This window comes from Ctenopharyngodon idella, chromosome 20 (assembly GCF_019924925.1).
Source record: "Ctenopharyngodon idella isolate HZGC_01 chromosome 20, HZGC01, whole genome shotgun sequence".
Classification (NCBI taxonomy): domain Eukaryota; kingdom Metazoa; phylum Chordata; class Actinopteri; order Cypriniformes; family Xenocyprididae; genus Ctenopharyngodon; species Ctenopharyngodon idella.
Window position 1 is genome coordinate 28,353,176 of NC_067239.1, and position 60,948 is coordinate 28,414,123.

Here is a 60,948-nt window from a genome sequence, read left to right on the forward strand (position 1 = left end):
GTATGATTCATTGAATATGAATCATATCCAGGTTGCTTTTTGAGGCAAAAATGTTCCTCTGAAAATGAATTCTGTTATTATGTTGTCCCTCTCATGTTGTTCTCAATATGTATGACTTTATTTCTTATTTGGAACAAAAATTTGAACATGAATTTTCATGTCTATTGTCTTTTCTATATAACATTTTATTCACTAATAATTTTTCTCTAGTTAGCCAGTAGCAGTAGAACACAGGTGAGTTGACCTCTGAATCGTGAACAAATCATTTTATCGCTTTTGAAGTTCACCCAACAATGAAAATGCTGTCAAAATATGTGTTCTTTGATGTTCCACAGAAGAAAGAAATGCAAACAGTTTTCAAACAACATGGGGGTTGTTAATTTAAACTAAAACTTTTAAAAATTATGTTTGTTAATTGAAATATAGCTGAAATTAAATAAAATAATAATATTATAAATACAATATAATATTATAAATACAATAATAGTATATGAATACTGACACTGACAACAACATGATGTGAGTCAATAATAGTGAATTTGGTTATTTTTATGCCGGGTTCAGACTACACAATATTTTTGGCTGTTATGATAGTCACTGTGTCAGATTATGCGATTTTGACTCCTAAATTCTTGACTACACATTGCTTCCTGACCAATCAACGCTTGCCATCTTTAATAACGTGTGTGATGTCATTAAGGAGGCGGAACTAGTGACTGACTTCCAAGCGTAAACAAACAATGGTTACTGAAGCGCCGTGTTTTGTATTGGCTGTCTTGTTGTCATAAAACCCCCCAAAAAGAAAGAATTCCACCTAGCAGCACTAATACCATTGTCTCTCTTTTGTTTCACCATGATTGAAAGCTGTGTGCAGAAGAGTTTCTGTGCTCCTATTGGTTAATGTTACAGATGTGACAGAACCCGTCTTGGAGGACCGGAAAAAAAAAAATAAACATGCTAGTCTTTCTGTCGGGATGACGTGAAACGTCACAGATGCAGTGTCGGTTGTTGTCCACTATGACACACTATATGAGATAAAATGATTGATTTCTTGTGTCCCGGCTCCCACTGTCATTTACAAATCACCACAACACCCTACGTCAAAATCGGCTGACATTGTATAGTCTGGCATTAGGTGAACTATTCTTTTAAGACTACAAATTTAAGAAAGATTTCGAAAAGTTTACAAAAGGCTTCAACCCAAAGAAACTGTACTAACACTTACTAAAACATAAAATAACACAAGTTAAAAAAAGCTAATTCAAAATATTATAAATACTATAATAGTATATTGATACTGACACTGACAACATGAGGGTGAATTAAAGGATTAGTTCACTTTAAAATGAAAATTACCCCAAGCTTTACTCACCCTCAAGCCATCCTAGGTGTATATGACTTTCTTCTTTCTGATAAACACAATCTGAGTTATATTAATAAATATCCTGACGCATCCAAGCTTTATAATGGCAGTGAGTGAGGATCAGAGAGTATGAAGCTCAAGAAAGTGCATCCATCCACTATAAACGCGACATCAGTTACGATTTTTTCATAAGTTGAATACGGAAGGCGGTCTGGTGGAAGTATTAAGTAGGAAGTATTAACCCCCCGGAGCTGTGTGGAGTACGTTTATAATGGATGGATGCACTTTCTTGAGCTTCATACTGTCAACCCGTTTACTGCCAATATAAAGCTTGGATGCCTCAGGATATTTATTAAAGGGGACCTATTATGCCCATTTTTAAAAGATGTAATTTAAGTCTCAGGTGTCCCCAGAATGTGTCTGTGAAGTTTCAGCTTAAAATACCTCACAGATAATTTATAAATCCATGTTGTAAACACCCATTTCTGACTACAGTCAAGAACAGGCTGTTTTCGTGCATGTGCCTTTAAATGCAAATGAGCTGCTGTGCCCCGCCCCCTCTCTACGATCACAGTTCCTGCCTCAATCGGATTCTCTGCCAAATATTAACAAGACATCTGCTTGGTTTTGATTATCATCTATATCGCGATCACTCTCACGGATAGTTCTCACGGCATAGTTCTTCTTTCATCATTAAAGTTTATTTTTCCACACGTTTTAAAGCTATATCAGTTTAAACTTATAATGGATCGTTTTCTGAGCACACTTCTCTGAAGCGCACAAACACAGACAGCTGGCTGTCAGACGTCAAGCCTCGTGAGTAACTTCTTTCACATTTTTTGTTTTCTTTAAACTGTCAAATACACACAAGGTTTTGTCAAAAACACACACAGTTCACATAAACACAGTCAGTTATGTCTGTGAACGTAAATAGCAGGAAACGTTACAGAAATCGTATGTGTATATTAGATCTGTGGCGCATTCCCTTCAAAAATAGAACTAATCCACTGCATTCAGCGGCTCAGATGTAAGTAAATAAAGACTGTTATGTTCACTCTTACATCCAACAACAAAACATCTCAATTACTTACCAGACATTGTTGTCGCTACAGCTGCTCGAGCGCGGAGAAAATGGCGGACAGCGTACAGCTCGCTGAGAGCGGAAACTATGGTAATGCAGGACTGTCAGTCAGCGGTCGTGGGCGGGGCCTGTGGCTAATGTGACGTAACATTAGCACCATGGCTGAAAACAGGTAGTTGGGAGACACTGCTTATGATTTATGGGGATTTAAAAAAAAGGAGTGGGTGAATTTTTAATACTGTAGAGTGGTTGTGTACACACACTTCCAACACACATTTATGTCCAAACACCATGCAAAAGTGAATTTTGCATAATAGGTCTCCTTTAATATAACTCCGATTGTGTTCATCAGAAAGAAGGAAGTCATGTACACCTAGGATGGCTTGAGGGTGAGTAAAGCTTGGGGTAGTTTTCATTTTAAAGTAAACTAATCCTTTAATAATGGCAAATTTGATTATTTTAGGTGAACTATCCCTTTAAGACTAGATTTTTTAGATTTTAGAAAGATGTCGAAAAGTTTATGAAGGCTTCACTGCAACCCAGAGAAACTGTCTGGCTAACTTCTGTCCAATCCTCTGGCTCCGTAGATCCAGGGGAAATTTTCAAACTTGAGCCTTTTGGCTCCGGCTGCAGAAAGAATTCTGAAGGACTGGGAGAAAAAAACATATAGCTTCATTTCAATTGACCAGGGTGACTCAGATTCCAGACACGCAGGATGAATAACAACACAAAAAAAAAGTCCAACAAACAAAAACATGAAAGAACTGAGCTCCAGGCATCAGGGAGGACCAACAGCACCGCCAAAATACATTTGTCATATTTAATTATACATATGGTTATTAATGAATGAAGGCAGCCAAATGACACACGGTTATTTTGTAGCAGTATGAACGCCCCAAAGAGTGAAAATATGTGCAGAAAGGATATAAATAAATGACAGGCAGAGAAGCTTTAATACATTATGTAGAATCTTGCTGAAAGCTTGAGGAACGGCATAAAAATGTAGGCTGGGAGGAAGGTCTCATTGTAGAGCTGTGATCTTTGAAGACCCTGAACAAGTCCAGGAGGCAATATAAGCTCAAAACTCAATAACAGATTTTGAGAAAGAGGCCAAAGATTTACTGTATCAAGCACACAAGTTCTGTGTTAACTGATGAATTTAATTCAAAGCATTTTGCACTGGTTTTAGATACTGCTAACACAGATGCTATAGCAACACGATTCAACCCTCATGAGAATATACAAAGCATGTCTGTACGCATAATTCACGTGAAATAAACAATTAAAAAGAGAGGGAGAGAGGGATGTCTTGCATTACTTTAGTGATAATGACTGCCTGGACTTCCATGGTGCCATGACTGGACTTCAAGAGCAATGTTACAATCAACATAAAACACATTCATATCATATTTTACTACCATAATGTGATTTACCAGTAAAATTTATGAAAGCGATGAGTGGGACTTGATTTTATCCACTGGGAAATTATTGAACCATCAAAAGTTCATTAATGCATCATAAATAGTGCTGAGCATGTGTGAGTATGCTAGGGTTGAGAATACTTTATTAATTCCAGTTAAATAATTGGTATGGTAGGATGTAGGATGCAGAAATACCATTTGAGTTTAAATGTTCCTTTGGCAATCAGAGAAATTCATTTAACTGTCATGGATGGATGGATGGATGGATGGATGGATGGAACAATAGAATGATACAATGATAGAACGATAAGATAGAACTAGATAGAATGATAGATCAATAGATAGATGGATGGATGGATGGATGGATAGATACAACAATAGAATGATACAATGATAGAACAATAGAACGATGGATGGATGGATGCATGTATGGATGGATGGATGGATGGATGGATGGATGGATACAACAACAGAATGATACAATGATAGAAAGATGGATGGATGGATGGATACAACAATAGAATGATACAATGATAGAAAGATGGATGGATGATGGATGGATGGATGCAACAATAGAATGATACAATGATAGAAAGATGGATGGATGGATGGATAGATGAATGGATGGATGGATACAACAACAGAATGATACAATGACAGAACGATAGAACTACAGATAGAACGATAGAACGATGGATGGACGGATGGATGGATGGATGGAACAATAGAACGATGGCTGTATTGGATGGATGGATAGATGGATGATACAACGATAAAACGATAGAACGATTGATAGATATAACAATAGAACGATGAATGGATGGATGGATGGATACGATTGATAGAACGATAGATAGATAGATAGATAGATAGATAGATAGATAGATAGATAGATGGATGGATGGATGGATACAACGATAGAACGATAAAACGATAGAGCGATAGAATGATCGATAGATAGAACAATAGGTAGAACAATAGATAGATAGATAGATAGATAGATAGATTGATTGATTGATTGATTGCATGTACAGCTTCCAGTGGGATGTGGCCAATTCAGTCCAACTCATTCAAACAGAGTCAGTTCTTCACATCAGAATTTACCCCCAATCCTTGATCATTCACTGTAATATTAAAGTACAAGGCTGGCTTCATCAAACTCTCTGTAAAACGATGCCATCCTATGTGTGAATCAGTCGAGCTGTGACCTGTTACTATCTGCTAGACAGACGGCACGGGAAAAACACACACACAAATCTCTTTGACTCTTGCTTTTGAAGCCTGGCAGTCGAGACATTTACTCAGCCAACGCAGGTGGCAGACAGACCATCTGAATCGCAGCTATCTGACATTGATCTTGCAAGGGCAGCAGGTTCAAAGAAAACCAGCCTAACAAATATAAACCACTTTACAATTGTGTAGAGGTATGTTCCTTTTTTGTGATTCTGTAACAAATCTATTTGTTTATTTGTTTCTTGTTTTTCACAGAGAGAAGCTTTACACCAAAGTTATCAAATTAAATTTTTAGCAGTAAATTGTCAATTAAAAAAAAACATATTTCAAAACAACTTTTGCGTTCCCTCAAAAAACTTTCAAAGTTTCTTGGGGTAATGCAAACATTTTGTGAGCAACGCAAAGTTTCTTGCGGGAGCGCAAAACTTTTGCGAGAGAATGCAAAAGCATAGTCTAATAATTTTTTTACCATATTTTTTTCTTCACCATGTCCCTTTAGAAGCTCTGTACATTGGCAATTTTTTTTTTTTTTTTTTTTTTTGCGAACTTTGAAAAGATTTGTTTCATGTTTGGATGGAAACCCAACTACTAACACAGGGAAGAAAACAACTTTTTCCTGCCTTTGTGCATTTAAAATATCACAATTTCTATTGTCATACACTATAGAACTATAAAACAAATGTGAAATAAAAATATTTGATGAGAAATGTCTTTGAGACTTGTAAGAAGCAAAAGTCTCTGTAACACTGTATTTTGTTCAGGGAAGAAGGAGGCGGGAACCGGCGAACATTCAAACGAAAGTAAAAGCGGCGGCAGTCCCTCATGGACGACTGTCGCCCACATAAACAAAACATAACAAAAAAATAGTACAGGTCCGGTCCTCTCTCATCCTTTTATGTCGTCGCTCCTCCTTTTATGCTTCCGGAGCTCCGCTCTCTCACGGCTCTTGCCCTGCCCTGTGGGGGTACCCACGAGACTGCCCTCTACTCTCCCCCGGGGCCAGTCTCCCAGACACACAGCCGCTCGGTCCTCAGCCAGCCGAGAGGCTCTTCTTCGTGGTACTGGATGCTTGGTGGACGACTCGACGGCAGCCACCCCACCTTGACCCAGGAGCACGGCAGCGAGCTCTCCGTCCCACCTGTTCTATCATCGTTCCAGCACCACAAGCTCAGGCAGCCACTCGCGGTCTTCACTCTTCTGCGCTGCCGACCTCCTCAGCACCACGATCCCCCTCAGCAGCGAGGGTTCTCCGACAGCATGTCCCTCCTTCTTCCCGGCACCAATGTAACACGGTATGTTGTTCAGGGAAGAAGGAGGCGGGAACCAGCAAACATTCAACATAATTTTAATTCTAAAATAAACAAACAACAACATGAAAGTAAAAGTGCCGGCAGTTCCTCAGGGACGACTGCCGCCCAGATAAACAAAACATAACGAAAAACTGGTCCTCTCTCATCCTTCACTGTCGTCGCTGAGCTGAATAAAGACTTTATTCAACATTATTTTCAACTTTCCAATGTTTTTTTTTTCTTCTCCATTTAGTCACCTGATGGAGTTTGGTTCCACTGTTGCTTTTGGCTTGCTTAGTTGGGGACACTTAATATTCAGCAAAATTATTGATCTGACTGCACTGACACTATTGGATGAGAACTGAACTGAGCTGGATGATTATGTCACTGTTTTTAGAGCTGCTTAACAGCTGAATTGAACCCATTAACTAATTAATGAACTTTACACAGTTATTGAACTGAACTGAATCAACACTGAACTGACTTCAGCTGAACAATGACACTTTCTTTAGCTGCTTTACATCAGAATTGAATTCTGTTTGCATTATTATTCATTATTTTCTGTTTACTGTCAAGCTGCTTTGAAACAATCTGTATCGTATAAAGTGCTATTAAATAAAGGTGAAATAAGGACATTTTTTGCATGGTTTTCCACAAAAACAACAACCTCATTTCTGTCAAGCGCGCGGAAACTATTATAAAGATCTCATTTGTGATTTTTCATTCTTACTGCTAGGTTTACACACGCAGCATGTTGCAAAAAGCCTTATGATAATGTCATCGCAACAAGCATCATTATGGCGGAAACCTAATTAATTTTCCTCGCTTGCTATATGGCGACTGCTAGAAAATCCCTGGCTGCTGAGATCACTAGTGCATCAGTCCTGATGGATCGAGACGGGGCCAAGCTTTAGCGCTTAACCACCATCACCGACGACTCCAACAGGAGATTTTCACTTGGATGAATGATGGCGTTTGAGCTATCGCAGCTGACGTTAATAAGAACCGTTTTATCCAGCAAACCAAGAGCCCAGCAGTACAATCAAAACAGGCCTGTGGCATGTGCTCCTGCCAGTTAACGAACTGTTGAGGCTAAATTACAGTAATGCTACCATAATTATGATTAGAGGAGCATGTCTCCAGCATAACTAGCTCCAATTTTCATGCCTTGAAGAAATGCGTATCAAAATGGTGTGGTTTAGAGTGGAAAAAGCAAGCTTATGTGAGTAAAAGGAGCAGCCTGGAGCGTGTGTTTAATTAACCTCGCAACTAATACATACCAAATCATTTAAAACACAAATGCTTAAACTTTATTAATTCTGTTAGACAGCTATATATAGGGTATACCTATTTTTAAGGCCCTGAAGTATCAATTAACACAACAGGCCTGCGTTATCATTTCATGCAAGGTGGGAGTCGTGTGATCTTGTGAGAAAGTTCTCTGTGGTTTTAGCTTTCAAGAAGACCAATTAGTTAGATGGTAAGATACTCACCCCGAATACCTGTGAGAGACAAAAGACATTTCGCTGCTTAGAAACAGTTGATTAAGCAAGATAAGACTTTGCATAGTAATGAATGACATTTCACTGCGGCAAAATGTAAAGTCAGCACCTTTAGAAGTACTTTGTCATTAAAATGGCATTCAGTGCAGTTTGGAGTGAGATTGCGAAAATGAGATGTATTCTTCCTCAGATAATAATTTAACTATGGATACAAGATGATTGAACATTTCATGACATGAGACAAACTAAGTCTTACAAGTTTACTTGCCATTGGTTTCTAAAATAACATTGCCACTTTGAAATGGATGATCATGAGAATATTCTTAACACAAATGTACCATTTCATTTTCTCTTTATCTAATTTATGACTTTACATTATCACTTACCAGCATAACTCAGTACTCCATGCAAATTAAAATATATAATAAAATGTGTATTTTTAAAAGAAATATTACTATGTCAAAAAGAATAAAGGTTACTTATAAAAAATACTCCACTTGTAGTTATAGTCATCTTGAAGGTCCTCTTTCCATGTTTCTATGTTTTAACATGAGATTAAAATATATATATATATATATATATATATATATATATATACATATATACACTTTTATTCAGCAAGGATGCATTAAATCGCTAAAAAGTGACTGTAAATACTTTCACATTCTTAAAAAAAAATCTATTTGAAATAAATGCTGTTCTTTTGAATTTTCTATTCATCAAAAAATCCTGAAAAAATATGTATCAGAGTTTCTACAAAAATACTAAACAGCACAACTGTTTTCAACATTGATAATAATAATAAATGTTTCTTGAGCAGCAAATCAGCATATTAGATGATTTCTGAAGGATCATGTGACACTGAAGAGTAATGATGCTGAAAATTCAGCTTTGTCATGGCAAGAACAAAATTGCATTCCAAAATATATTAAAATAGAAAACAGTTATTTTAAATTGAATTAATTTTTTTACAATTGTAAGGTTTTTTTCTGTATTTTTGATCAAATAAATGTAGCCTTGGTGAGCAGAAGAGACTTTTCTCAAAAGCAAACCCTAAACTTTTGAATAGTGTCTGTGTGTGTGTGTGTGTGTATATATATATATATATATATATATATATACACACAAACATTATTTCACAATATAACCATCTGACAATTAAATAAAAAACGTAATTACCCTTATTTTAAGTGGCTGTAGCATTTAGTACATGTGCGATATGCAAAATATGGTTTTGTTATCAACACTGTACAATTTTCTGTTTGACTATGGTTTCAATTCAATAGATAATAAATACATCTGTTAATAAATAGCCTACCTCTGAAAATAATTACTTTGATACATAAACTTACTTTTGCATTCCTGTAGCATTTGTTTCATGCAGCACTCAAAAATCAGTGATTAATAACAGCATCAGATCAGAGGTTTGATAGCAAAGATACCAAACATTTCCCAAAGGTGGTTTAAATTGTCCTAAATAACATCTGTTGGGAATCTGATGTGAAAGGGGTTCAGTTTGTTTCCTTCTGTTCTCAGAAGGCCTTTGATGTGCCTACCAATGCGATTGTCATCCCATAGGAATTTTCCCTTTCCTGTGCCAGCAGTGGAAACAACATACCATCTCCTCCGTCGAACTAAACTCGCATGTAAACGGCACATTCCGCAGACGTCACACCTGTTTATGTTCTGCCAAGGAAATGCACTGCTGTCAAAATACAACAGCGCCATGACACCATCAAGATGGGGTCAAAGATATAGGGAACGATGAGACCAGATGGGAAACGCCAATAAAGCAAAAGAAGATGTTTTTTCTTCATATTGCAGCCACAGTGTGTTCTACTATTGTGCATGGAAAGATATTGAACCGCCATAGTGGAAATCACATTAGACTTCTGAGGGCATTCACTGTTATTACTTTGATATGGTTGTTGTCGCCGCAAGTGAATAAAGCAAATGGATTCCAATAACATTCGACTCATTGTGCCATTCCGTGCAGGCAGGGGCCGAACTGAATCGAGCTTTACGGGGGCGGATAAAGGAGCGTTCAGAAGAGAAGTTCACCAGTATGAGCTTGGCGGCCAGCAATCACGCCATATGCCAAGTTTCTGTGGCCAGGATAAACAAGAAAACACAACAACAGCAAAACAAACACAAAAAGCAATAAAGCACAATGAAACACTGATGCAGTAAACATCCAAATTTGTTATTTTGCCGTGCAAAAGGAACATTTGCATTGATTTTGTTTGGGAGCAACTATAGTGCTGACACGCACAAGAACTTTGTTGGCCGCAGAGGCTTTGATTGCCTCCGTGGAGAATTGCCATCCTTAACTATCTGGTCTCTCGCATTCCATTGAAATAGTACTGTCAACATAATTATCATGCCTCTGTAATAAATAACAAAAACAATGGCGATGGCAGCGTAATAACTGAGACAGCATAGCTGCCGTGCCACCACTGGCCTTCTGAAATATAGTGACTAATCGCTGGAGAATCTATTAGGAAATCAGACTGGGTTTCTAACTTTAAAAATGTGCAAAACAGTTTATTTGAGATGAAAGTGAAAAGTCAAAAGTGTTCTGCATATAAAATAGAATAGAATAGAATAGAATAGATATATATATGGAAAAATTATAGATTATAGATTAGAATAATTAGGAATGCTTAGCCCTTCATGGAATAATTATAGATTGGAATAATTAGGATTTTATACTAATCAAGGCTGCATTTATTTCATCAAAAATACAGCAAAAACAGTACACTATTGTGAAATATTATTAAAATTTTAAATAACTGTTTCTATTTGGATATATTTTAAATTTGTTATTTATTCCTGTGGTGACAAAGCTGAATTTTCAGCATCATTAGAAATCCTTCATCCTTCAGAAATCATTCTAATATACTGATTTGTAGCTCAAGAAACATTTCATATTATTATCAATGCTAAAAACAATGCTATTTCTAATTAATATTGTTGTGGAAACCATGATAGACTACCATTTAAAAGTTTGGGGTAAGTAATGGTGCTTTTCCAATGCATGGTAAGGTTCGGTATGGCTCAGTACGGCTCACTTTTTGGTGCTTTTAGGTACGGCTCACTTAAATAGTTCCACCTCGGTGGAGGTTCCAAGCGAGCTTTACCAATACTAAATGTGAGGTGTAAACACTGCACTGATTGGTCAGAGAGAATCGTCACTACCAGCGTCATTGGATTTGAAACACGAGATACCAAAACCTGCTAGATTTAAATAGTCAGTAACAACCACCACAGTATCATTTGTTCGCGAAACGACTTGCTTTAAACGACCATCACACACAACTTGAAAAAAGAAATGGCTGTATTGTGGTCAGTAGACGAGGTGCAGACTCGATGGCTGCGTCCGAAAACTGGAAAATGCTGCCTTCGGAGGACACATTTCAAGGTAGGAAGGCATCAAGGCATGTCCAAATCCAGTATTAGGTTCACTTCCTGTTTCCTGAGATACCTTCATCTGATCGATTTTTGAAGGCAGCATAAATGTGTCTGCCTTTGATATCCAACATGTGCTTTCCATTCTGTGACAGTTGAGCTAGAAAAATAAAGATGGTGTCCGAAAGTTGCGTTTGTTGGTCAGTTTGTGTGTAAATGTACGTTTTTGACCAACATTTTCCACTTTTGATGTCATTTCTAGCGAGAAATTACTACTGTAGTAATTAAATATTTGTTTGGTTCTCACCAAAGCTTGCACTATTTTGCTATTTATGATTCAATTCAATTCAATTCACATTTATGTGTATAGCGCTTTTCACAATATTTATAACTGTTACACTGCCTCAGAAGTCTGTCTGAAATCAGTTTCGTGAGATGCCATATGCACAAATGCTGCCTTACAAGTCACTGCCTGATAGGGCAGCGAGGCAACAAGTCAGCTGCCTAGGTTTTCGGATGCAGCCATTGGTAGCCGAGGAGCGGATCCACGGGGCGGCGTAACTATATGATGACGTATTTCCACCCTTGAGTGGAGCTCCACTCGCCCCATAGTCTGCAACCAGCCCCTATTGCTTCGAAGCGGTACTAAACTGCCAACCCGATCTCACTGCAATTCTACGTATTTTACGAGTTGCCAAATTTGTATGAATTCGTGCGAATAACCTACCCCTAACCCCGCCCCTAAACCTACCCATCACTGGGGTTAAGACAAATAGTAGGTCGTACGAATTTGAACGAATTAGCCACCTCATATAATACGAATTGGTCGTGAGATAGCATTGAAACTGCAGTGGAAAATCAAACCGAAAGTAAAGCGAGCCGAGCCGAGTAGTACCACGCAGTGGAAAGGCACCATAAGATTTTTTTTGGACTGATTACCATAAATTGATAATAAAATTGATAAATTGATGATAACTGAGCACCAAATCAGTCTGACACTGAAGACTGGAGTAATTTGTCATCGCAAGAATAAATTACTTTAAAATATATTAAAAAGAAAACAGTTCTTTTAAATTGTAATAATATTTCATAATGTTACTGTATTTTTGATCAAATAAATGCAGCCTTGGTGAGCATAAGGTATGTAAAATTCAAAACTTTGATATATGTTATAAAATATATTCCATACATTGTATGTAAAAACATGCATTTTATGCATAAATTGGGTGAAAGAGCGTCTATATGCACAAGTGAGAGGGGAGACGTACTTCCTGTGGTGTCCCTGCACAGGAACTGAATGCTGAGCTCTTCATCAATGACCATGAGTCATCCAGCCCGTGGCCTGCCTCCATTCTCATACAGAACAGCTCCGGATGCCAAGAAACCCATTCTGAAATATGACTCCCCGGAGAACCTACTATACTGTACGACTGGATGAAACTACACTGATTGTTTCTGCAGCATGACTGGGTGAAATTACAGCTCTGGTCACGAAATGTTCTTATATTTTTTAGCTTAGACTTTCAGTTCATCCAGTACATTGTTAAGCCTAATGCATATTGTGTAATCTTTGAGAGAATGCAATTGGGATAATGTCTTGCTATTGGACAGGAACACTAGGTGGTTAAAATCCTAAAAGATTGTCTTTACATTTTTACAGGGGCATGTTATCCCATTTGTACTAATCATTATCGGGAATCCATTTTTTAATTTCATTCCTTCAGGATGTTCACCAGGGAGTGATTGCAGTATGACTAAGTAAAACTATATTGATGCCTTCTAGATCACAATGTGATTATGGTGCTATTCCTGTATATTCCTAGTTCCTATGAACCACAGCCCTAACCCAAATCCAAAGCCTGAAAGATACTCTATGTCAGAATTTGAACGCTAATACTTCAAACTAAAAAAATAAATGTAATTAATTGTTTAGTATTGTCAGCAATTCATGAGTTAACATTCTTAGGGTACGTTTACACAACAATGATGTACTAGAAATGGAAAAATTTTTCCTTTGCGTGTTTTTTGCCGACAATGTTGTTCACACAGATCCACGAGAAACGACTAAAAGCGCTGTATTATGCTGCCAGGCCAATAGCTGGTCACCGTGTTCACTAATTCAAGTTTTTGTAGTTTACACAGAGACAATAACGCTATTGTTTTCAAAAGCTTGTACTTTGAATTCCGTTTTCAAAAGTTTGCATTTTCAGGCCCCAAAAACGCCATTGTTGTGTAAATGAATGAATAAAAAGGCATAAAAAGTTTTCTGTTTTAAGTTGAAAACGGTATTATGTAATCCCTTAGAGTTGCCACTAGGGGCGCTACAGTGGGCATTTCTAACTGCTTGCTTCTACTGTCAGTTTTCAGTTATTTAAAGTTAGTTGAACTGGTAACATGTTTATAGTTAGATACCTGAATAACAAAACATATTCGGTTTGATGTCAGACATTGCTTGTAACTCTATCGACCCTTTTTGGATGCACACTTGTAATGCATTTGCCAAATGGCAATGTCAATGTTTGCATACTTGCTTTGAGTTTGGCCTGACGCTGCCTTCACATGCTATTGGAAATTTCCTACTTCCCACTTCTGAAGTCGTGATTACGAGTTCATTGCATTCAAGTTTCGAAATGGGAAGGCGTTCATGTGCAATTTTTGCCTAGAAAACTCGTATTCACAATAATTCAGAGAGCACGTGAAGGCAGCATTAGTGCTTTGTTTTCGGAAAGAACAGGAATCATAGAGGACACCAGGTTTATTCTTGCCTATTTATTGGGAAAATCTGAATAAAACCAAAATTACATTTAGCATCACAACCGTAAACATTCACAGCTCTATCTACATAGTCAACAAACCTTTTGCGGAAGCTCAAACGTGCTGCGAAACACAAAAATTAACCTCATTGGTTCTCGCACGTCAAGCAAACATGCTTGAGCTTCCGTTTACCATAACTGATGTGTGAGTTGATGAATGTTTATATGTGAATAAGAGCCTAAATTCAATCTGTTTATCATATAATGCGATTGTGTCTCTTCAGAAAATTTGGATTAACTGCACAATTAATATGGATTAGTTTTACGATCACTTTATCAACTTTTTGAAGCGTCAAAGTGGTAGTTGTGTAGCTGTCTATGGAGGGACAGAAAGCTCTCAGATTTCATTAAAAATATCTTCATTTGTGTTCTGATGATGAACAAAAGTCTTACAGGTTTGGAACGACATGAGGGTGAGTAAATCATGACAATTTTCATTTTTGGGTGAACTAACCCTTTAAAACAGTAAAAGCAAAATGTATTCAGGTAACACTTATTTTAATGGTCCCATTTAGACTATATGTAACTTTGCACCTTCATGTCAACTAACTCTCGTTACAGCACCTTTATTCATGCTGCATTGCATGCTGGGAACTCACAAACCTTAACAATAGTATTTTGTTGTGGGTTTTGATGTAGTTCCAAGTAATTCAAATTAACATTTTATTCGCGACACAAAAGGTCCCCTAACCTGGAAAACATGTTTTTTGTTTTGTTTTTTTGTTTTTCACAGTGTACCCTTAAAATCAGAGGCCAGTGATTGGTTAATATGAAACGGTGTTGATACAAAAACATGTTCTAGGTTACTTGACTAAATCACGCTTAACGGCTTTTACAATATGACTAGATGAAATCAGTAATGACGTCTACAGTATGACTGTGTGAAACTACTGATCTGTATCTCTTATAAAAGGACAAGTTTGGTTCCTCTTTGCTAACACAATGCAAGCAGGACTGAAAACAATATCTTAAAAGATATCAGCATAACAAGGCCACATTTAAAATTGCCTTACATTTCCTACAAATGGCATTTGTGCATGTATCTGTACAGCTCTCATCTCTAAACAACAGCCAGGCTGTGGTTTCTGTCTACACAGATCTTCCTCCCACAGTTATCTGAAATTACATCGGTGACTAATTCTGATTCTGATACATTTTCATTTATAAACTGCAGCATGTTTACAGCAGAAGTGTTTAGTTCAGTGGTTACTATACCATGTCATTTCTTCTTTTGCAATCTTTCTTCTCACACAATAAAATCATTTTAACTCTTTAACTGCTATTTATTTATTAAGGTTAGTATACATCATTATTGCAAAATAAAATAATTTAGTGTCATACAAGACAAGTTCTGAGTTTATGACAATGACTGTAAGTGAGAATTACACACATAGATTGTGTTACAGATTATGACTATAGCGAATAAATGTATATATTTTTGCTACATGAATAAAATGTTATGGATGAGACTGTACATTCTATATTTACAACACAAAGTCTGTATATTCGTGATATTTTCCTGCATCTAACATTAGATAAGAGCAGGCAGCGAGCATTAAAGATAAACACATGTCATGTTTTGATCCCCCGCTCACTAATTTCATTTGCTGTATCCGTGGCAACAAAGGGGAAAGAATAACAGAGCATCCCTTATCACCTTCACAGCCAAATAAAGTGGAGCTCTTCCTACTGGTGACGCTTTGTTGCAGTTATCTCTGCATCTGTAAGAACAAGAGTCGCCATCGCAGTTAGCAGCTTGCCACATGTATTGAGATGCTATCAGACGAGCCGCCATATCAAAGAGTCAGGGCTTATCTCGCCGAGAACTCACACATGTGCTATATGTAGGGCACGTGTTATCAGAATGCTGTCATTACAGCCATTGCAACACCAGACACAGGTCAGGATGACCACTGAGGTACTGCACAATCAGCTGGTCAGTGTGTGTTTGAGTGGCGATCTTAGATTGCCAAATAAGTGAAAGTGTAGCTGACGAAGAGCATATTCAGAGTTAAAGTGACAGGGTTCAGGTTACGTTAATAATATACTCAAAAATGTTTTTATTTACCCAGGCCCGTGTTGTTAAAACCTGTATGCAACCTGTATGTTAGTTTTTGCACGAAACCTCAAAAACATTTTTCATAACACCACAGGTTATAGACTAAAAATAACCGGCGTGGGAGAAAAAAAAACAAACAAACACAAAATGCCTTTGCACCATATTATAAGTCTTTGGAAGCCATTTGATTTTATTCAGAATTTTGGTTGTTATTCATCCATTTCATAGAGGCTAAACAAACTGGCACATAAACCTGTTGCAACACAACATTTTGCAGTTGTGAATGTGATTTTATTGCTTTAGCATATTTTTAGAGAATAACAACGTACAATTTGATCTGTTTGTTACTGTTGCATCACCAGATTGGTAATATATATATATATATATATATATGTAACACTGTGAAATAGTTTGAGGTTAGAACAGAGATGTTATATATATTTAATGTATGCACATACCCTTTAAAATGTTTGGGGTCTGCAAAATTCTTCTGGTTTAAAGAAAGTAATACTTTTATTTAGCAATGGTGCATTAAATGATCAAAAGTGGCAGTAATGACTTCGGCACAAAAAAAAAAAAAAGATAATAAAAAATGTTTTTAGAGCAGCAAATCAGCATATTAGAATGATTTATAAAGGGTAATGTGACACTGAAAGGGTTAGTTCACCCAAAAATGAAAATAATGCCATTTATTACTCACCCTCATGTCATTCTACAGCCGCACAAAAAGTATTCCTGTCACTTTATAATATTAAGATAGAACCACTAAACTCACATGAACTGTTTCAAATATGTTTTTAGTACATTTCTGGACCCTGAGAGTTTGAATGGCTTTGCTCAATAGAGACCTCACTGAGCCATCGGATTTCATCAAAAATATCTTAATTTGTGTTCCGAAGATGAACGAAGGTCTTAAGGGTGTGGAACGACATGAGGGTGAGTAATTAATGACAGAATTTTCATTTTTGGGTGAACTAACCCTTGAAGACTGGAGTAATGATGCTGAAAATTCAGCTTTGCATCACAGGAAGAAATTATATTTTAAAAACATATTTAATTAGAAAACAGTTATTTTAAATTGTATTTCAGAATATTTCTGTTTTTGCTGTATTTTAGTCAAATAAATGCAGCCACAGTGAACATAAGAGCTTATTGGCTTACTTATTAAAAAATAATTAGAAAACGCAATTCAAAATAGTTTTAAATTATTGCCAGACACTGCATGATGTGTCATGTCAAGTCCAAATATGTTTCAATTTTAAGCTTATACGATTAAAAATGCATGCATAACCATGCCGTTTCAGTGAAAAAATCCCCCCAATGTTTATTTGTAGCGCTTGTGGCCTCAGCCCACAGATTCAGAGCTGGTGTTCCCACTCACCCAGAGCTTTCTCATTCTGAGAGAGAGCATTCGTGACCCACCTACGTCTGATTCATGATCAGCCAGTCGTAGGCCACTCTAAAGGCAACCTGATGGCCATAAACCATCTCTGACATAATGTTTCCAAGGTCAACTATTCATGAAATCAGAATAAGATTAGAGTCCCTCATGAGAGAAGCTTTGGGCTATAGATGCACATAATATGTGCATGTGTGGCCCAAAGCTTCTTTCTTGAATCTAATATTAAAGGGTCTTTATTGGCATTTATGGAACCTTTAACATCCATAGAACATTTCCATTGCACTAAAGGTTATTTAGAGTTGAAAGGTTATTAAAATGTTCTTCACACTAAGAAAAAAATGGTTCTTTCAAGAACTGTTCACTGTAGGTTCTTTATGGAACTCAAAATGGTTCTTTTATGACATTACTGTCAAAACCCCTTTTTGGAACCTTTATTTTTAAGAATGTAGGGAGGTTTCCATGTCATGCAGACAAATGTCATATGAATTTAACATTCAAAGCATAAGCATATAATTCCAAACTCTTATTTGTCCTTATCCATCTGTACAAAATAGTCAAAAACCATGGCAACTAATGAACAGGGACAAGGAAACATGAACTAATTCAGGAAACTAACTCAGTCCAACTCAAACAAAACTCAAACCCAGATCAAACGTAACAGCGTCATTTTTGTAGTCCATTTTAGAGCTTCAGTGGAGTAGATTATGAGTTTAAATTTCTCACAAAAGCTATCATATAGTTTCAGAAGACTTTAGCGCACAAGTCATTCAGAAAAAATGGTGCTTTTATGGTGTCTTTTTGGAGCTGTACTACTACGAAATATCATTGTATGTGTAAAGAAACTTCAAAGATTCTCCTTTTTGTGTTCCACATAATAAAAAAAATTACAGAATACAGATTTGAAACAACATGAAGCTGACTAAATCAGTAAAAGTAGTAATTTATTTATTTTTTTAGCCATGTAAATGCATTGATTGTGTGCAATATATTGAGTATAATGTTAATATTACTCAATATGTAATATAAAAAAATACTACAAGCACAACTATGCAATATGCTTACAAAATCTTTAAAAATAATAATAATATTTGAATGAAGGGCAAAGATGTCAATTTTCCTATAGGCCGGACATTATTTTTGGCCACTGCTGTGTATATAAATGAGTTTTAGCACAATAAAACACACATACACTGTACAAACAAACTTACCTTTAAATACATGCAAACAAGAGGGACAGAGAGAGAGAGAGAGGGAGAGAGAGAGAGAGAGAGAGAGAGTTGGTCTCAGTGGAAACTCTGACTCATCTGCCACTCGGAGCCCAAATCAATTTACCATTGAGTCATCACAGGACTTCCTCTCTCTCTCATTCGCTTTCTTTCTCATTGTTTTTCTCTCTCTCTCTCTCTCTCTCTCTCTCTCTCTCTCTCTCTCTCTCGCTCTTTCTGCTGTCAGCCGAACATGCATTGAGGTTACAGCAATGTTTTCCTGTGTGCTCCAGGGCACATTTTTACGCAGTCCAAATGCATCATAGCTGCTTGAGTAATTATGGCAGCACCAGCAGGTTTTATAGCGTTCAGCCGCACAGAAACGGTTCCCCTCAATGAAATACACAACAGAAAACTGTTCTCAGAGCACACTGAATCTCATGCAGCATGACTCCCTGATAAAACTGCTGTTATGGATGAGACTACAAAGATAAAGTCCTGATTATACAGCATCTTCAAACTTCACATGCAAAACACTGAGGGGTCAATTTACTAACAGTTGCGCTACTTTAAATGCAGTTTTTATTGCAAAACCCTGCATCTTATTCATGAACCACTCACAATATAGTTTAGGAATGCTCTAATTGCATTATTAAAGCACCTTGCATATCTATTTATATTAGTTTTAAAGGGGCTGCATGTTGAATTCAGAAACCGTTGTTATTAGTGACACCGGTGGCCACTAAGTGAACTGCAGCCAGCAACTTATTGTTCGTGCTCACAAGAGACTGAACGTGATTCAAGGCCCCGATATATTCACAGCGAAGTTCTTTTTCATTCTTCACTTAGAAGTAAAAATTTGAAAATACCACAGCGATAAGCTATTAACGAACAACTACACACTGTCCATGCTATAAAATAAAAGCACAACAAAAATGACAGTGGTGAAAAAGCAGCAGTTAAAAAAGCATTTGATCACAGCGATGTGGGTTTGTTTACAGCTCTGCGATTCATCAGAATCATGTTGACATATGAGGTCATTAAAATTACACTGTTATGATAGTTTGATTATAAATATATTATATATTGATTATATATATATTATAAATATATTACAAGCTGTTCACACATTGCCAATACAAAAAGTGATTAATACATGAAAATTCTTACATATAGCCCCTTTAAAGGGTTAGTTCACCCAAAAATTAAAATTCTGTCATTATTTACTTACCCTCATGTCGTTCCACACCCGTAAGACCTTCGTTCATCTTCAGAACACAAATTAAGACATTTTTGATGAAGTCTGAGAGATTTTTTATCTTGCATAGAAAGCAACAAAATTACCACATTACTTTTTGCGTGCAAAAACAAACAAAAAATAATGACTTCATTCAACATTTTTTCCTCTTCCCTGTCAGTCTCCTACACAGTTGATGCAGTGCAGGCTTCCGTGTTTACGTCCGAACATTAAGTTTGAACCACTGTAGTCACGCTGACTATTTTAATGATGTTTTTAGCACTTCTCTGGACTTTGAATGTGGTAATTTCGTTGCTTTCTATTTGAGAATTTTTTTTTTTTTTTTTTTTTATCTTGGATTTCATCAAAAATATCTTATTTTGTCAGAGATATCATTTGTGTTCCAAAAATATCTTCATTTGTGTTCCAAAAATGAACGAAGGTCTTGCGGGTTTGGAACAACATGAGGGTGAGTAATTAATGACAGAAATTTCATTTTGGGGTGAACTAACCCTTTAAGTCTCGGTCTTTCTTTTTAGCACAAACACACCTATTTTTCATGCTAATTATTATTATACCTCCTTATTCACAAAACCCAGTGCAATTTGCCTGATGTAATTCAAGTCATCATGAAACAGAGGTTGAGATAGTATTTTCTTCCCTATTGTGACGTATATCTGAGTGAAATGACTTCTTGAACAAGAAAAAATATAGGGCGGAACTTTTGACTATTGGGAATCGATTGGATGGTTGTGGTTTGCTATTGGTCGATCTCATGTGAGTGACAGGTTGCCCCGCCCTTAAACCAGTAAACGTCATCAAGGAGAGAAGAGATGGCACTGCAAGAGGGAGGGGGAAGTTATTTTGATTAAAGATTACGAGGCACATTAATTTATTTTTTATACAATTATGTGCACGAAAAAAATCATATTATAATGATTATAATAAAAAATGCACAATTAAAAAAAAAATATCAAAAATAAAATAAAAATGGTCATTTTCATTTCATGGTGTCTTTAACTTTGTACTATTACTGTATGCACAGAATATAATATAAAAGATGTTTGTGTACATTTTCTATTGCTCACAGCAGCAGTAATACATAAAAATGATGAGTATATCCAGACATACAGTGTAGTCAACAAACTTTTAAAGAGCCAGTTTAGGTGTCTAGATCACAATGATGGAGCAATGCTGTACAGTACCAATAAAGTTTACCAGATCATTTTAGTCTGCTGCGTCCTCAGTGACCTAGTGTCATGCAAATTGTGTCCACTATTTTTTTTTTCTTTTTGAGTACGTTTGTGCCGTTACCTGTTTTGCATGCTTCCTGTAGTCAATCAAGTGCTGAAACAATGCAGACAGCACATGCAAACTCATGGACAATTCATTCTTCATGTCTTAAATATGCACAAACTCCACAATGGTTTCTCAAAATGCTCTCGTGAAGACCCTCCAAACCACAAGAGAATATGAGGAGGAGAACCTCAGTGACCCCATAATGCAATGCACCGCTCACCAATGCGAAGCAGATGATGGCGTGGAGCCTCAGCCATTAAAGACCACAGTGCCTGAGGCCAACACACAAAGACCTCCAACCACTGACCAGCCCTACAGATTAGCCTGTTACTCACGCTTCCATAAATCACATGAGACAACTTATGTTCTCTGGATAGAAAGAGAGACAGGCGCAGGGAATCATTTTAAAGTTGCATGCAGCCTGAAAGCTCTTCTCACGTGTCTCAGCTGGAATCCAATTTGATGCAGACTGTTATTGTCGCTGGTGGCCTGAACCAGAAAGCAGAAAAGCATTTAATGAAGGTGTGTGATTTTGTGGTTTAGCACTTGGGTTAACATTTCCTTGAAGATATAACTGTACTAAAAAGTATCTTGTGATCCAATGGAAGCAAGAACATCTGTCTTTATAAAATTTGTTTAAAATAAATTAACGCTTTTATTCAGCAAATATGCATCAAAAATGACTAAATACATTTATGATGTTACAAAAAATTCTATTTCAAATAAGTGCTGTTCTTTTGGACGTTTTATTTATTAGAGAATCCTGAAAAAGAAGCATCATGTTTCCGCAAATATAAAGCAGCACAACTGTTTTCAACACTGACAATAAGACATGTTTCTTGAGCAGCAAATCAGCATATTAGAATGATTTCTGAAGGATCATGTGACACTGAAGACTGGAGTAATGATGCTGAAAATTCAGCTTTGATCACAGGAATAAATTACATTTTACAATATATTAAAGTAGAAAAAAGTTGTTTTAAACTGTAACAATATAAATGTATTTTATTTTAGGTCACAATGAAAAAAAGCCAGATTTTTCAGTCCTTTGAGCCTCACTATTGTCACAGTTATGCTTAATTTTGGTTTCATATTCATTGTATTCAGTTCCTGTTGTGTCTGCCTTTGTTATCTAATTAGTTTCCCTCCACTAGTTTGTCTCCTTGGTTACTCATTAATTAGATCCCACCTGTTTGTATTTAGTTGGTTATCCTGTGTACATATAAGCCCCATTTCTGTTCCTCATTGTGTGGTGTTATTTCTCATTTCTCATTGCTTGCGCACACTTTGACTCATCTGTTGTTTTATTAAAATACTTATCTAATTTGAACTAAGTGATACTTTCTTTGTCTTCTTCTTGGACTACCCGTGACAACTCTGTGAACATGCATTACCGCTTTAATCAGGGTTTTTGCAGTTATTTTCCCAAAAATGAAAATTCTGTCCTGATTTACTCCCACTCATGCCATTCCAAACTGTTTGAATTTCTTCTGTATACCACAAAAAGAGTCATTTTCATAATGTTCAAATTTAAAAATGGAAAACACATTGTGGCACCTCAATTATGTCAAACAATAAATTGGTTCCTACATATCATAATGTAATGTGTTCAGTAATGTGCTCACATTGTTCCAAACCTGTATGAATTTCTTTCTTCTGAATTTCGTCTCTGGTGTCCCCAGAATGTGTCTGTGAAGTTTCAGCTCAAAATACCCCACAGGTCATTTATTATAGCTTGTCAAAATTGCCCCTATTTGGGTGTGAGCGAAGAAATGCCACTTTTGTGTGTGTCCCTATAAATGCAAATGAGCTGCCGCTCCCAGTCCCCTTTCCAGAAGAGGGTGGAGCTTTAACAGCTCGCGCTTCGGTTGATCAACAACAACAAAGCTGGAGAATCTCACGCAGCCAAAATGAGGATTGTCAGTAACGGTGTTCAGCCTTACATTGTTCAAACTGGAGTCGACACTGATGGAGAGGCTCAGGAAGAAGTTACAACTTTTAGAATGAAACTGGACGTTTCTGAATGGATACATTTATTTAGTTGCTGTGGAGTTAATTCAACTCATCCACTAGCATGTGCCGTCATGTTAATCTTTTGTGCAAATCCAGCGTTGAATTGATCCTCGTTTGTGAAGCAGTCCGGCGTAAAATGACGGCATGGCAACAACACTCTACTACAACAACTCTTCCTCTTCTCTAAAGCAGCTCAACATGGCAGGGTTTATGTAAATTTTGGGGTTTGTGATGTCACCAACCCAGGAAGAAGCTTGTTGTAGTCTCTACCAGCCATTTGTTGTAGTCTTTAAAAAGCAATTTCTGTAAAAGAAAATATCTCCCTTTGCATCGAACTTTGAGCATTGTAACTTTGCAGATGTTGTTTATGCTCAAACAGCAACATTACACACTAAATAAAGTTAAAAAAAATGAAATCATAATCAAGGGCCCCTTTAAATCACTACTTTCAAAAACAAAAAAGCTCAGATATTCTGCAAAACATGTGCTTTTATGTTCCAAGTTGTACAGCCAAGAACAAACTGTTCATTTTTATGTAAATTAATTATTTAACACCAGCTTTCCATTTCATATGCAACATATTTATGCGAAAACATGACTACTGACTAAAAACTAAATGTGCTGAACTTTTGATAATGCAATACCCATGCAAGAGTCACAAGTGAATTATATGTGAGAATATGAAAAAGTACTCAAACTTTTCAGCACACACTGAAGGTTTCTACATGTCCATCTTGTAGAGAGACAGAAAGAAGGAAATACACTGAAAAATGAAGCTCTGAGACTTCCTCTGGAGCTGGAGCAGGTTGCCACGACCACCCTGATGCCTGCTGTATTTGTCTCGTTTATCTAGACATGATGCAACACTGAGCTCAGAGTTAGAAACCCACCGATTGGGATTGAGGAAAAAAAAGTAGCAATGCATCACCTCAACTGGTGGCAATAAATCTGGAGTCTTTCCTTGGGTGTGCTCCAGTCATGTAAAAGCCGTTTAAATCACCATCCTTCCTGTCATATTACTCACCCTTGACTGCTGTACGCTAAATTACATTTGGGCTTGAATTCCAAGCCTCTCGCTGCGGGCGGCTTAACGCGTGAATGGGAATTGATCCGCTCTTTGAGGCCGCGTCACGTTGATTTCTCTGTCTTACAGAATGGGGGGATTGACCTTCCCCGGCAGGTTTCAGAAGAGAGACGAGTCGAATCAAATTCCTTTTGCTTAATTCAGTCACAATGAAGGATTGTGGCGGGCCGCGTCCGCGCACGTGTCGGCTGAAAGACCGTGTCACCTGCGAGGGCTGATTAACCTCACCTCCACGCCTGCTGCGTCGGTCATATTCACTCTCAGAAGAGAGGTCAGAGGTCACATTCCAAGCCTGCAATCCTTGACCTTCTCAATTAAAGCTTATATCTTTCATTCAGTGTTCAACACAAGCCCCAGAACCTTTCAGATGCAGTTACATTTGTTATGTTTTCATGAATCATTATTCTTCAGGTAGCAGTGCTTTCTAATCCAAAGCAACGTACTAAAGCAATATGCATTTTAAAACACTTTTATCCAAAGGATTACATTCAATATTTTATCAGTCAGTGCATTTCTTGGTACCCACAACCTTGTTGTTGAAAGTAACCAGTGTCATATTAGAATCATTGCGACACTTTTACAGTTTATTCATTTGTATTCATGTTGTTCCTAATCCATAAGACTTTTGTTCATCTTCTAAACACAAATTTAGATATTTTAATGAAATATGAGAGATTTCTGTCCCTCCATTGACAGACTACGCAACTGACATTTTGTGGCTTCAAAAAGTTAATAAAGAAATTATAAAACTAATCCATATGAATTGAGCAGCTTAGTCCAAATCGCTTTATATGATAAACAGATTGAATTTAAGAATTTATTCACATATAAGCAGCGAACATAAACAAAATATTTTAAGTTTATTGCAAAATATGCGTATATATTGAAATATTGTAATATTTTGAGAGCGTAGGGAGACCGACTTACATAATTTGCAGTGCTTCATGCTAATGGGCGGGGCTAAAGAGATCTTTTGGTGCAATTTGCTTGTTTTGACTTTCTGATTGGTGGAATTTTCTGTACAGCATCATGGGTAATGTAGTTTTTCACCATAAATTCCACTGTTAAACAATTATTTCAAAACTAAGCAGAATTATTGAGGGCTGATGGCTTCAACGGAAGCAAATGTTATCAATTTACAACCTCGTAGCTCACAGTAAGGCTGTCTTTGAAGGTTTATAAGTTATCATTAAAAAATACATTTTCTTATGGGGAAAATGATTGGAATTTTTACTTCTGGAACCCAACTGCTTTTTTTTGCATGCACATATCTATTCTATTCGACAACTTGACTAATGAACATCAGTTATAGATCAAGGGTTGTTTACATATAAAAGTGTTAAAATATGTAGCAAAATGCTTTTTCTCTTTTCTAAGGATGAGAGCGAGGGTGTAAAATGGTTGTGTAAAACTAAATACAAAATTTGGGGGTGCAAAACTCTTTCTAAGTGGACTTCAGGGAGAAAAAAAAATGCTATAAAAGAGCAGAATATGACCCCATTAACCACCCAGGTCTGAAAGGGGCTTCCTGGACATAAAGCCCCTGCAGAGCAGCACAAGACTTGTTATCTAGACAGATGAGTAACAAACGGAGCGCATATGCAACACAAAGCACTGGAACCCACAGTGAAAGACTTTCCATTTATGTGCTGCTAATGGATGGCTGATCATTGTGCCGTGTCGTGGTTTGGACGGTAACACCCTTGCTTCATTGTAGATGCTCTGCAACTTACGCAGAAAAGCACTGATATCTAAATCTGCACATTGTTCTACTCTAATAGCAGGGTATGCAAGATTCACTCCAATATCTGATGCTCATATGAGCTTTCAAGACATCATAAGTAATTAATGGTGTTTGCTAAGGCAAGCGTTACTATTATTACTATAGATTCCATATAAACTTTGACGCGTAACTTGTCCACACTTTTTGTCGTAGACCCATGAATGGGGTGTCAAATCATGCGGTTTATTAAGGAGAGGTGTTCTTTGACTTTTTTGTAAGAGATCAGGTGTACAATGTTCATTCAGCGGGCAAAAAATTGGGTAATCACCCTATAGACTTCCACTGAAAAAACTTGAGAGGGATATCTCTGGATTAAAACATCAGAGAAAAGTGGGTGGCTTCATTTTGACTCAGACTGCCAAGTAATCTTTAAATATCACTGAAAACTGTCTAGCCATTCCCTAGCAACCATTTAGAGCACCCTAGCAACCCTAGCATGGCCCAAAATGGCCCAAAGTGCTAATTTGTACTTTTTTTTGTACAAAAATGCTTGTCCTGTTTGTTTGTTGCATGAGCTCTTGAAGCCTCACCCTCTTCTGGAAAGGGGGCCGGGACAGCAGCTCATTTGCATTTAAAGGGACACAAACTAAAACTGCATTTTAATCTGTGGGGTAATTTAGGCTAAAACTTAACATACACACTTATTTTCACAGAGACTTGTTTTACATCTTGTAAAAGGGACATAATAGGTGCCCTTTAATGTTAATTTTTCATATCCATATTAATCATATTTTCATTAACAGTATGTTTTAATGAATCACAACATTGCATCTTTTTCGTCTCACCTTTGTTAACAACATTTAAAAAAGTATTATTTTTTGTAGTAAGCAATGAAAATAATGTAAAACTCTAGTTCTGTAAAGGGTGTTTTATGGAGTACAGCATGTAATACATGTCAAGCTGTGAGCATGTACCTCATTCCCGTCTTTCAAAGCCTAGTCTGCTTTGCATATCTGAACACAAACCGAGACAAACATTCTCCCTCATTTATGATCAACTTCCTCCAAACCTTTCTGGGTCAACTGACTCTGTTTATGATACTTTCAAAGGAGGCCTTGTGAATTTCAATGGAATTTGATCTGAGAGCATGCATACATCTGCTCACATGGCTTTATTAGATTTACTCACTGTTTGACAACACACTTTCACAATTTATTCCCAACAGCAACTGCATGCCAGACAGAGCAGGACTAAACTGCGTTACAGAAGTGCACCTAATTAGGGTCTCGTTCTAGAGGACTGCTTTGATTTACTACAGCATCTTGAAACTAAAACCATTCGGTTCATATGCGTGAGAGAGGTATGGAAAAGAAGACAGGTGTAACTTCATGTTTTCAGTGGTTGAGCTGAGTTCATATCTCAAAATTCAAATGATCCGCTCAAAACATAAGATGAGCTTCCATAAAGGAGTATACAAGATGCAGTTTATATGCCCATCATCACATAGCAATTGGTAGGATTGCATAAACATGTTTTTCCTCAACATTAAGAGTCAGTGAATCATCATCCAAACCAGCTAATGGAAAGTTCTGAAAGACAATTCACTTATAGATTGCTGGAAACTTCTTTCGTGTTTTTATGTTTATCGCACATGGGTCATTTGGGATGCTAGAGTCGCTGGCCCTCTTGTGTAGCTGTGGTCTTGAAGGTGCCATATGCAAATATTTGAATATTATTAACATACATTTGTGTACATTGACATTGAAAACAACAAACTGCACCAGACATGGAACTTTCATAAAACTTGCCATAGTTTCAGTAAGTGTGTTTTGTTTTTAACCTCTATAGTCATTTAATGACATTAAACAAGGTGAATACAGGGAGTAAATGTGTACATTTCCTGTCTAACTCCATGAACGGTGTGTCCAAAATCACGTACTGTCTGAGTAGGTACTACATTTGAATTTGAACTTACTTTGTGGCCGTTAAAAAAGTATGTTCTATATAGTATGAATGTGTGTAGTATGAATGTATTCAGGACGTACTACATCCGCCATGTTGGCATTATCATGTGACCTGTCGGCATCAGTTGCGTCGCTTCACCTCCATTCATAAATCCTCTCCCATGGCCTCATGGGATAGTAAAGTGTCCATCGTATGCACACTTCAGAATCTCACCGGAAGTAATAGGTCATCAGGGGACTTTTCACCTACTGTTTTTCGAATACGTATTCAGACATACTACTCTTTCACATACTATATAGTAGGGAAGTATTTGATTTCGGACACAGCGCAAGACAAGGTAATTATATTTCACATTTCACACAAAATGGCAGAATCTGGTGTCTGATTATGCATCTCGTTTAGGTCATAACAGCAAAAGGGTGCTCTATTAAGTACTAAAGATGCTTGCTATGAAGGGGTTGAATCATTTTAAAAATAAAGTTGCATTTTTAGTTGAATTTGGGGAAACTACTGTTAAGCTATCCCTTACGAAAAATATGTTTATTCAAGTGTTCTATCAGTATACTTCTTTTTTAAGTTATATTTATGGGCTTTTTGTGCCTTTATTTAGATAGGACAGTAGAGAGCAGACAGAAAAGCATTGGGCAGAGAGAGGGGACAGGATCAGCAAAAGACCTCAAGACTGGAATCAAACTCAGGTCGCCGTGAACACATTTGCGCCATGTGTCGGCGCACTAACCACTAGGCTATTGGCGCTTTTTTAAACTAAAAAAGTATAGCTACTTTCAGTCTACTTTTTATGTACTTCTCAGAAATATACTTTATGTACTTCTCGGAAATATGCTTAAAATTGCACTTAAGTATACTTGACTGAATTTTTCTAGCTATCCATGTTTTCACTGTTATACGGTAGGGGGCGCTATTACACATCCTCTAGTACAGAATCTCTGGATCAAAACACAGGAGAAGAAGAAGCTGAAACAAGTGATAGAAGATTTCTCACACCAATGTAAAATAACATGATCATCAAACATTAAACAGCTTATAAATCACAACTGCCTATTGCTACTGAATGAAATGATAAAATGTTTTTAAAATTAAAGTACAGTTAAAGGTATATTTCAAGTATAAAAAAATGAATACCTAAATTGAAACATTGTCATATACTGCAAAAATAATACATAAATATTCAACTATAAGTATGATGTTATGTTCACTTAAAAACTTGCAAGTATTCTTGCAGTATAAAACTACTAAACTAGTAGTTTACTGAGAGTACACTTCAAAGTGTACTTTCATAAACTAAAAAATACTAGTATTAAAATAGTAAACTACTAGTATATTTATAGGTTGTACAGATGCAGTACAAATGAAAAACGTAGCAGTATTGAAATAGTACACTTACAAGTTTACTACTACATTGATATTAGTATAATTACTACATAAAGTATACTTAAAAATATACTTGAACATTACTTAAGTATACTTCATAAAATGAACTTGAAGTATACTTATTTTTTGTAAGGGATTTCAATTACTTTTGTTTGATTTGTTCATTGCAAACTGCTGAAAGTCTGTCAATTTTACCAATAAACCCGATTTGCAATGGGGTTTGAGTAATTTTGATTATGTATATAAAACTACAAACCAACACTTGGCCTGAAACTAGCTAGCCTCTGTGGAGTAACAGACTAAATCTGCAACCCCAATACCCATATATTAAATATATAATAGTAAAATTTTAATAATATAAAACAGGGTTTTAAACAATATTTTGACATCTCCCAAACCGCACAGTTGAAAAAGTTTGCAAGCCTCATATAAAATAGATGTACAACAAAACAGCTCATATAATATTTAGTTTGACCTCCTGAGGTAGACGATCAACATTTTCTGAAGGCTAAGCACCTATTTTCACTGATCCTTGGCTGAAAAAGAACATTTCAGACACTATTTTGAAACATATTTGTGAAAAGCGCTAGAGAAGGAAACAAAGAAGGGGGAAGCTGATTCACAACTTTCCATTACTGTTGTGTCAAATCTTTCTCTCTCTCCCTCTCGGCTCTAAATGGATCTCAGCTCGGTCTGTGTGTGTACGTGCCGCTGTCTCATGGACCATTGTGTTGCCGTGTTCGTGGAACTGAAGGGAACAGAACAAGCAGTCTGTCATTTACTCATGACTCATCGAGGTTGATGCCTCTGCTACATCGACTCCCGAGGATGCACAGCAAGCAAACCAGGCAATCAATCATATTTTAATACAAAACAGCCCCATTTTCAACGAGACACATCGCTATCAGATAGAGGACCTAATTAGATAGGTGCAGAAACAGCATAATCCTGCAGAGAACGATCATTACCAACACGGCGAAAAACGTTAACCCAATGATGGATGGAGGCAGATATCCAAGCCGTTCGGAGAGTAATTGCTACAACGGCAGCGGAGCAGACGCGTACCAAAGTGCAGCAACTAGAAAAGAAAGTCATTGTGATATACTTTTTTCAGAGATGTTGTTGAATACCCTCGGGTAACACAACTAAATCTATACTGACAATAACTTCCAGTGCTCCGCTTCAGAAATTAGGCTGCATCAATACTGCACTTGAAAATCCTGTTTAGCATACCGGTGGCAGGTTTTGCATACGGAGTGCATTACTGTCGCCTTACTGAATGGCATTATCATGATTGGCCATGAGGTATTGGAATAAAAGGGTGACCCACATGCCAAGCTGGAGTTTGTGGTTATCATTTCTCTTTATCTACGTATACAGGCATCAGTGACTAGTATGAGCAACCCTGTTTTTTTTGGCGAAATTGTGGCTAATTCATATGAATACGTACAATCTCATTCATACATTTTCGTACGATCTGCTTAAGCCCCACTGGCGGTTAGGTTTAGGGATGGGGTTAGGGAAGGACCTTCATGCTTACTTTTTTCTAAAAATTTTACATTTTTGTACAATTCACATTGTACAAATTCGTACGAAATAGCTACCTCGTAAAAAGTTATGTTTTCCTGTGAGATTGGGTTGAACATTTTCAGAACGTTCTGGCAAGGTTCTCTCAAAGTTATGAACAAACATTCTTCCAATAACGTTAATAGAATGTTCATTCAAGCTGGTCTTAAATAATGTTGTCATGGAACGTTTTTATGAAACGTTTTAGTTGGACGTATGTCTAACTTTTTTAAATGTTACTATTTGTTTCAAAATGTTCAGTGAACATTTAAAAGGAACATTCCCATAATGTTTGTAAAATGATAAAATGGAACGTTCCCTTAAAGCGGACCTATAATGTCCCTTTTTACAAGATGTAATATAAATCTCTGGTATCCCCAGAATGTGTCTGTGAAGTTTCAGCTCAAAATTTGCCCCTATTTGGGTGTGAGCAAAAACACGCAGTTTTTGTGTGTGTCCCTTTAAATGCAAATGAGCTGCTGCTCCCGGCCCCCTTTTCAGAAGAGGGCGGAGCTTTAACAGCTCGTGCTTCGGTTTCTCAACAACAACAAAGCTGGAGAATCTCACGCAGCCAAAATGACAATTGTCAGTAACGGTGTTCAGCCTTACATTGTTCAAACCGGAGTAGGACACTGATGGAGAGAAAGTTACAACTTTTAGAATGAAACTGGACGTTTCTGAAAGGTTAGTGGATAAATTTATGTAGTTGCTGTGGAGTTGATTCAACTCAGCGACTAGCATGTGCAGTCATGTTAATCTTTTGTGTAAAACCTGTATGGACGCCCACTATACACAGCATACCTGTTTGCCAAACAGAGCACACCAGGCTAACGTTTATGATTGCTATCAAACGCTGTGAATGGTCTAATATTTTTTCCAAAATATCGCTTTGACAGAAACGCTCCTTTTTTAGCAATTGAGCTTGCCAGGCTGAACTTGCAAGCTATCCAAGGTAACGAGACTCCAAATAGTGTTCTGTGCTCATCTGTGCAGCCAACGACAGAACAGTTAGCATGCTTTGCTTGAACTTTCACCATGGCATTAGAACTGGTACACCATTTTAGCTTGCGAAAACAAAATGGCGGCTGAGAGATTTCAGTCCCTCTATTGAAATCTATTTCCAAAACTCAGATGCTTCAAAATATTCATAGAGAGATCTTAAAAGAAGTCCATAAGTCTTCTAAAGAGACATGATCGCTTTATACAATGAACATATTTAATTTAGGCTTTTATTCAAATCAATAATAACGATCAACGAACATACATACAGCATTCAGCATTTGGTAAATGTAAGCTCAATTCTCATTCACATTCTCACGTCAAGTAAGTTCGAGCTTCTGTTTATGTTTGCTGATCCATGTTTATATGTGAATAACAGAAAGTTTTGGATGAATAGACTTTCAATGGAGAAACAGAAAGCTGTCAGATTTAATTAAAAATAGCTTTATTTATGTTCTGAAGATGAACGGAAGTCTTACAGGTTTGGAACGACACGTTGGTGAATAATTGATGACAGAACTTTAATTTTTGGATTGATTCTTGCATTAAAGGGAACATTATCAAATCATTCTTGGAACTGGGATGTCACTCATCCTGCACCAGCTGAAAAACGGTCAGTGATGGTCTCTAGAGACACACAAACCCAGTTGAAGTTTGTGCATGTGTGTGAGAGCCATAAACATGAGGGAATGGACATCACAGCGGAAGGACACACACACATATGCCGTGACAGATTGTTGCCATGGAAGCATTGCTGCCCCTTAGATCATTTTCAGTCTCTCAGTCAAAAACAGTCAGGAGAAGAGGTAGTAAAAGCAGGAAGAGCCCTGGGCTGACAGCACCCAGCTGTGCTCATTAATGTACGAGAGATGCTTCTGAAGAGCACGTCCAGGTACCGTTTAACTCGCTTTCATATCATGAACGTCCCCATAGGGAAAACAAAACACAAATGAGATTCCTTTAAAGGAACATCTGACCCAAAATTTCTGGCATTATTTACTCACCCTCATGTCTCTTGCTTTTTATACATGTAACACAGTGCAGTTCTTTTCTAAACAATGACAGTTGATAGTGTCCACATCTGTCAAGCTGAAAAAGGTCATAAAAAGTATCATAATAGGGGTCCATATGACTTGTGCACTATATTACAAGTCTTGTGATGAAGTCATGTGATAAAGAAACAGCCATTTCCTTTAAGCCATTATTCACTGAATATGCAGCAAACAAGTTTGTAACAACATGAGGTTGAGTAAATGATGACAGAATTTTACTTTAAAATAATATAACTCTGATATAAATTCAAATACTAAAAAAATTGCTCAAAGATCTCAATGTCTCAAACTTGATTTGCAAAGATATACCAAAGCATGCAATCAAAAGATCTCAATATGAACTCAAACATATCATCAAATTTATCCAAGGCCAAATATTCTGAGTTATACCATCAACATGGATTTATAACTCTTTAATCTAAATGTATGCCAACAACAAGCTCATTTGTGTCTCTTTGTACATTTCTATTATGCATTTTATTGAAAGTGGATTACATTGCATTCAAAGTACAGCGTTTAAAAGTTTGGGGTCAGTAAAATGTAAATAAATAACTAACTAAATAAATAAATAATACTTTTATTCAGCACAGATGCATAATATTGTGATAAAAATATAGTAAAGATATTTATAATGGTACAAAAGACTTCAGCTTCAAATAAATTCTGTTCTTTTGAGCTTTCTCTATTTCAAAAAAAAAAAAAAGTATCTCCGTTTCCACAAAAATATGAAGCAGCGCAACTGTTTTCAACATTGATAATAATCAGAAATGTTTTCTTGAGCAGCAAATGACCATATTAGAATGATTTCTGAAGGATCATGTGACACTGAAGACTGGAGTAATGATTCTGAAAATTCAGCTTTGCATCACAGAAATAAATTACATTTTAAAATATATTCAAATAGAAAACAGTTATTTAAAATTATAATAATAATACAGCTTTTAATGTATTTTGATCAAATAAATGCGGCCATGGTGAGCATGAGACTTTAAAAAACATTTAAAAAACCTTACCGACCCCAAACTTTTGTTCATATAGTTAGTTTATATATTTATAGTTATCACAGTTCATACATTCCTTGAGAAATGAACCCATGCCTTCAGCATTGGTAGTTAACATCTGTACTGGTGAATTCAACTAACGATTTTAGGAGAAACATCCGAGACAAAGACACTTGCAGCATTACATGAGAACTCCATTAAATCTCATGGGATATGAAAGAGCCATCTGGGTGCCTCATACACACATGCTCACACACTTTTACACATAAACACACAGACACCCATTTTAGTGCAGTGTATTTTCACCTATCTGCACATTCGAAATGACTGAGTTCACTTACTCAGAAACGAAGAGGAAATCTGTAGACACAACTACAGGAATCAGAATGACTCAGCCAGTATGCTGCAAATGTGGTTGAGAGAGCAGACTTCAAACGGACTAGAAAATGTTCTCTCCACAGTGACACAGATGAGGTAAACAGTCTCAGCTGGGGTTATTGATGCTTAATTGACTTCAGTACATCTGCAATTCCATTTGCATGGTTGAGCGTTTGAAGGCATTAGTGAAGTTCAGGTACATTGAGGGATGTTCGACTGTTCTTTATGCAATGGCTCTAACTGCATAAGTGGCACATCTGTTGCATACAGAAGTAAAAATGAATACGAAATGAGGTATGATTGTATTGCTAATGAGATTATTCTATTCCTTGCTTGCAAGTGACTTTGATTTATTTACCCACTAATGCAGGCATCTCGGACTAAGGCTGTATCTAACTGCATTGAAAAGCTTTTGCACTATATGACAAACAGATTACATCTATTTATCAATATTTATCAGTACTTATCTGGCACAGACAAAAATTAGGATGTTAATTGAAATTTTTTAAATACCATGCATAAAATGTCCTTCTATTCTGACAAATCAGACAGCGATTGATTTGCATTCTCATTTATGTCTGAGGATTTCTGGAAGTAAACATTTTAAAATCATTGCTCATGGGAACCTGCATAGAGAAATGATGATGGAGATTTATGAAATGGCGTCATTAATGTTGAATGACTGAAGGCATCACAACAACACACAGTCCCAAACCCTTCACTAGCAGCGAACCTGAGATGTGAAGTCAAGTTGGTGGTTTAAAAAAGCCTAAAAATAAAAATAAAAACTTTCACTAGTGAAACATCTAATGTTATATAACAAACGACTGTCATATATAGTCTATGTTGCTTGCAAAATAAATATATTTTGTCAAACTACACAGCTACTTTTTTAATAGCCATCAAAGGTGCTTTTTGGTGTAGTTACAATATTCACCAACAGGGGTTAACAGTTGTAGCCAACCAACCCTCAATCCCTTGTCAGTAATAGAGCAAAACTATAAAATAAGTAAAAACTCATAAAACTATATTAATAATAATAATAATAAATATATATATATATATATATATATATATATATATATATATATAATATTAAATATACTAATATTAATATACTTATATAAATATTAAAATGAGTCTATTTGTTTTTAATAAATATTATTTTATTTATATAACAAAAAAATAACAGTAATGAAAAATTTTTAAATACTACAAAACAAAAGACATAAATGCTGAACAGGGAATATATATATATATATATAGAGAGAGAGAGAGAGAGAGAGAGAGAGTTTGTGTATATATATATATTTTTTTTTTTTTTTGCTAAAATGAGGAAATTAACTAGAGCTAGCTTGGCTGATAAGTTGTATGTGCATAAAAAAAAATAAAAAAAACTTGTAAAACAGAGTTTAATTGTTGTCATATTACACTACAAATTGTTCACAAAAAGTAGATCGTTAGCAGAAAAATTATTTTTTGCTGCACTACAATCCCCCTACTGAAAAATATAGTTGATAGATACAGTTATCTAAAAATAAATTAAAATAAAAAGTTAATGGCATCACTGCTTTAGCTTTGAGACCTAAACAGCAGCAATAGACATTAGTCGGGGTAGCGCCATATTTAATTTTTGACATGAATGAAAAGGTTGTGACTCTGTGAGGAAATACAGTTTACCAACGTACAGATTGTTCAGCTGACAAAACATATTCCCGACAAAGATGTTCACTAGACAAAAACTCCATAAAACAGTTTTAAAAGTTGTGAGTTGTGAAAATGACGTGATCTAGGACCTTTATACAGTGCGTGCCATTGTACGTCTATCTCGTTTTCATTTACATTTAATTCAAAATGGTGTCTAACCTGACTAAAGTCCAATGCAACAAAAAATGCACATTTCAAGTTCCAATTCATGAGGAAATACCAGGGCTGTAAAACAAATCCTAACATTACGAAATCTCGTTTTCTGTTTACAACCCTAAAATATGAACATAGAGCTGAAACAATGGAACCTCCAGCCTGTAAATGCCCAGCAATTTGTGGTTATGTAAGACAAGCACATTGAAAGTGCCGGCCCGGAGGCCAGTGTTTGCATTTCCTGTAATCTGAGAATCCGTTCAGTCAAGCACGATGTAAATGGATGCCACTCTTTACTGTGGCCAGCCTTGGCAGCGTCAGCACCCGTTTTGCACGTTTCACCAGGTGAATACGCTTGTAGTTTTACTGCATTCTTTTGTTGCTACATATGTAGAGAACAACTGCACAATAGAGGGACTCGCTTGCATAGGAATAATGTAGGTAGTGAGGTATCTCTCAGAGCAGAGCCGCTCACTGCTGTGTGGAAGATTGTCTTTCATTGCATCATACTGTTTGGAGGACAGAGCTACAATGTCATCAAGATATGGCCGCAAGCCAAGAAACAAAGCTCCCCTAAATATCTATCTAGGTTGCCTGATGTGCTGGCACCCTACCTGTTTATAAGGACACCATTGTTTTACCATAATTAGGTTGTGCATCAAATTGTCTCTAAAGACCAGCAGAAGTTAATAAAAGATACGTACTTTAGCAAACAGTGATGTTATCATCTGTACACAAAAGACATGCTTTAAAACAAGAGCTGTAGAAAAGGAAATTAATAATATCAATGTTAGTTTCAAGGTGTCTCAATTGTGCAAATCGATTAATCATATCTGAGTTGGTAAATGTGTATATATGTGTGTGTGTGTGTGTGTGTGTATGAACAGTATATATACACACACACACACATTATATATATATATATATATATATATATATATATATATATCGCATATAAAATCACATATAAGTTGGTAAATGTGTGTGTGTGTTTGTGTGTACATATATATTATATATTTTTATTTACAACCCGAATTCAGAAAATGTTGGGAAGTTTTTGTAAATTTGAATAAAATGAAAACTAAAAGACTTTCAAATCACATGAGCCAATATTTTATTCACAACAGAACATAGATAACATAACAAATGCTTAAAATGAGAAATTTTACACTTTTATCCACTAAATGAGCTCATTTCAAATTTGATGCCCTGTTACAGGTCTCAAAAAAGTTGGCATGGGGGCAACAAATGGCTGAAAAAGCAAGAAATTTTGAAAAGATTCAGCTGGGAGAACATCTAGCAACTAATTAAGTTAATTGACATCAGGTCTGTAACATGATTAGCTATGAAAGGGATGTCTTAGAGAGGCAGAGTCTCTCAGAAGTAAAAATGGGCAGAGCTGTGAAAGAGTGCGTAAAAAGATTGTGGAATACTTTAAAAACAATGTTCCTCAACGTCAAATTGCAAAGGCTTTGCAAATCTCATCATCTACAATGCATAACATCATCGAAAAATTCAGAGAAACTGGAGAAATCTCTGTGCGTAAGGGACAAGGCTGAAGACCTTTATTTGGATTCCTGTGGTCTTCGGGCCCTCAGACGACACTGCATCACTCATCGGCATGATTGTGTCAATGACATTACTAAATGGGCCCAGGAATACTTCCAGAAACCACTGTCGGTAAACACAATCCGCCGTGCCATCTGCAGATGCCAACTAAAGCTCTGTCATGCAAAAAGGAAGCCATATGTGAACATGGTCCAGAAGCGCTGTCGTGTCCTGTGGACCCAGGCTCATTTAAAATGGAAAAGTGTTCTATGGTCAGACGAGTCCAAATTTGACATTCTTGTTGGAAATCATGGACACCATGTCCTCCGGGCTAAAGAGGAGGGAGACCTTCCAGCGTGTCATCAGCGTTCAGTTCAAAAGCCAGCATCTCTGATGGTATGGGGGTGCATCAGTGCATATGGTATAGGCAGCTTGCATGTTTTGAAAAGCACTATGAATGCTGAAAGGTATATAAAGGTTTTAGAGCAACATGTGCTCCCCTCCAGATGACGTCTATTTCAGGAAAGGCCTTGTGTATTTCAGCAGGACAATGCGAAACCACATACTGCAGCTACTACAACAGCATGGCTTCATCGCAGAAGAGTCCAGGTGCTGAATTGGCCTGCCTGCACCTATAGAGAACATTTGGCGCATCATTAAACGAAAAATACGTCACAAAGACGACCACAAACTCTTCAGTAGCTGGAAACCTATATCAGGCAAGAATGGGACCAAATTCCAACACCAAAACTCCAGAAACTCATAACCTCGATGCCCAGATGTCTTCAAACTGTTTTGAAAAGAAGAGGAGATGCTACACCATGGTAAACATGCCCCCGTCCCAACTATTTTGAGACCTGTAGCAGGCATCAAATTTGAAATGAGCTCATTTTGTGCATAAAATTGTAAAATTTCTCAGTTTAAACATTTGTTATATTATTTATGTTCTATTGTGAATAAAATATTGGCTCATGTGATTTGAAAGTCTTTTAGTTTTCTTTTTTTTTTTTTCAAATTTAAAAAACATCCCAACATTTCCGGAATTCAGGTTGTATATAATATTGATGAAAATATATAATAAATATATACAAATATAATCAAAATATAATACATAAATATATACTTTTGTGGACCAGGGAGGAAGAAGAATACTTAATTTCCCAGAACGCATTAACTTGAATTTCTTTGAATTGCAATTTAATTAATTCCTCCTTCTGTGGCCAGTTCAATTTAACTTCACACTCATTGCCTGAAAGCAAATTCTTATATTCAGAATTTTGCACAACCTTGTCTTCATAGCGCTCAGATTGTATGTCACAGTCTTCCAGTCTCATTCAAACACTGCAGTGGATGACAGACATCATTGTGCCAGGAACCCACTGTGGCGTGCTGCTGATGTGTTTCCTGTATGGCACTGGCCTCTGGGCGCAGAGATGGGTTTCTCATTTTGTCCTTGACTACAGATTATGGGGAAACCAGTGCCAGGCCACAGCATGAAACGCCTTGCAGAGCAACAAAGACACTGCTGGAGACATTTCGAGAAACCATGTCAATACTGCATGAGCATGTGCTTGGGTTTGTGCATGTCTGATCACTCAGAACATACTTAAAATTAGTATAAATCAAGTACCAAAAAGATCAGCCACTTTCCATATTCAATCTTACTCATATTAAAGCAACATTGTGAGTGAGTTTTTTTGTTTAACATGAGCTCTATGGACCACGTCTTTGGCCTGCTGTCAATTACTACAGACAGTAAGCAAACAGGAAACACATTTACAGTAAAACACTTATAATGGTAAGCTTGCAGCACAGGAAATAAATATTTAAAATATGCGACTTCACCCTTTTGAAAGTATAGACAAACCACATTAAACATGTTAGCTTGTAATTGTTGATAAAATCACTTAGCATACCAAGTTAATCTAATCTTTCAGCTCATGTCACCATCAGCTTAAACAGTAAACATGGTTACTTCTGCATGTTATCTGAGTAAGGGTAGCAGGAAGGGACATATAGAAGGTGATTTAGCTATCAGTAGCCTAAGAAGTAGGCCTAATGTTTACATGAGACAGCCTCCACCCACAGGAAGTTCGTCTGCCAATAAAGTGCTTTAGGCAACTGCACAGCTCGTTTAAGTGCTTTAACAAAATGACGAGCTTCACATTTATTTATTTAAACCCTGCTAGCCAGCTAGGCATTCATCATAAGTGTATTCACTGCAGGTTTTCCATCCATCCATCCATACATACATCCATACATGCATGCATCCATCCATCCATCCATACATACATGCATTTATCCATCCATCCATCCACCCATACAAGCGTCCATCCATCCATCCATCCATCCATACATACATTAATGCATCCATCCATCCATCCATCCATACATGCATCCATCCATCCATACATACATTAATGCATCCATCCATCCATCCATCCATCAGTCCATCCATCAATACATGCATCCATCCATCCATACATACATTAATGGATCCATCCATCCATCCATCCATACATGCATCCATCCATCCATGCATACAAGCATCCATCCATCCATCCATGCATCCATCCATCCATAAATACATACATTAATGCATCCATCCATACATTCATATTTCCATCCATACATAGGTGTTTCATAAACCACATCTCAACTTACCATTCATTCTGTGATGGAAATGAAAGTGGAGGAAATGTTTTTATTATTATTATTATTAAAATACATGTTTTAAACATTTTTGTATAAAATGGCTGACTCCTTTGCTAAAGCAAAATTAAAAAAATATTAAGTATTTAATTATTTTATTTTATAATTAATTTTTGTATCATTTGAGTAAGTCAAAATTTGTGAAAACATGTATAGTAAGTCATTTTCTAACAGTAAATATTAAAATTTAGTTTATGAGTTTATGATAATTTCACTCTTTGTTTAGATTGTCATAATTTTAAAAATCTAATAATATTTTAACAATTCATATTTTAAGTTTGAAAGTCTGGGCAATTCTAAAACAATAAAATCCACATAAAAGTGGAAAAATTGTCACATAACAAAAAAAAAGTTGTTGAAATCTGTTTTAATGCTACAAAAACCCCCGGGACATAAAAGTGCCTGTAGTTGTCTGTGTAATTGACAGCAGGCCACATGTGTTGTACGTAGCCATTAAGTTGAAAATAACCCTTACTTTTCCTTGAATTGGGATGGTGTCCATTACTTTGTTGAACTTCTAAGTTGTAAAACATGAAGACAGCATCCAAGTATGATGTAGTAGTTTAGTCCGTACCAGACTGACCACACTGAGATCATAATGAAATAGTAGCTCTCATGGGGTGTGTCCTTCTTAAACCCGCTGCATACTGTCATCTGCAGAACAAAACCTATTTTAGTTATTTAAGACGATGAGTCACTGTCACTACAACTTTGCACTGACACTTAAAAGGATAGTGCACCAAAAAATGGAAGGGTTCACCCAAAAATTAAAATTCTGTCATTATTTACTCATCCTCATGTCGTTCCAAACCCCTAAGACTTTTGTTCATCTTCCGAACACAAATGAAGATATTTTCTGAGATCTGAGAGATTTCTGTCCCTCCATTGACAGTCTACGCAACTACCACTTTGACGCTTCAAAAAGTTCATAAAGAGATCGTAAAACTAATCCATATGAATCTAAAGAGACACCATCACTTTATATGATGAACAGATTTAATTTAGGCTTTTATTTACATAAAAACATTGATCAGCGAACATAAACAGAAGAAAAAAATTGGACTAAACCAGATTTACTTTAACGATCTCTTTATGAACTTTTTGAAGTTTCAAAATGGTAGTTGCATAGATGTCAATGGATGGACAGAAATCTCTCAGATTTCATTAGAAAATATCATTTGTGTTCCGAAAATGAACAAAAGTCTGGAACGACATGAGGGTGAGTAAATAATGACAGAATTTTCATGGAAAGGGTGAACTATCCTTTTAATTTATGTGATCACTTACTCACCCTCATGTCATTACAAATCCAAATAGTATTATTTTATGTGGAAATTTTGAAAGAATGGTTATGCAGTAAGGCTCTCCTAAACCTACTATTCCTTTAAAGTCACAGGGCATAACACTTTGAGTCAGAATATGGTGTTTTTGTAATAAAGATTTTATCATTATCCCTGCTGCACCCTAAAGGTAACACCTCTTAAATAATCTCCACGTTCAAACATGTTTCACATGCTTCAAATAAGTCTCTTTTCTGCAATATATCGACTGAAGATTTCTTGTTGCCTTGCTGTAAATAACAATCAGAGACATTTGTGCTTACACACCCGAATTGCTGTCATGCTGTGCGCTTGCATCTGAGAGCTAAACCCGACATCTCAGCCTAGCAGCCGATGGGGATTCCTGTTTGGACGTGTGATATAGGTCAACAGCAAAGCCGTGTGGAGCACCAGCCACTCAATATGGTTTGGTACGTGTCGTTTTGTCCATGACCCACTTGCAGATCGAAGGAACACAGTGTTCCCCTATCGCTCCAGTTGCTATGGTAACACGGCGGGAGAGAGACGCAGGCCGTGGACATCATTTATGCTGCCAGGCAGGGATGTGAGCAAGAGGAGAGTGACAGAGGAATAGAGACAGACTAACACACAGCGATCAATACATCTACATGGGAGTAGATTTATGAAATCCCATGAGGAGAATCCAGAACTCCCATTCATAAAACCACAGTTGCACATGCCAATTAGTGTTTCAACCAAAAGAGCCTTTTCTGCCAGTGGAGAGAATGAACTCAGCAGCCTTACATATAAATAAAGGCTTTTCCACTCATCTGAATGGGGTAGAGCAGAATGGACAAAGCACCAGGATGGCCGAGTGGCTAACCCTGTAAACGTAAAAAATTGTCAGAAAAATATGTTGTTGTTTTTTTTTTTAATTGAACAGTTTATTGAACCTTAGACTAATTGTTGTTGTTGTTAAATTTGTGCAACCAGGATGGCCGAGTGGTTAAGGCGTTGGACTTAAGATCCAATGGATGAATGTCCTCGTGGGTTCAAACCCCACTCCTGGTAGGGGCTAATCTTTAAAACATCTGAATGAGTGATGTGAGAAATTTGTGAACATTAAATGAAAGTAAATTTGTCTAGATGAACGCAAACATGAAAATCATACTTACTTGTCGCAGCCCGAAAGATTGCCATCGTGAAACAATCGTGCCGATTTCTGTGATTGTGGCTCTTAATCGGTGGTCCTATGTCGTACAGTGAGAGAAGTTCAAAGACAGCCGTTTTCCTGGTCTTGCGACCAAAGATAGCTTACGATCATTTTCTGACAGTGTGAGAAATTCAGCATGATCAACGCACAGTGTGTTTGCTGCTACGACCTACAACTACTGACCAGCCAATAAAAATGCGACATGAAATCAACGTGACATGGCGCTAAAACTTAAAACTGCTTACCTCAAGCTTTTTTCCCTTCTTCTTTCACCGCTTCCTTTTTATTTTCAGCACACATAAAATCTACAACTGCCAAAGTGTGATTCAACATGGTATTTTTGTTAACCACTAGCGCATGCTGATGACGTTTTATTCTTCTATAGAATCTTGCATCGTAGCCTACGAGTCAATAGGTGTCATGATCGTACAGTTTACATGCATGTCGTGCCCGAGTTCAATGGATTCACGTCGCACAGTGTGATTTGTAATGATCTTAAAGGATTGCAAAAATCGTTCAGTGTATCCCGGGCTTAACAAATCCTGGTAGGGGCTAATCTTTAAAACATTTGAACGACTGATATGAAAAATCTGTGAACATTGATTGGCTCGAAGTAAATTTGTCTAGATGAACGTGGACATAAAAATCATAGTAGTCACAACCTTAAAATGTAACCAGGATGGCCGAGTGGTTAAGGCGTTGGACTTAAGATCCAATGGACAAATGTCCTCGTGGGTTCGAACCCCACTCCTGGTAGGGGCTAATCTTTAAAACATCTGAACGACTGATGTGAGAAATCTGTGAAAATTGATTCGCTCAAAATAAACTTGTCTAGATGAACGCGGACATAAAAATCATAGTAGTCACAATCTTAAAATGTAACCAGGATGGCCGAGTGGTTAAGACGTTGGACTTAAGATCCAATGGACAAATGTCCTTGTGGGTTCAAACCCCACTCCTGGTAGAGGCTAATCTTTATAATGACTGATGTGAGAAATTTGTGAACATTGATTGGCTGAGAGTAAATGCATCTATATAAACACAGACATGAAAATCATAGAAACCTGTCCCTTACAGACAAGGCGTTGGACTTAAGATCCGATGGGCAAATAGGTTCGAACCCCACTCCTGGTAGGGGCTAATCTTTAAAATGACTGATGTGAGAAATTTGTGAACATCGATTGGCTTGAAGTAAATTTGTCTAGATGAACGTGGACATAAAAATCATAGTAGTCACAACCTTAAAATGTAACCAGGATGGCCGAGTGGTTAAGGCGTTGGACTTAAGATCCAATGGACAAATGTCCTCGTGGGTTCGAACCCCACTCCTGGTAGGGGCTAATCTTTAAAACATCTGAACGACTGATGTGAGAAATCTGTGAAAATTGATTCGCTCAAAATAAACTTGTCTAGATGAACGTGGACATAAAAATCATAGTAGTCACAATCTTAAAATGTAACCAGGATGGCCGAGTGGTTAAGGCGGTGGACTTAAGATCCAATGGACAAATGTCCTCGTGGGTTCGAACCCCACTCCTGGTAGGGGCTAATCTTTAAAACATCTGAACGACTGATGTGAGAAATCTGTGAAAATTGATTCGCTCAAAATAAACTTGTCTAGATGAACGCGGACATAAAAATCATAGTAGTCACAATCTTAAAATGTAACCAGGATGGCCGAGTGGTTAAGACGTTGGACTTAAGATCCAATGGACAAATGTCCTTGTGGGTTCAAACCCCACTCCTGGTAGAGGCTAATCTTTATAATGACTGATGTGAGAAATTTGTGAACATTGATTGGCTGAGAGTAAATGCATCTATATAAACACAGACATGAAAATCATAGAAACCTGTCCCTTACAGACAAGGCGTTGGACTTAAGATCCGATGGGCAAATAGGTTCGAACCCCACTCCTGGTAGGGGCTAATCTTTAAAATGACTGATGTGAGAAATTTGTGAACATCGATTGGCTTGAAGTAAATTTGTCTAGATGAACGTGGACATAAAAATCATAGTAGTCACAACCTTAAAATGTAACCAGGATGGCCGAGTGGTTAAGGCGTTGGACTTAAGATCCAATGGACAAATGTCCTCGTGGGTTCGAACCCCACTCCTGGTAGGGGCTAATCTTTAAAACATCTGAACGACTGATGTGAGAAATCTGTGAAAATTGATTCGCTCAAAATAAACTTGTCTAGATGAACGTGGACATAAAAATCATAGTAGTCACAATCTTAAAATGTAACCAGGATGGCCGAGTGGTTAAGGCGGTGGACTTAAGATCCAATGGACAAATGTCCTCGTGGGTTCGAACCCCACTCCTGGTAGGGGCTAATCTTTAAAACATCTGAACGACTGATGTGAGAAATCTGTGAAAATTGATTCGCTCAAAATAAACTTGTCTAGATGAACGCGGACATAAAAATCATAGTAGTCACAATCTTAAAATGTAACCAGGATGGCCGAGTGGTTAAGACGTTGGACTTAAGATCCAATGGACAAATGTCCTTGTGGGTTCAAACCCCACTCCTGGTAGAGGCTAATCTTTATAATGACTGATGTGAGAAATTTGTGAACATTGATTGGCTGAGAGTAAATGCATCTATATAAACACAGACATGAAAATCATAGAAACCTGTCCCTTACAGACAAGGCGTTGGACTTAAGATCCGATGGGCAAATAGGTTCGAACCCCACTCCTGGTAGGGGCTAATCTTTAAAATGACTGATGTGAGAAATTTGTGAACATCGATTGGCTTGAAGTAAATTTGTCTAGATGAACGTGGACATAAAAATCATAGTAGTCACAACCTTAAAATGTAACCAGGATGGCCGAGTGGTTAAGGCGTTGGACTTAAGATCCAATGGACAAATGTCCTCGTGGGTTCGAACCCCACTCCTGGTAGGGGCTAATCTTTAAAACATCTGAACGACTGATGTGAGAAATCTGTGAAAATTGATTCGCTCAAAATAAACTTGTCTAGATGAACGCGGACATAAAAATCATAGTAGTCACAATCTTAAAATGTAACCAGGATGGCCGAGTGGTTAAGATGTTGGACTTAAGATCCAATGGACAAATGTCCTCGTGGGTTCAAACCCCACTCCTGGTAGAGGCTAATCTTTATAATGACTGATGTGAGAAATTTGTGAACATTGATTGGCTGAGAGTAAATGCATCTATATAAACACAGACATGAAAATCATAGAAACCTGTCCCTTACAGACAAGGCGTTGGACTTAAGATCCGATGGGCAAATAGGTTTGAACCCCACTCCTGGTAGGGGCTAATCTTTAAAATGACTGATGTGAGAAATTTGTGAACATCGATTGGCTCGAAGTAAATTTGTCTAGATGAACGTGGACATAAAAATCATAGTAGTCACAACCTTAAAATGTAACCAGGATGGCCGAGTGGTTAAGGCGTTGGACTTAAGATCCAATGGACAAATGTCCTCGTGGGTTCGAACCCCACTCCTGGTAGGGGCTAATCTTTAAAACATCTGAACGACTGATGTGAGAAATCTGTGAAAATTGATTCACTCAAAATAAACTTGTCTAGATGAACACAGACATGAAAATCATAGAAACTTGTCCCTTACAGACAAGGCGTTGGACTTAAGATCCAATGGGCAAATAGGTTCGAACCCCACTCTTGGTAGAGGCTAATCTTTAAAACATTTGAACTACTGATGTGAGAAATCTGTGAAAATTGATTCGCTCAAAATAAACTTGTCTAGATGAATGCGGACATAATTCATAGTAGTCACAACCTTAAAATATAACCAGGATGACCGAGTGGTTAAGGCGTTGGACTTAAGATCCAATGGACAAATGTCCTCGTGGGTTCGAACCCCACTCCTGGTAGGCTAATCTTTAAAACATCTGAACGACTGATGTGAGAAATTTGTGAACATTGATTGGCTGAAAGTAAATTTGTCTAGATGAACACAGACATGAAAATCATAGAAACTTGATGTGAGAAATTTGTGAAGATGACTTTTATTTTAATGAAATCAGAATAGCTGTACATCAGTAGATGTACCGTATATATCAGGAATGGGGGACATTTGTTTGCATTTGTTTTGTGAATTCACCGGAATGGATATCGAGCACTTTAATCCATGTCTCAGCTTATTAAAAAGCATAAAGCAAACAAGCCATATGTTCCGGCTTAATCTTCATTTACTCTTTGTGGATTTCAGTGTATATTGACATTGAGTCACTGTTCATCCTTCTCACGTGGATTTTCTGAATACATTTGAATGTAATCACTCCAGGGCTCACATCAGGTCTGACGGTGAACTGCTTACCATGCATTCTCTCCGGGAAGGAAGTCTCGTCCCACCGGAATACCGATCAGCTACATTGCACCTGTTGTCTATGCTGAGACATCATCTTTATGGCTGATTAGAGTGGTGATTACTTCCTGATAGGCTGGACCGTTGGGTTTGGTGGGGCTGGTTCTACTGCAGCTCATTAGAAGAAGGCCAGTGAAGTCTTACTAAGCAAAACTTGCAGAAGGTTTAGCCTGCAAAGTGCAGCCAGCAGCAAAAACACAAGAGAGAGAAGAATGAAATTTTTGATATGGTGGTCTCATCATTGTACTATAATCTTCTGGGTTACGCTGTCTTTCTGAAGTTATATGATCCAGTGAGGTTGAAAAACCATCATAATGTCTGTTAAAGGCTATATTCTACACTGTAAAAAAAAGAATTGTTGGTTTAATTTAAAGTAAGTTATCTAGTTGCCTTAAAATTTTGAGTTCATTGAAATTAAAAATTTGAGTTAATACAATTAAGGCGATTGGTTTAATCAACAGAAACTCAAAATATTATGTTATCGAAATCACATTAATTATTGAAGTTGATTTGACAAAAGAAAAAATGTGATAAATCATGAAAATAATTCTTTATAGCATTTTATTAGTTTATATTAGTTTTTATACCATTTTATTAGTTTTTTATAGCATTTTTTATAGCATTTTATTAGTTTGATATCTCACTGAAGTCCACTTATGATTTTGGTCAAGGTTTTTTTTGCAACACAAAAAGTGCAAATTAGTTTTGCATGACCATCTTTCCACTCTCTCTAACACTTAAAGGTGCAGTAAGCTATTTCTGAGAAACATTATTGATATTTGAAATCAACCCAAACAAACACACTCCTCCCTTCAATGCTCCGCCCCCAAAATGAATGAAGCTCATGCAAAGCTCTTGCCTGATCATAACGCTTCTTTTCCAGTGATATTCTTCTGAGCTTTTCTCTTTTGTAATGTCTCTCAGACATCTCTCTTTCTACAGTCTTTCTTCAAATCTTCCTCTTGCTCACTCTCTCTCCTCCCGCATCATGTTTGTTTACGCCCCTCTGCTGATTGGCTACAAGTGTGTTGTGGTGCTTGGTCTGATCCACTTTCAACAGAGTTTCTTTAATACTGAGCTGGCGTTCTGACGTAGAACCTGGAAGCACTGAACGTAAACAGCGTAAATGACACAGAAGATTTTGTTGAAAAAATTGCATTGAAAGGCCTATTTTTTACAATATAATATTTTTAACAAAGAATAAATGATGTTTTCTTGAGCACAAAGCAATACCAAGCTGCACATTATACACAGTTGGAGGGCGTAAGGTGGGCGGTGCAAAAACTGTATGTCATCCTTAAAATAGCCATAAATGAAAGCTAAGGCTGTAATCAGAGAGTCTTACTAATTAATGAAACATGAAGGCAAAAAGGACCCCAAGCAGATTGTGACCTCAATCCTCCTCTGCTTATACGAACTCTCAGTGGAAACACCAACTATGCACAGCGTGACACTTTTCTTGGGTTTAGACTCAAGGGCATCCTTGGATAGCACATGGTGAATCACCTCCGCACCCATCCAGTGGGGTTTCTAGGGATGAGTCATCCTCATTAACGGTCGGCTATTCGGGAACATCCGCGCAGCCGCAGAAAAGAGCATGCACGCTCCGTCTTAGGCGGGATTCCCCTCTCAGCGTGCCTAACAGAACCCCGGCTGTTATGGAGTGCAGCGGATGGAGTCCAGCGACGTTGACGTTTCAGGTAGTTTATCTGCACGATGAGTCATCGACCGTATGGGTGGGTCATTCGCACACACTCAACCTTTATTGCACAGCAGAGATGAACTGTGCAATAATAAGAACATTCAATGAAAGGTTAATGCAATGCATATTTTTTTTTCAAGATACATGCGTCCTTGCCACAAAGTAATCCCATCTGCAATAGTAGCAGTCATTTTTCACACATTACCAACACATATATCATCAGGGAAGTCGATAAGAGCCCTAAAGGCATTTAGATGGGCTGGTTTCACAGAGCTATTATTCTGCTGCGGTTCCTTGACATCATTGACATTGAGCCTGTCCTGGCTAATGCTTCCCCAGTCTGTAATGATAACACGTCTGTAAGGATTTGAATGAGAAGACACATTTGTCTTTGGCATGACATATTTCATTATCCATCCAGACCAACCAATATGACACCAAATGCTTGCAAGTTCCTGGCAAGAACATTGCATCTAAATTAACATTATCAACTAACATGCTAAATAATGTCTTAATAAAATTTAACATAAATACAAAAGAGTTTTGTGAGGGTTAGGTTTAGGATTAAGAGATAGAAAATAATTTATATGTAAAACATATTTAAAACTACATTAATTTTCTTAAATAAACTATTTATTATTTAAAGATATAAAATATATATATAAATTATAATTTATAATATTAATTATATAAAATTATATATATAAAATTAAAATTATTTTATTTTAAATTTTAAATTATATCATAATTTTTGACCCTCATAAACTCCCTTATATAAAAATTAAATGCAAATTAAATGTTTTTGTCCTTAATAAATTTAAATGAGAGCAAGATATTTAACATTTACTGTCATAAATTAATTATTAATTAAAACAATTTATGGAGATTTATTTCAAATGGAAATAAAAGTAATTTCCCCACATATGTAAACTAGGAACATTAATGCATACCCCTTAAAATATAAAAGAAATAGTAAAGTAAAAAGTAAAAATATATTATAAAAATGTAGAATAAATTAAAAAAATCATGTGAAAAAATTAGTAAAAATTGTATTATTGTATTTTATATGTAATTGTATTAAATATTGCAAATTCTATAAAACAATATCTATAAAAATATCTATAAAAATTGTAAGTCCAAATTAAATGCACTGGGTCAATGCTTGTAGATGTTTAGATATAGGAAACAGCATGCAGATTGAATAAAAAAAAATCTCAAAACGTATTGTAAAATGAACTGAATTTGCGTGTATTTACACTACTATACACATGAATTGGTGTTTGCATGTGTGTGTTATATTTCTTTACTGTAGTCAGCATGTGTTGCATCAGTGCTTTGGCCTATTTAAAGTAGATTCATGCTAACTAAACGACCTGTGCTCTCACATCATCGGAGATATAGACTTCATCCAAAAACAACCATGACAACACGCTCATCACCACGGTAACCCGACTCATTGAGCTGCAGAGAGCAAGCTCGCCTAATGAGGGATACAAAGTGTTCCCTCTCCGCTCGTGGCTGCGGCACATGGTACGATTCACGTGGCACCTGTTGATTTATACTCTACTGTCAGACAGACACGACACCAGACAGCTCACATCTCACTTCATACATGCACGAGACTGACTGCATCCACAGTACAGCGTCTATTTAAGTCTTATGTTTTTCTTCTCAGTGCATTTCAGTGCATCGTTTTAATGGCAGGTAGACCCAGAGGAAAACTGTAGAGATTGCACTTTCATTGCTCAGGAGACGTCATGGAGTCCTAAATTACTGTATGTTTCATTTAAGAACCAGCTTTGTCTCAGATGATTCTACAATTCCTTAGTAAGACACAAATGAGACAATAGAGTTTTTTACATTTGGCAGATGCTTTTATCCAGAGCACTCTGCACATTGCATTTAGTTCTTGGCATGCATTCAAATTCATAATTATGAAACTCCTAATTACTGCTTTTTAAAGGGGTCCTTGATTATGATTTCACTTTTTTTTAAATTTAGTGTGTAATGTTGCTGTTTGAGCATAAAAAGTTACGACGTTCAAAGTTCAATGCAAAAGGAGCAACAAACGTCTAGTAGGGACTACAATGAGCTTCTTCCCGGATTAGTGTCATCACAAACCCCCAAATTTACATAAACCCCGCCCCCGGGAACACGCAACAAAGGGGACAAGGCCATGTTGGGCTGCTTTAGAGAACAGGAAGAGTTGTTGTAATAGAGTGTTGTTGCCATGCTGTCATTTTACGCCGGACTGCTTCACAAACGAGGGTCAATTCAACGCTGGATTTGCAAAAAAGATTAACATGACGGCACATACTAGTCGATGAGTTGAATCAACTCCACAGCAACTACATAAATTTATCCACTAACCATTCAGAAACGTCCAGTTGCATTCTAAAAGTTCTTCCTGAGTCTCTCCATCAGTGTCCGACTCCGGTTTGAACAATGTAAGGCTGAACACCGTTACTGACAATCCTTATTTGGCTGCGTGACATTCTCCAGCTTCGTTTTTGTTGAGCAACCGAAGCGCGAGCTGTTAAAGCTCCGCCCTCTTCTGGAAAGGGGGCCGGAGGCAGCAGCTCATTTGCATTTAAAGGGACACACACAAAAAAGGCGTGTTTTTGCTCACACCCAAAAAGGGGCAAATTTGACAAGCTATAATAAATGATCTGTGGGGTATTTTGAGCTGAAACTTAAACACATTCTGGGGACACCAGATACTTATATTACATCTTGTAAAAGGAGCATAATAGGTCACCTTTAATAGTTAGTAAGGTAGTTGTTAAGTTTAGGTATTGGGTAGGATTAAGGGTTGTAGAATACTGTTGTGCAGAATAAGGCATTAATATGTGTTTTATAAGTACTAACAAATAGGCAATATCCTACTAATATGCATGTTAATAAGCAACTAGTAAATAGTGAGAATTGGAGCCTAAAGTGTTACCAAAAGTCAAAAGACAAAAACAGACTTGTGTCATAATAATGACTTAGTATAGCAGTTCTGAATTTTGTCATTATTCCAACTTCTTATCTCATAATTAGGACTTTTCATCATAATTTAGATTTTTTATGTCATATTTATGATTCGCCAAAGCATGATTTTGTTTTTTCTTATATGGCAGAAATCATCTTCCATAGATTCAATCTCATGAGGACTATGACAAAAGAAAGCTATCAAAAGATGTTTGTTCACATGGACATTTGGTGTCTTCAAAGCAAATCTGAGAACAATCTCAGCCATTATAGAGATCTTTTCTGACACTCCAAAGGAGAAACATGTGAGATTACTAGGGTCTTTTGAAGAGCAAATGTAAGCAGAAGTCTCAGTTTGTTCTCCATTTCATCTAATTGCATTGGAGAAACAATTGTGATTTTTCTCTCCTAAAGCTTATGGAACTCAGTATAAGTCCTGGTGAAAACTCAAAGAGGGTTGGTGCAGATGTTGGCCGTAAACCTTCAAGCTTATATGACCTGCTGCAGGGAGAGATTGATATCTGCAGTAATTTGAGTGGTTTTCTGCCCCGCGCAAGACGTGGCATGAAGTCAAGCCTCATTACAAGTATTAGTCAAACATTTATTCCTGCTGTTTGAAAGATCAAAAACAGCCACATAAACAGTCGTGTGGGACCGATTTACTGGACGTTTCTCTCCTGGAAGGCATTACTGATAATTCAACAGCATAAACAATTTAGAAAATAATCCTGTCACAATTCAACAATAGCAAACATGTCTTTTTTTATCTGTGCATGACTGTAATCGTGTCTGCCTCCCCCGCACGCATGGATGATGTCATCATTGGCAGAAGACAGCGCTTGTGATTATTTTGTTTATCACAGTATATATTATTCATATTCCTCAACAGTAACTGTAATCGTGACCGTCGCATTGTCCTTTTGAAATCGTGATTAATGAAACGCCTGAATCTCTGCAAACGTTGCGACGGTTTTGACTTTGCCAGTCGAACACAATGTCAAAGTTAATGGAATGTCAAGGAAATCCTTCAAAATCTGGATAATCTGTGATATCTAAATCTTTCCACCAAAACCACCCCAGGCGCTTATGACTTGGCAGTCAAAAGAGGAAAAGGATAACAAGCAGCAAACATGTTTGGCCTTAACACGAGAGAGAAAGAGACTGCATCTCCTGCTGGATGGATATCACCTGCGAGACAAATGCTACTAAAGCAGAACATGCGAGCATGAAATTTTGGATACATAAAAGAGAGCAAGACACGGAAATTATTTAGTTGCATTGCACATACTCTTGGCTTGGCTATTCAGAAAATTATATAATTGATTTTGTTTTTATATACAAATACATAACTGTCACTTCATTCACATCATGTATTCTGCAACAATGCAATATAATAAAAAAAATGTCTGTATACTATACAACCATTCAGGATGATCTTTCTGTCTGGGATCTATACACAAGCCAGGGTGTAAAACAGCAGGGTGTGACTGTGAACTTGAAAAAGTGACACTTTATGAATCAGTTAGAAGGCAAACTCAGCTGTTAACCTTCTGATGTCCTCAGAGATGTTGCCTATTTACTTCTGCTTGAACAAAGTTCACATCACCATAGAAGGCTTTGAATAATTGTGCATTTAGAGCATATATAGACACAGCACACAGTCCTCTTTCTGATAAAAGCTATTTAACATGCATTTAACATACATTTGTGAAGTTCAATGCCTGTGATTCATACTATACATTTGTAAGGTCAATGTCATGTAAAATAGGTCATGTAAGAGTAGTACTACATAGAATAGCTTTGCCGCTCAAAACACTTTATTATGAGCCACATCTTCACTTTAAAACATAGAAACATACACAAAGCATAATATTGGTATTTTGTTTTCCAGAAAGTACATGTTTGTACTACCATCTGCTAAGACTTTTCCTTTTTTTCAGTTATCTCCAGGTAAAATTGGTACACTTTATAAATTATAAATATATAGGCTATTTTCTTTCTTTAACAGTTGTTATGGCACATATAATCAACATATGAAGAGCCCAGACACAATATGCACAAAAAAAGAGTTTACCCATTTTTACTGATTTTATTTGTGGACAGTGGATAGAACCAAGACTTATTTTTTCAGTTCAAACAGTTACCCTGTTTTTTTATTTATTTATTTATTTATTTATTTTTTTGCAAAAATACTGAACAGCTATATCTTTCTACTAAACATTGAAATGTTTTAATGCCTGATTTTCCTTAAAGGGTTAGTTCACCCAGAAATTAAAATTCTGTCATTAATTACTCACCCTCATGTCGTTCCACACCCATAAGACCTTCATTCATCTTCAAAACACAAATTAAGATATTTTTGATAAAATCCGATGGCTCAGTGAGGCCTCCATTGTCAGCAAGTTAATTTACACTTTCAGATGCCCAGAAAGCTACTAAAGACATATGTAAAACAGTTCATGTGACTACAGTGGTTCAACCTTAAACTTATGAAGCAATGAAAATACATTTTGCGTGCCAAAAAAACCAAAATAACGACTTATTAGGTAACGAAGCCTCGTTTACTGAAATCACGTGACTTTGGCAGTTTGATATATGCTCCGAACCACTGATTCGAAACAAAAGATTTGTAAGTCTTCAAAGCTTCATGAAGCAGTGTTTTGAAATCGCCTATCACTAGAAATTGTTAAATAATGTTTTTTTGCCGCACAAAATGTATTCTCATTGCTTTATAACATTAAGGTTGAACCACTGTAGTCACATGAACTGTTTGAAAGTGTTAATTATCTTGCTGGCAATGGAGGCATCACTGAGCCATTGGATTTTATCAAAAATATCTTAATTTGTGTTCCGAAGATAAACAAAGGTCTTACAGGTTTGGAACGAAATGAGGGTGAGTAATTAATGACAGAATTTTCATTTTGGGTGAACTAACCATTTAAAGCATGCACTCAAAAAAAATTAACTTTCACTGTTGTTAGTTTCACTCAAACCATCGTTGTTCACATTACTTAAAAAACTCATGTAACTACAGGAACTTAGCTGAACTTAGTTGAACTGAGTTGTTTCTACTAAAAATGAGCACTGTCAGCTTGTTCAGTCAACTTAACATTGCTGAGTGAAACACACAAATTAATGTTGACAACTAACTGGGTAGCGGATCCGTAATTCCCAGCATGCTTTGCAAGGGACTGCATTAAATTTAGGGATTAAAGTGTTATTTTATGTGTTTTTCAGTAAAGGGAAAGATGTTATTAGTTTATGTTAGTGTTTAATGTTCAGTTATGTTGGACATTTAGAGGAGTTTCTGTAATGTTTTTGAATTTTGTGGTTACCATTATGCAGAAGAATGGCGCCTGTGTTTAGGCTGTTAGCACTCATACAAATACAAAATGTATATTGTATTTAATATATATATGTAAATGTATTAAAAATATTGCATGAACAGTCTGACCTGACTGTGTCATGTAGGCATTTGGTGTTGATCCTCTATGGAAGTCATTGTGCCAACAAATATCACTGTCTAGTTTTTCTATAAGCTTGTTTTAGGTTTGTTTTCATGAAAGCTCTATTCAGGCACACGGACAGGACACGCACATGACTACACCGTTTCACCCGAGCTGCTTACACAAGTGGGCAAAATCCGACCATGTTATGCAACGTCCCACGGAAAGGGCTTACCTGTCCATGCCACAGTGCCTCATTTTAGATGTGTAAACCCTTCTCATGGGAGCAAAATCATTTCCCATGAGGCAGCTGTTTGACTGAGGCCTTGGACCCCTTCAGAGAGAGCGAGTGTCTGACTGAATCGTGTGGTTGCGAGCGATCTCTGGAGAGCGCAAAGCCCGGCATGTGTTTTATATGAAGGCATATCCGGAGAGATCAGACCTCAACCACAGGGTATTTTTTGAGCTTGAGGGCAGGAGGAGGAGGGATGAGGGAGGAGAGAGACTCTGCTCATAATGGATAATAGCATGCTGCTTACTGCATACTGTGCAGTATATACTGAATGCTACCTACTTTTTTGTGACATGCACATTATGTAATAATAGTCAAAATTATGTCACTAAAAAATATTGTAAAGTTATGACTTGTGTCATAATTTTGACTTTTAATGTCATAATTATGACTTATCTCCTAATTTCTACATTTTGTCATAATTTTGACTTGTTGCCATAATTTCGACTGTTTATGTCATAATTTCAACTTTTTAATGTCATAATTGTTTGTCATAATTTAGACTTTTACGTCATAATTAGTACTTTTTATCTCATAATTTTGACTTATGGTATCATTTTGACTTTTAATGTCATTATTATGTTTTATGCCATCATTTATACTTTTCATGTCTTATGACTTTCTGTCTTCATTTTGACTTATTGTCCATATTTTGACTGTTTGTCATATTTTAGATCTTTTGTCATATAAGACTTTTTAATGTCATAATTATGTTTTTATGTCATAATTTAGACTTTTCATTATATAATTATTACTTTTTATTTCATAATTTGAACTTTTTATGTCATCTTTTTGGCATTTTGTCAATTTCAAACATTTATGTCATAATTTCCATCTTTTGTCGTAAGCTTGACTTTTTTTAATGTCATAATTATGTTTTTTATGTTATGGTTTAGACGTTTTGTGACATAATTATTACTTTTTATCTCATAACTTTTTATGTCATCATTTTGACTGTCACAATTTGGACTGTTTATGTCGTAATTTCAACTTTTTTGATGTCAATTGTTTTTTGTCATAATTTCGACTTATGTCATAAATTTGACTTTTTGTCAATTTTGACTATGTATGCCATCATTTTGACTTTTCATAATTGTTTTTTGTCAAAATTTTGACTGTCATCATTTTGACTCACAATTTCGAGTTTTAATGTCATAAATGTTTTTATGTCATAATTTAGACTTTTCATGTCATAATTATGACCTTTATTTCATAATTTCAACTTTTTATGTTAATTTAGATTTTTATATATATCATTTTGACTGTATATGTCAATTTCTAGAGTGGAATACTAGCATATTGCTTAATGCGTACTGCGCATACTGAATTCTGTCTACTCTCATTTAAAAATAGTATGTGAAACAATAAAAATTATGCCATGGTAAACACTGTAAACACTGCATTATTGTCACTATGCACATACTATATACTTCAGACACACTAAACGTAGTATGCTAGTATGCTATTCCAAAATAGCCAGGGTCTAGGAGCCACTGTGGGAAAGCATCTGGACAGCCTCCAGCGCCTCCCTTTGCTAACCAGGCATGAAATTCCTGCGGCAGTGAGCAAAATGAAAGAGTGTGTATGTTTGTGTGCATGCGCGCATGTGTGTGTGTGTGTTTTCAGACAGATATAGAGCAAGAGAGAGAGGGTGTCCCGTACACAACAATCACAGAGGAGGGCAACATGTAATCATAATGACCAAGCCGAGAGGACGTGGGATGATGCAACATAATGAACATAAACGCAGGAATGCAGGGAGAGAGAGAGAGAGAGGTAAAGAGGAGGACAGGATAAAACTTAATGGCTTTTCCATTCATCAGGAATGTGCTGACGAGCATGTCTCCTCAAATTAAAACACAAAGAGACAAAACGGAGAACATGCAAACACATGGCCGATAAAATCACCTGGCACTGAAAAACACCATTAACGAGCACGGCTGGTGTACGGCACATGACCTAACTGTTGCATTTTTAATTCCGTAGCATTAACTGAATTAAACAGTCCAGTTATTATGACTGTACCACATGGGAATTCAGATATTTCATATTTTAAATTACATTTTGTATAGAAATGTTAACATTTAAGTCAAAAAAGACATGTTAAAGATCACACTGGAAATGAAACATCAGTTTTTCAAATTGGATAGTGGGACACAAGTACAGTGGGTACGGAAAGTATTCAGACCCCCGTAAATTTTTCACTCTTTGTTATATTGCAGCCATTTGCTAAAATCATTTAAGTTCATTTTTTTTCCTCATTAATGTACACACAGCACCCCATATTGACAGAAAAACACAGAATTGTTGACATTTTTGCAGATTTATTAAAAAAGAAAAACTGAAATATCACATGGTCCTAAGTATTCAGACCCTTTGCTGTGACACTCATATATTTAACTCAGGTGCTGTCCATTTCTTCTGATCATCCTTGAGATGGTTCTACACCTTCATTTGAGTCCAGCTGTGTTTGATTATACTGATTGGACTTGATTAGGAAAGCCACACACCTGTCTATATAAGACCTTACAGCTCACAGTGCATGTCAGAGCAAATGAGAATCATGAGGTCTGAGGAACTGCCTGAAGAGCTCAGAGACAGAATTGTGGCAAGGCACAGATCTGGCCAAGGTTACAAAAAAATTTCTGCTGCACTTAAGGTTCCTAAGAGCACAGTGGCCTCCATAATCCTTAAATGGAAGACGTTTGGGACGACCAGAACCCTTCCTAGAGCTGGCCGTCCGGCCAAACTGAGCTATCGGGGGAGAAGAGCCTTGGTGAGAGAGGTAAAGAAGAACCCAAAGATCACTGTGGCTGAGCTCCAGAGATGCAGTCGGGAGATGGGAGAAAGTTGTAGAAAGTCAACCATCACTGCAGCCCTCCACCAGTCGGGGCTTTATGGCAGAGTGGCCCGACGGAAGCCTCTCCTCAGTGCAAGACACATGAAAGCTCGCATGGAGGACTCCAAGATGGTGAGAAATAAGATTCTCTGGTCTGATGAGACCAAGATAGAACTTTTTGGCCTTAATTCTAAGCGGTATGTGTGGAGAAAACCAGGCACTGCTCATCACCTGTCCAATACAGTCCCAACAGTGAAGCATGGTGGTGGCAGCATCATGCTGTGGGGGTGTTTTTCAGCTGCAGGGACAGGACGACTGGTTGCAATCGAGGGAAAGATGAATGCGGCCAAGTACAGGGATATCCTGGACGAAAACCTTCTCCAGAGTGCTCAGGACCTCAGACTGGGCTGAAGGTTTACCTTCCAACAAGACAATGACCCTAAGCACACAGCTAAAATAACGAAGGAGTGGCTTCACAACAACTCCGTGACTGTTCTTGAATGGCCCAGCCAGAGCCCTGACTTAAACCCAATTGAGCATCTCTGGAGAGACCTAAAAATGGCTGTCCACCAACGTTTACCATCCAACCTGACAGAACTGGAGAGGATCTGCAAGGAGGAATGGCAGAGGATCCCCAAATCCAGGTGTGAAAAACTTGTTGCATCTTTCCCAAAAAGACTCATGGCTGTATTAGATCAAAAGGGTGCTTCTACTAAATACTGAGCAAAGGGTCTGAATACTTAGGACCATGTGATATTTCAGTTTTTCTTTTTTAATAAATCTGCAAAAATGTCAACAATTCTGTGTTTTTCTGTCAATATGGGGTGCTGTGTGTACATTAATGAGGGGGAAAAAATTAACTTAAATGATTTTAGCAAATGGCTGCAATATAACAAAGAGTGAAAAATTTAAGGGGGTCTGAATACTTTCTGTACCCACTGTATGTCACACAGTGTGCTCACGTTTATATACTGCGCATTATGGCAAATGTAATATGACATATGGTAATCTGTACTACATATAGAAAATTTGCATTCTAAAAATCAAGGTATATATTCTTTTACCCTTAATTTATCACACTAGAAATGAAAGTCTAGTTGGACGCATTGCATTGTGGGATAGTGTGCTCTAGTATATACTGCATATTATGTCAAATGTATCTATATTCCGCACTACATACAGAAAACTTTGCATTATTGTATATATTTACTTCATAAATGCATTTTAAAGAATATTTTCTTTAACATTTTTTTAACAAAATTTCTATATAGAATAAAAATTTCCATATAGAAATTATTTTTAAATGAGATTTAAAGAATATTTTCTTTAACATATGAAACATTTGCATTTTATTCACAGTATATATTTACAGCATGCTACTTTTTCTTTTTTAAATGCAATTTAAAATATATTTTATTTACCAGAAAAATTGCATTTCGTGTACCGCATACTACTTTTATAAAACGTAATTGGAAATATATTTTATCTAAAAATGTCTTAACTCTTGGCAGTCTGATGAAAAAATGAATAAAAGATCCGCGGGTATTTTTTTTTTTACACTTAGATTATCACACTAGAAATGAAAGTCAGGTTGAACGCAATGCATTATGGGATACAGTGTGCTCTAGTTTATGCACATAATGGCAAATGTAGTCTATTCCATACTACATACAGAAAATTTGCATTCTCTGCACAGTATGTATACTGCATACTACTTTTTAATATTTTAAAGTATATTGTATCTAAAAATGTGCATGGTGCACATGCACTGTAGGATACAGTATAGATACAGTCATTCAATGTGCTCTTTTGTAAATGCACATTTTAGCAAATGTAGTAGGTCATAGAAATACTAAGATTGGTAGAATAATATGTTATTCTGAACATAACCAATGTATTTCAACTGTAAAGTATGTAAAACTAATTTTGCTCTGTTACCTGCCCTGACTTCATGCTATAGCATCTGGCATGACCTTTAATTGAAGGTTATCTGGCAGAGCGATATGTATTAATCACTGCACTTTCGTGAAGCATCAATGGTGCGATCAGTCTTCCTGATTGGCTGAAGATCAAGCAATCAATGATAACGCAAAAGGAAGACAAGTTATTCAAGGGCAACACAGGGAAACCTGAGCCCTCGGGACAATCAAACAGACAATATTAGACTTGTCTGGCTAACAAGATGACAATATCTATTTCAGGATAATGACATCATATCTAGCGCCGCAGGTTCATT

General features: G+C 36.8%; 1 long non-coding RNA gene and 13 other non-coding genes across 14 annotated transcripts; 13 read left to right on the forward strand and 1 right to left on the reverse strand.

Annotated features, from left to right (window-relative positions):
- Positions 1 to 37,634: 37,634 nt before the first annotated feature.
- LOC127502517 (uncharacterized) lies at positions 37,635 to 42,968 on the reverse strand. Its single transcript, XR_007926874.1, has 3 exons — positions 42,213 to 42,968; positions 41,081 to 41,259; positions 37,635 to 39,418 (listed from the first exon to the last, which is right to left on the reverse strand). It is a non-coding gene; the product is annotated as an uncharacterized LOC127502517 (long non-coding RNA).
- Positions 42,874 to 42,956, forward strand: trnal-uaa (transfer RNA leucine (anticodon UAA)). The gene has a single exon. It is a non-coding gene; the product is annotated as a tRNA-Leu (tRNA).
- Positions 42,969 to 43,771: 803 nt separating the features above from the next.
- Positions 43,772 to 43,854, forward strand: trnal-uaa (transfer RNA leucine (anticodon UAA)). The gene has a single exon. It is a non-coding gene; the product is annotated as a tRNA-Leu (tRNA).
- A 125-nt stretch (positions 43,855 to 43,979) lies between these two features.
- trnal-uaa (transfer RNA leucine (anticodon UAA)) lies at positions 43,980 to 44,062 on the forward strand. The gene has a single exon. It is a non-coding gene; the product is annotated as a tRNA-Leu (tRNA).
- A 287-nt stretch (positions 44,063 to 44,349) lies between these two features.
- Positions 44,350 to 44,432, forward strand: trnal-uaa (transfer RNA leucine (anticodon UAA)). The gene has a single exon. It is a non-coding gene; the product is annotated as a tRNA-Leu (tRNA).
- A 125-nt stretch (positions 44,433 to 44,557) lies between these two features.
- trnal-uaa (transfer RNA leucine (anticodon UAA)) lies at positions 44,558 to 44,640 on the forward strand. The gene has a single exon. It is a non-coding gene; the product is annotated as a tRNA-Leu (tRNA).
- Positions 44,641 to 44,765: 125 nt separating this feature from the next.
- Positions 44,766 to 44,848, forward strand: trnal-uaa (transfer RNA leucine (anticodon UAA)). Its single transcript has one exon. It is a non-coding gene; the product is annotated as a tRNA-Leu (tRNA).
- A 287-nt stretch (positions 44,849 to 45,135) lies between these two features.
- trnal-uaa (transfer RNA leucine (anticodon UAA)) lies at positions 45,136 to 45,218 on the forward strand. Its single transcript has one exon. It is a non-coding gene; the product is annotated as a tRNA-Leu (tRNA).
- Positions 45,219 to 45,343: 125 nt separating this feature from the next.
- On the forward strand, positions 45,344 to 45,426 carry trnal-uaa (transfer RNA leucine (anticodon UAA)). The gene has a single exon. It is a non-coding gene; the product is annotated as a tRNA-Leu (tRNA).
- Positions 45,427 to 45,551: 125 nt separating this feature from the next.
- Positions 45,552 to 45,634, forward strand: trnal-uaa (transfer RNA leucine (anticodon UAA)). Its single transcript has one exon. It is a non-coding gene; the product is annotated as a tRNA-Leu (tRNA).
- Positions 45,635 to 45,921: 287 nt separating this feature from the next.
- Positions 45,922 to 46,004, forward strand: trnal-uaa (transfer RNA leucine (anticodon UAA)). Its single transcript has one exon. It is a non-coding gene; the product is annotated as a tRNA-Leu (tRNA).
- A 125-nt stretch (positions 46,005 to 46,129) lies between these two features.
- Positions 46,130 to 46,212, forward strand: trnal-uaa (transfer RNA leucine (anticodon UAA)). Its single transcript has one exon. It is a non-coding gene; the product is annotated as a tRNA-Leu (tRNA).
- A 287-nt stretch (positions 46,213 to 46,499) lies between these two features.
- On the forward strand, positions 46,500 to 46,582 carry trnal-uaa (transfer RNA leucine (anticodon UAA)). Its single transcript has one exon. It is a non-coding gene; the product is annotated as a tRNA-Leu (tRNA).
- A 301-nt stretch (positions 46,583 to 46,883) lies between these two features.
- trnal-uaa (transfer RNA leucine (anticodon UAA)) lies at positions 46,884 to 46,966 on the forward strand. Its single transcript has one exon. It is a non-coding gene; the product is annotated as a tRNA-Leu (tRNA).
- The last annotated feature ends 13,982 nt before the right edge of the window (positions 46,967 to 60,948 follow it).